Consider the following 60948-nt stretch of genomic DNA (forward strand, 5'->3'; position numbering starts at 1 on the left):
CTTAAAGCCCATCACCCAGTTACCCCATCCCACCATCCACCTCCCCTCCAGTAACCCTCAGTTTTTTTCCTAGAGTTAAGAGTCTCTTATGGTTTGTCTCCCTCTCTGATTTCATCTTATTTTTTTTCCCCTCTCTTCCCTGTGATCCTGTTTTGTTTCTTGAAACAATCTTCATTCCATAGCCCTATGTTTGTCTATGTGAGTTCCCCTCATATCCTCAATACAGGGAAGCAGGAGGAAGCAGTTTGATACTATGTAATTCACCAGGAGCATGAACAAACTTGAAGCACCTCAAAGTTGCCAAGTTCCATGAAGTCAAAACGCCCTTCACCAGTGCTCCAGCATCACCTGTTTGTATGCACTGTTCACACCTAAGTGGTGTGCATATTTTATCTAAACACATATTTTATTTAGACACATTTTGTATTTTATCTAGACACACGTTAAACTCACTAACATAAGGAAGTAATTGGTTTTCAGGCAGCCCCACAGAATATGGTCAATACTAGATGCAGTGAATATCTTGCTAAGACCTGTAGATATAGATTTAATTTTTAAAAATCTATATAACAACATATTTTTTTAAGATTTTATTTATTTGACAGAGAGAGATCACAAATAGGCAGAGAGGCAAGCAGAGAGAGAGAGAGAGGAGGAAGCAGGCTCCCTGCTGAGCAGAGAGCCCGATTCGGGCTCCATCCCAGGACCCTGAGATCATGACCTGAGCTGAAGGCAGAGGCTTAACCCACTGAGCCACCCAGGTGCCTCTATATAACAACATATTTAAATCTGAGAACTATACTTCTTTCAAATTCGTTCCCTCTGCTTCTCCTCCTCAGCCTGCATCTGCAGCCCTTCTCTGTCTCTCCCATCCCTCAGTCCTTCTCCTCCCCTTAGTCTCCACCACCTCTCACTCCTGAACTGGGGCCCTGGTGCCCCCCATTGCCTTCCACCCAGAGCCCTTGCCCCACAGGGGTCAGCGATCCTACTCATGTGAGTCACAAAGTGTCATTTCCTCACAATGCTCCAGTGGCTGTCTCACTCCTGGGAAGCCTCTAGAATGTAAGGCACTTGGGCACAGGGGCTTCGGGCTGGTTTTTTTTTTTTTTCAGTTGTATTCCTAAGAAATAAACCTGTTCCTGGTACATAGTAAGGAGTCCTCAAGCACAGCTTGTCATCAGAGCAGCCCCTTGTGTTCCAGAAGTAAGTCTGACTTAGTGTCCCTCTGGGACCAGTCATTGGCTGGGAATAACCCATGGGATGCAGGGCTTCTGCACAAATGTTTTAGAGATTTCAGAGCACAGGAGTGGGTGTCCTTGTGGCTGACTTGGGGAATATGACCTAAACATTACACCTACGGTATCTGGGCCACTAGAAATCAAACTCTTCTCTGTTTGGTTGGTCTGCATGTCTATTCACAGCTGCAGCGGAGAAAGGGGAAACCAGAAGACACCCAAATCTTTCAGAATTCCCCACATATTCCTCCTGCTCCCATGGTTGCGTGGGTGACTCAGTTGGTTAAGTGTCTGCCTTCGGCTCAGAGCCCTAGGGATCGATGGAGCCCTTCTCCCTCTCCTGCTCCCCCAGCTAATGCGCTCGCTCTCTCTCTCTCTGTCAAATAAATAAATAAAATCTTAAAAAATTATATTCCTGGGCACCTGGGTGGCTCAGTTGTTTGGGTGACTGCCTTCAGCTCAGGTCATGATCCTGGAATCCCAGGATCAAGTTCCACATCAGTCTCCCTGCTTGGCGGGGAGTCTGCCTCTCCCGCTGACCTCTCTCCTCTCATGCTCTCTCCCTCTTATTCTCTCTCTCTCAAATAAATAAATAAAATCTTTTTAAAAATATTCCTCCTGCCCCCATTGTGGGGGCTCCCACATCATGCAGATGAGGGTCAATTACTCCTACCTCAAGAAGAGGGGTCTCCTCAATTATCATATGGTTTCACTTACTTGTGGAACATAAGGAATAACATGGAGGACATTAGAAGAAGGAAGGGAAAAGTGAATTGGGGGAAATTGGAGGCGGTGACGAACATGAGAAACTGTGGACTCTGAGAAACAAACTGAGGGTTCTGGAGGGGAGGGGGATGGGGGTGGGTGAGACTGGTGGTGGGTATTAAGGAGGGCATATATTGGATGGGGCACTGGGTGTGGTGCATAAACAACGAATCTTGGAACACCAAAAAAATAAAATTAAATTTTAAATAAACAAATGAAAAAGAAGAGGGGACTCCTCTCATCTGCTGGTCTGGGTGTATGGAGTTCAAAGTACCCTGGAGACAGCTGTACTGTATGGGACCGTGGGACTCTTGTCGCGACCCTCATAAGAACGTCTCCCTTATGGGAACCAGGACCTCCCACTTTACAGACTCCAGAATGGTGGTGAAAGAAGGCGCAAAGCCCTCCAGTGGATGATCCCCCAGTGATGGAAATTTAGGAGCCACACCCCTTGGTTCTGGACCCACTTACTCTTCCTATTAGGAACACAGAACCAGATAAAGGTCTCTGCTCCTTTGGAGTTACTGTAGTCATAGATAAAGGTCTCTGCTCCTTTGGAGTTACTATAGTCATTGTGGCCTCTAGCTTTCCCAGGTTAACTGTCACCACTTGGCATCTGACTCTTCAGGGCCACACCCTCCCCATGGACACTAGTGAGTCAACCTACAGTCCCATCCTGCAGGAGACACAGCACCCCCAAACTCCTTAGTGCTGCAAGCCCGCGTACAATCAGCTTCCTGATGGCTTCTGTGACAGGTGTGCCTTCTGGGTCCTCTTGTGGGACATAAGCCTGTGCTGGGTCTTCTGGCTTCACAAGATTCGTCCACTCCTTCAGCCTCTTTATCCTCGATTCCACCATCTGCCAGGGCAACCAAATCATGTCAACCTCACTGAGAATTGGACATGATTCTTTCTGGGCTATGAAGAGCATCCCCAACTGTAAGTTTGCCCCATGCCCTGGGGTCCTTGGTAAACCCATGTCTTGAGAAAGCACCTCCAAGCCAATGAATTTTTGTTTATCCAGCCTGACATTCTCACCTTGGTTCAACACCTCAAAATCCAGTCCAAGAAGTACTCCTTAGGCTCTCACAAGTACCAGCTGGCTAGTTCTTGGAAAGACACACATTGCCTCACAGAGGCAACACTTCTGCACCACCTTCCAGCATAGTGAAAAAGCTGGCCATTACTAGAGAAGGGGGAGGCCCCATGGATGCCCAGAGGGGCCAGGATAACTTTGTTCCAGTTTGCAGAATCTTGGGTGTTCCCTACCAGGGCCCTGACTTTCACACAGTAGGTTTGTCTTAGCTGGGTGTCTAAATATCTCTAGAGTTATGGTCCTCACATCCAGCTCTATCTGACCTTCTTCCACAGGAAACAAGGCCTCTCTGGCAGCTGTCCCTTGAGCCAGCCTGCTCTCACATCTCCGGAGCGTTCTTGCACTTTAATAAACTTTCCTACTTGCACGGCTAAAAACAAAAACAAAAACAAACAAACAAACAAAAAAACACCTCTAAAAGCCACTGCAGAGGTGGTCAAACTAGCAGTAAAGCTTTGTTAATAGCCCTCAGATTCCCAATATCTTTCTATGAGGCATCAGCACACTCAGCAGTAAGCTGCCACCTCCACTGATTCTGTGGGTAATCCTCCCCCATTATTTTCCACCAGCTTCTGTCATCCCACCTGCCATAGCTTTCCCCCAGACCAGGACAGTTTCTCAGCTCACCTCCAGCAACACCTGCAGCAGTTCAGCCGCCCTTTGTGTCCCACCTTCCAGCCTGGTCGGTGGACTCCTGGTCTGCCAGGCAGTGGGTGAGCCAATCCCCATCTTTCTTCCTGAATTCTTGGGCCATTCCCGATGCCACTTGTGTTTCCGTGTTTGTGGGGAGCAGACCCCAGTACAGCACGATAATGCCAGGAATGTGTTAGGAGAAACCTTTGTGAGAAGACATGGCGAAGGAGCCAGAAAGGCTGGGAGAACAGCAAATCTTGATGCGAGTCTGAATCTGAGGGAAGGAGAGAGAAGGAAGGTTGGCTGGAAGTGTCCTAGACCCAGTGCAGAGTCAGGCAAGTTCATCACAGTGTCAGGGAGCCCTGGAGCCTCAGTCAGCCTGCAGAAGAGGAAGAGTCTTTCTTCAGTTTCCTTGCTGTTCTTAAGCACTGGCTGGAGGAATTCCATAGGAAGTGTCATCTCAGAGTGCACATGGCATCAGATTTGAGAGTGCAGAGCTGGGGCCAAGAATCAGTTAAATACCCTCAAGCTGAAGGTCAGGGATGTGTCTTCTCACAGCCAGTGCCATAATCTAGTTGAGAACAAACACTGATGATGAAAAAGAGAACAGGGAAGAATTGCCAGACCAGTACCTGTAAGTAGACAGGAAGGGATGCTGTCTAGGGCAATAGCAGGGGGACTGGCTCTGGCTGGTACCAGCAAGCATGGGTCACCTGTGCTAAAGGCCTGGAAGGCACATCACACGGGGACAGATGCTAGGACATGAATAGATGGTGGGAGAAATCTGTACATTTGTCCTCTAATGTGTTCAGTGTGCTTGGTGACATAGAATCAAGATGATTAGCAGAAAGAAGAATAAGGAAGGAGGTTGGATGAACTGAGGGCCTGCCCACCTCCCAGCCTAGGGGTGCCAGGTCTGTAGGAGAGGAGACACCCCGTGGGACAGGACAGCACAGGGAGCTGGGTCCTAGGGGGTACCTGGTTTCTGTCGGAGCTGCGAGGTGAGGGGACGATCCTGAGAGGACTGTGGACATTTGCCGATCATGGGCTGAGCATTCCAGGGGGCACAGTGGAAGGTTCAGGAGTGGGGAGGGGGCATGAGAGGAGGCAGGATAGGGGTGTGCAGAGCCTCATGGAGTGAGAGCACAGGATATCTGGGGGACCGGGGGTGACCAACAGAGATAAAGAAAGGGACATAATGACATTAGTCCTGGTGGACTGAAGGCAGATGGTGGTGGTGAGTGTGTGAGAGATGATGGGGAGGAGCAGGGTTTGGGGCTCTCACTTAGGCTCTGTCATTGGGACAAGGAGTTTTGGGGTGACTGGGTCTTAGTTCTATGTATGGACCTTTTCTCAACCCCCAATTATGGGAGACAATCCGTGGGGTAAGAGAGGTGTTAAACAAAGTCTGTGGGTTCACTCTTGACCCATGTGGGGCGGGAGTGCACTCACACAGGATGTCAGCTCTGCCTGTCACCTGCATTGAGAGAGAGACTTCTGTGACCCCAGCACAGGGACCCCTCTTGTGCCTTCCCAGGGAGCATGAGGCCTAGGGGAGCTGGGATCTTAGTCCTATAACCCCAGTGCGTACGTCCACATTGTGGAATAGGATGTAGACCGTGAGGATCTGTTCCCGAAAAGAAATGATTTGTTTTTCAAAAAACTGAATTTCAAAAAACTGAGAAGTAGGGAATAGAAGAAAATGCTTCTACTTTCCAGTTTTCCTCCTGTTACCATCAAGCGCCTAGAGAGAGGGGCTGCGGGGAGGCAACAGAAACCTCAGCGTAGGCCCGCACGTCCCTGAGCTCCCCTCTCCTTCAAATAGAAGACTTTTGGTGGATAATTAAGAGAATTTTATCTTATTTTGACATTTTATATCAGGGAATTACATTTACTCCCTTCAGGAGAACAATATTGTGTGGAAAAAAATGTTCCAAGAGGTGAGAACTGAAGTATTTAGGAATAAGGGTCATGAGGTCAGCAAGTAATTTTCAAAAATTTCTGCAAAAATTATAGAAATATAATTTATTACATATATAAGGAAAATATTAAACTGACTAAATCGAGGGTGCTAGGTACTATTCTTTCAAACTTCGGGTATTGTCAAAATTTTTCACAATAAATTTGGAGAAACTTTAAAATAATACATAACATGGGACATGTTCACAGCATCATGTTGAATGAAAATTGGGCTTCATGTGCATATGTGTAAGAATGCGCTGTCGGTATGTTTTATGTGTATGTATGTTACCAAACCCAAGTTCAGCTGCTCCTAGCCCGGAATTTGAGCTTTATTCAGGAGGCCGGCCACCTAAGGAGGACTCTTGTCCAAAAGCGAACTCTGAGGATTCTGCCTGGCCCAGGGGTTTTCAAAGGGGGTTAGAGTGGTTAATCAGCAAAGGGAGTGCAGTGGCCTGCAACATTTCTTGATCACGTGCGGACTCGATGGTGTCTTGGCTACAAAAGGTCTCAGTGCAAGGAGGTCATGGGGAGTGGGGGCTGGTTCTTGTCTCATGATGTACCCAGGGACTCTGTTCTCTCTGCAAGGGAGGTCAATAAAATCATCTGGGTGACCTAAGGAAAGGAAAACATTTTGCTAAAAGAACTGCTAGGCTAATCAGAAAGCCGAGGCGGCTTCCAACACACTTGCTGGCCTCTGCGGCCTGGGAAAGTTCTGGTCCTTCACTCCTCAAGCGCAGTGGTATGCAAATCTCAAAGAAAGTAAATTAGTTCTTAAGAGATCTAGGACCTTAGGTCAGCACATAAGGTGTGTGTTAACCCTTGAGACTGGCTGGAGTTCCGTGTTGTGTGTGTGAAGGTGTGTTAGTATGTGACAGTGTGTGTCTGTGAGTGTGTCAGTCTGAACGTGCATTCACTAGTTCATTCACTCAACAAATGTTTTAAAATCAACAACCAGACACATTCAAGACAAGGGAAATACATCTGTGAACAATCAAAATCTCTATCCTTGTCTTCATAAAGCTTATATTCTCAAGAAGAGACAGACAATAAGCAGTTAAATATACTTTAAAATGTGTGTCAGTCGGTTAAGCATCTGCCTTTGGCTCAGGTCATGAGATCAGGATCCTGGGATCGAGCCCTGTGTCCAGCTCCCCATTCAATGGTAAGTCTGCTTGTACCTCTCTCTCTGCCCCCACTCATGCTCACTTTCTCTCTCTCTCTCTATCTCTCAAATAAATAATATTTTTTTAAAAAAATGTGTGTCAGTGACCAAAGGCAGGGCAAGGCAGGGGTGAGAGGGGGGTGGGAGGTTCCACAAGCAGTAGGTGATACAGGGAGGGCCTCTCAAAGAGGACGGTGGAAGAGAAGGCCAGGGAAGGACGTGCTGCCTGGGAGACAGGTTTCTGGCCTGGAACAGCTCTGAAAGCTCTGAGGTGTGGACACACTGGGCATGCTGGAGGAACAAGGCAGCGGAGAGCCTGGATCTGGGTGCATCCCATAGACACAGCTGTGTAAACTGGGCATTAACCGGCAGAGGTCATGCAGATGAGAGGGATTTTTTTAATGTAAAATATCTTAAAGAGACCATTCAATACATTCCAAAGGGCTTGCCGTAGGAAATTTGCCTCCCTCCCAAGATCCCAGGAACCAGGTTCCCTGCCAGAGATGCACATTACCAACTCCTCGTGTATCCTTCCTGAGAAAAATTTATACAAATGTTATTGTTGACATCAAGGAGGGGTACTGGAGGGGCGCCTGGGTGGCTCAGTCAGTTGAGCATCCAGCTCTTGACCTGGGCTTAGGTCTTAAACTCAGGATCGTGAGTTCAAACCCTGTGCTGGGCTCCACATTGGGCATGGATCCTACTTAAAAACAAGAAGAAGAAGGGGCATCCAGCTGGCTCAGTTGATAGAGCATGTGACTCTTGATCTTGGGTTTGTAAGTTCAAGCCCCATGGTAGGTGTAGAGATTACTTAAAAATAAAAGAAGAAGAAGAAGAAGAAGAAGAAGAAGAAGAAGAAGAAGAAGAAGAAGAAGAAGAAGAAGAAGAAGAAGAAGAAGAAGAAGAAGAAGAAGAAGAAGAAGAAGAAGAAGAAGAAGAAGAAGAAGAAGAAGAAGAAGAGGAAGTACTAGAAAGACACAGGAAAATAAAATGTTTCTTTTCAGTTTTCCTGGGTGTTATCATCAAGGAGCTGGAGAGAGAGGTCAGAGTGGAGAGGCAGAAACCTCATAGATGGCTCACCTGAGCTCTCCTCTCCTTCAATCCTTGTCCTGTCCCTGACCTTGACACCTGTGGAGTCCAGGGCTGCTCAGAAGCTTCTTCACACCCCAGCTGATGCCAGGCTTCAGGTCCGCCTCCTCTGAGCGGCTTACAACCCAGGCCCTCCCAGGCTGCTCAGTCAGAATTCAGGAGCAGCGCAGCGGCGCCCCCGTGTGGTCACAGAGATGAAGTTGGAAAACTCGCCTTTCTCTTGCTCAGCCAGGACCTCCCAGAGTCTCCCCTCTGCTCCCAGCACCAGAGCGAGGCTTTGAACACAAGACGTTGCCCCTGTCCATGTCAGGTTGGGGTGCAAAATGTTTCCCAAAATCCAAAATAATATATATATTTTGATTCTGCCCTTAAGATATAGCAAGATCTCCAGGCAATAACAGCTGGCTCCCAGGTCTGGGGTGAACCCCACAAAGACACTGAGTGCCTTATCTCCAAAGATAGGAGCTAGGACTCCTAAGTCCCTATCACTTATTTCTGCTGCTGCCTCTGGGGCTGGCCTCCGTTCAGTAAGTCTCCAGACATGGCATGAAGGATGAGGGATGGAACCTCGCAGTGTACTGGGTCTAGAAAGGGGAGGATGCTCCTGGGGAAGTGAGGCTGGGGTGTAAATAAGGACACCACAGTGCAACAGGTTCCAAGGAGGGAAGGAGGAGTCAGGGAGAAGAGTGGCATGGGAAGGGCTAGCCTAAGGAACACCTGTTTGTGTTTGGAGAGGGTTCTCTGGGTACTGGACTGGGTAGTAGAGTGAAAGGCAGATGCAGTGCCAGGCCTGGAGGGACCAGCCCTGGGGTTTCAGGGTCCCACTCCCTGAGTTAGTACCTCATGACCATGGCTGAGCCCAGACCAGAGTCAGCCAGTTGTCACGCCTTCAGCTGTCCCCGCCTCCTCTTTGACAAGCTGAGGAGCCCCTGAGGACCGTGTGCTGAACATGCAGTGTGGGCTGGACACCGCCGTAGGCTACAAGGACCCCAGCAATAGGACCCAGGGTACTGACCACCCATTTCCCAGTAATGGTCCCTACACCCTCCATAATTCACTGCCAGGGAGCCTGAGGTCCTGCATCTTTCCTCTCTGGTGCCCCAAGCACCCTTAGACTGGACCCCTCCGGCCCTGCTCTCTGCTACTCCCAACCCCTGAACTTAAAGGCTCATGCAGCATCCCCAGTCCCAAATCGCATTTCTACCCTGACCTCTGACCCAATACTCCAGTGATACTATAGATAGAATGTGCCCCCCAGATTCATATGTTGAAATCCAGTCCCCAGTGTGATGTATTAGAAGTTGGGGCCTTTGGGAGGTGATTAGATCATGAGAGTAGAGGCCTCATGAGTGGGACTAGAGTCCTGGTAAAAGAGACCCCCAAAGAGTATGTTGTTTAAGCCACCCAACCTGTGGTGTTTTGTGATGAACACCCAAGCAGGCTGAGACAACCTCCCAAACAAAATACGACTGAGCTCTTTCAGTCTCAGACCCACTTTAAGGAATCTGGCCACAGTATGTATTCATTTATTCACAAGTATTTAGTGAACGCCTCTGCCAGGCATGATTCTAGGCCTGATAATCATTTAATCAAAACAGACAAAACACCTGCTCTCCTGATGCCTCCAGTCTGACAGGAAAGACGGACAATAAATAAAAACACAATAATAGTGTTATTATGATATCATATAGTGTGTGTTCCTGTTACCTATTGCTGGGTAACAGCTCCAAAATAAAACAATATTTTATTCGCTCTCAGTGTATGCGTTGACTGGGCTCAGCAGGCAGCTCTTCAGCTTCATGTGACATAGCCAGGGCCGTAGTCACCTGGAGGCCCAGCTGGTCCAGAATATTCAAGAGGATTCTCTCATGGGATGCCTGAGGGGCTCAGTCGGTGAAGCAACTGCCTTCCAGGTCATGATCCTGGAGTCCTGGGATCAAGCCCTGCATGAGCTCCCTGCTCTGTGGGAAGTCTGCTTCTCCCACTGCCCCTTACCCCCCTCATGCTCGCTCTCTCTCTCAAATAAATAAAACCTTAAAAAAAGAAAAAAGAGGTTTCTCTCATGAGGCTTCAGGCAGTACTGTCAAGAGCTGGGAGATTTCTAAGGCTACTGGATGATCTAGGTTCTCTTCTGATGATCTAGGTTCCACCTGCTTCTCCACATGTCTTGGTTGCTCCCAGCTCAGCACCTGGATTCCAGGAGGGAGAGTTTCAAGCAGCCAAGTCAGAAATCATGAGGCATCTGGGCACCTGGTTGGCTCAGTTGGTTAAGAGACAGACTCTTGATTTTGGCTCAGGTCATGATTTCAGGGTTGTGAGATTGAGCCTCACCTCAGGCTCTGCACACAGGGCAGTCAGCTTAAGAGTCTCTCCCTATGCCCCATCCCTACCCTTTCAAATAAATAAATAAAATATTAAAAAATAATCACAAAGTATCTTATGTCAGGACCTCTAAAGTCAAGCAGTGTCACCCTCTCATGTACCAGTCATCAAAACTAGTCACTGATTAAAGAAGAGGGAAGGGGAGCCTGGGTGGTTCAGTGGGTTAAGCCTCTGCCTTCAGCTCAGGTCATGGTCTTAGGGTCCTGGGATTGAGCCCCACATCGGGCTCTCTGCACAGCGGAAGCCTGCTTCCATCTCTCTCTGACTGTCTCTCTGCCTACTTGTGATCTCTCTCTCTCTCTCTCTGTCAAATAAATAGATAAATAAATAAATCTTTAAGAAGAGGGGAATTAGGGACGCCTGGGTGGCTCGGTTGGACGACTGCCTTCGGCTCAGGTCATGATCCCGCGGTCCCGGGATCGAGTCCCACATCGGGCTCCCTCTGACCTTCTCCTCGCTCATGCTCTCTCTCACTGTCTCTCTCTTAAATAAATAAATAAATAAATAAATAAAGAGGGGAATTAGGCCCCACCTCTAGACAGATGGTGAGGTCACACTGCAAAAGAGCATGAGGGGTGGAAAATATTGTTGAGGCCATCTGTGAAAAAGAACTCTTCACAGTGTGTTAGATAGTGATTGGAGATGTAGGGGAAAAATAATGCAAAGTTGACAATCAATGCAAGATGATGGGGACAAGTGGCATCATTAAGTAGGGTGGTAATACAAAAATATGTCACATTTCTATACACTAATAATGAAGCAACAGAAAGACAAATAGAGAAAACAATCCCATTTACAGCTGCACCAAAACTAATCAAACACCTAGGAATAAACTTAAGCAAGGAAGTGAAAGACCTGTATTCCAAGAAATATAAAACACTGATGAAAGAAACTGAGGATGACACAAACAAATGGAAAGACACTCCTGTTCATGGATTAGAAGAACAAATATTGTTTTAAAGTCCATTCTACCCAAAGCAATCTACAGATTTAATGCAATCTTTATCAAAATACCAATAGTATTTTTCACAGAGCTAGAACAATCTTAAAATGTGTATGGAACCACAAAGGACCCTGAAGAGCCAAAGCATCTTAGAAAAGAAAAATGAAGCTGGAGGTATCACAATTCCAGATTTTAAGTTATATTACAAAGCTGTAGTACCCAAAACAATATAAAAAACATTATGGTACTGGCACAAAAATAGACACATAGATCAATGGAACAAGATTGAGAGCCCAGAAAGAAACCCACAATTATAGAGTCAATTAATCTTTGACAAAGAGGGTAAGAATATACATTGGGTAAAGACAGCCTCTTCAGCAAATGGTGTTGGGAAAACTGACTAGTTTTTTTCTCTTTTGTTACATGCAAAAGAATGAAACTGGACCACTTTCTTACATCATACACAAAAATAAACTCAAAATGGATTAAAGACCTCAATGTGAGACATGAAACCATAAAAATCCTAGAAGACAGCATAGGCAATAATTCCTCAGACATTGGCCATAACAATATTTTTCTAGTTATGTGTCCTGAAGCAAGGGAAACAAAAGCAAAAATAAACTACTGGGACTTGATCAAAACACAAAGCTGCACAGCAAAGGAAATAATCAACAAAACTAAAAGGCAACCTGCCAAATGAGAGAAGACATTTGCAAATGACATATCTAATAAAGGTTAGCCCAAAATATATAAAGAACTTATTCAATTCAACACCCAAAAAACAAGCCAATTAAAAAATGAGTGGAAAACATGAACAGACATTTCTCCAAAGAAGACCTACAAATGGACAACAGACATATGAAAGATACTCAATATCACTCATCCTCAGGAAAATGTACATCAAAACCACAATGAGATATCATCTCACACCTATCAGAATGGCTAAAATCAAAAACACAAGAAACAACAAGTAGTTGGTGAAAATGTGGAGAAAAAGAAACCCTTGTGCACTGTTGATAGGAATGCAAGCTGGTGTAGCCACTGTGGAAAACAGTATGGAAGTTCCTCAAAAAAAACTAAAAATGGACCTACCTTATGATCCAGTAATCACACTACTCAGTATTTACCCAAAGGATACAAAAACACTGATTCAAAGGGATATGTGCACCACTCTGTTTATTGCCGCATTATTTACAATAGCCAAATTATGGAAGCAGCCCAAGAGTCTATCAATAGATGAATGGATAAAGATGTGCTGTGGAATATATTTATTATATTATACAATGGAATACTCAGCCATAAAAAGGAATGAAAACTTGCCATTTACAGTAACAGGGATGGAGCTAGAGTGTATATGCTAAGCAAAGGGAAAAACAACCATATGATTTCATTCATATGTGGGATTTAAGAAACAAAACAAATGAGCAAAGGGAAAAAAGAGAGAGAGAAGCCAAGAAACAGACTCTTAACTATTGAGAACAAACTGATAGTTACTGGGTGGGGTGGGGGGATGGGTCAAATAGGCGATGGAGGTTAAGGAGTACACTTAGCATCATGAGCACTGAGTAATGTATAGAATTGTTGAATCACTAAATTGTACACCAGAAACTAATATAACACTGTATGTTAACCATACTGGAATTAAAAGGAAAAAAAAAAGCAAAAGCAAGGAAAATCAGTACAGGGTAAGATAGGGTGATCAGCATTGGCCTCAATGAAGTAACTTTTGAGCAGACTTGAAGTAGGAGAGAAACTGAGACATGGAGGTATTTGAAGCGAGAACAATTCTGAATCAAGCTTTGTACATACCCAGGCTTTGCACTGGGCAGGCACTAAAACTATAGTGGGAATGGAGGTGTGCACACTTGTAGACAGACAGACATCTAAACAGAGAGTTCTGTCATTTCCTACTCTGGCTTATAGAAATCCTGGAGCTAGGAGAGGAAGAAAGCACTGGCCTGTGAAGGAAGACTGAGAGAGGAGGGTGGACAGAGGGGTGGGAAGCCCATTCCTCTGTCTGCTGTCTCTCTCCTACATTCAGGGTCCTCCCAGTCTTGTGAGGACTGACGAGAAGGATCTTGAGGACAATCACACTGAAAAGCTGAGAATTGACTCCTCACCTCCCAACATGCTGACCCAGCTGCAGAAAGGGAAAGAGCTGATTGTGGACTCAAGGGGAGTCAACCTGGGGGGGAGCACACTAGGGCTGGGCAGCTATAGAGATCCTCCATGGAGAGGAGCCGAGATATACCTGCCTATGGAGCACCGGGGTTGGAAGGACCCCTTAGTGTGACCTGGGTGAGGTAGTATTAGGACAGAGATAAGTGTGGGTGTGAATCTCATCCAGCCCCAGCCCATGCTGTCTGCCCTGGTACCCCAGGCCCATCACTTCCCTCCTAAATGGAGATTCTGGGAATGTCCTCAGCAGCCCTCTGATCACTCATATCTCACTCTCATTCAAAAGTCCTTCTTGCTCCAACCTCCTTCATATCTGCTGTTTCTTCCATAATAGCCTCAGGCTCTGACGTCTCTCTCTCCTCTTCTGCCCTCCAAGGGTAGGAATGGCTCCTTTCCCACTGAGGACTTCGCTCTAGGTGAGAAGCTGGGCTCTTGCTGAGGTTGAAGGAAAGAAAGGCTCAAGGGCCAGGAGTCAGGGAGGGAGAATGGGAACAGCCAGAGCAGAAACTGAAGGGGTGGAGGAAGTGATGAAGGAAGATGTTTCCATATAATTTTTCTCTCATACTCCAGGAAAGTTGTCTTTCTCCCAGGCCCGGGGACATGGAAAGAGCAGCAGGGACAGAGAACTATTCCACATGAAGGAAAAGTATAAGTGATTCCCCTCTCTGCTCTCTTTTTCCTCTGGCCTATTCTGGTCAACTTTGTAAATGAAACTTGTTCATGAAACATGATTTTTTTTCTTTTAGTAAAGTCTCCAAATATTAGGAAATTAAATTGTTAATGCTTAAGCCCTACAGACTGAAAACACAGAAGCTTTAGCAAATAAAGACATATATGGAGAACCGGCCATCATACCTTGGGTACTAAAGGCTGCACTGAACAAACTCTAACGTGGTGCTGAAATGGGAGGCACTTACTTGCCTGTGTGAGCTTAAGCAGCTCTTGGAACCTCTGTGTCCTCTTTAGAAAAGTGAAATGAGCACCCAGTACCCAGATCTCGGCTTCTAAATGTCATTCTCCAATGAAAGGAACCAGGGTTCCTTAGAAAAAAAGCTAATTCTATGGCCAAGACAGAAAAAAAAAAAAAAAAAAAAAAAAAAAACAGGATAATCCTGGAATATCTTGCAATGCCAGAAAGGAAAGGTACCTCCCCCCAAAGAGGGGCATATCAAAGGGACACAGGAGTCAAACTGAAAAAGCTCCCTACGAACAGGGCTGCAACAATATGAACAGCAAAATAATCATAGTATTGGATTATAACCCAAAATATTTTTTAAATATTGAGTTCATACAGAAATATATAAATGATTGATAAATTTGAAAATAGAGAGAGAAGGAACCAACAAATCTTCCTTACAGAATAATTCCAAGTAATATGAAGAGAATTCCCTTTCCAGAAGGTGGAGCTTGAGTATCCTTCCCTTGAATGTGGGCTGGACTTGGTGACTCACTTCCAAAGAATAGAATATGGAAAAGAAAAAACTACTACTAATTGCAAAGTTACTACTTTATAGTAGAGAAATATGGCAGAAATAACCTTAATTGAGTGTTAAAGTTCATGTTGATAATCATGCACCCTCCTGATATGATGTGATGAGAAGGTTACTCTACCTCTCTGGTATTCTTCCTTAAAATCTATTCCCAATCTATTCATGAGAAAACATTAGACAAATCCACAACGAGTGACATTCTACAAATTATGTGTCCAGTAGTCTTCAAAACTCTCAAGGTCATGAAAATAGGTAAAAACTAAGAAACTCAACAGATTATAGGATACTAAGGAGGCAAAAACTTAATGCATTAAGGTGCCCTGGGTTATTAGATACTCCCAGAATAATGTTGCATTGCAAAACAGAAAGCACCAGGCCCAGATAGGTTCATTTGGTAGAATGGTGCATTCTACCAAATATTTAGGTAAGAAGTGATAGCAATTCTCCACAATCTTTTCCATAAGATAGGTGCAGAAGAACACTTCTAACTCATTTTATGAGGCCAGTATTACCCTAGCACCAAAACCAAACAAAAATATTACAAGAAAGAAAACTACAGATACTTGGGATACCTGGGTGGCTCAGTTGGTTAAGCGACTGCCTTCAGCTCAGGTCATGATCCCAGCGTCCTGGGATCGAGTCCTACATCCGGCTCCTTGCTCGGCAGGGAGCCTGCTTCTCCCTCTGCCTCTGCCTACCACTCTGTCTGCCTGTGCTCGCTCTCTCTCTCTCTCTCTAACAAATAAATAAATAAATAAAATCTTTAAAAGAAAACTACAGATCCTTATCTATTGTGAACATACACAGAAAAATCCTCAACGAAATATTAGCAAATCAAATCGACAATATATAAAAAGAACAATATACTGCAACTAAGTGGGATTTATCCCAGGTACACAAGGCTAGTCCAACAATTTAAAATCAATTAACATAACCCATTATATCAACATGCTAAAAAGGAAAAACCACATGATCATATCAATAGATGCAGAGAAAGTATCTGACAAAATCTGACACCCATTCATGATTTTAAAAAATAACAAAAACAAAAAACCTCCTAGTCAATGAGGAATAGAGAACTTCAACTTGATAAAGAACATCTAGTCCTAGCTAATGCAATAAAACAGAAAAAAAGGGGGGGGAAATGGTATACAGATTGGGAAGGGAGAAATAAATCTGGGTTTGTTGACAGATGGCATGATTGTCCATGTAGAAAATCCAAAAAATCAACAACAAACTAAGAAAAAATGATTATAGCAAGGTTGTAGGATATGAGGTTAATATATAAGTCAATCACTTTTCTCTATAGAGGAAAAGTGATTTTCCTCAGCTTACAATAGGGTTATGTCTCAGTAAGTCAATCATAATTTGAAAGTACTGTTAAGTCAAAAATGCATTTTTTGCCTTCTTTTAAGTCTTCTTTTTAGTGTCCATCTCCCAGTTATCCCCTACCTCCACCTTTCTGCCCTCCAGCAACCCTGTTTCCTATGATTATGAGTCTCTTATGGTTTGTCTCCTTCTCTGATTTCATCATTTTATTTTTTTTTCCTCTCTTCCCTTATGATCCTCTGTTTTCTTTGTTAAATTCCACATAAGAGTGAAATCATATGATAATTGTCTTTCTCTGGTTGGCTTATTTCGCTTAGCACAATACCCTCTAGTTCCATCCATGTCATTGCAAATGGCAAGATTTCATTGTTTTGATGGCTTCTACATCCATTCATCTGTTGATAGACATCTGGGCTCTTTCCATGGTTTGGCTATTGTCGACATTGCTGCCATAAACATTGGGGTGCAGATGCCCCTCCAGATCACTACATTTGTATCTTTGGGGTAGATATCTAGTAGTACAATTGCTGGGTTGTAGGGTAGCTCTACTTTTGACTTTTTGAGGAATCTCCATGCTGTTTTCCAGAGTGGCTGCACCAGCTCTCATTCCTACCAGCAGTGTAAGAGGGTTCCCCTTTCTCCACACCCTTGCCAACATCTCTCATTTCCTGACTTGTTAATTTTAGCCATTCTGACCAGCGTGAGGTGGTATCTCATTGTCGTTTTGACCAAAAATTCATTTAACACACCTAACCTACCAAACACAATAGCCAAGTCCAGCCTACCTTAAACATACTCAGAACACTTACATTAGCCTACACTTGGGCAAAATTATCTTACACAGAGAAAATTTTATAATAAAGTGTTGAGGGGTGCTTGGCTGGCTCAGTCAGAAGAGCATATGATTCTTGATCTCAGGGTTGGGAGTTTGAGCCCCATTGGGTGTAGATATTACTTACATAAATAAAAACTTTTTAAAAAGTGTTAAATAAAATATGTAACTTCTTGAATACTATACTGGAAGTGAAAAATGGTAGTTGTATGGGTATAAAATGGCTGTAAGTATATTGGTTGTTTACCATCACAATTACACACCTGACTGAGAGCTGCAGCTCACTGTTGCTGCCCAGAATTACAAGAGAGTATTGTACTACATCACTAGCCTGGGAAAATTCAATATCTGAATTATGCTTTCTACTGAATGTGTTAAAATAAAAAAATTGCAAGTCAAACCATCATAAGTCAGGGACATTCTGTATACTAGCAATGAACAAGTAAAAGTTGACAAAACTCTGATGAAAGAAATCAATCTAACCAAAGAAGCAAAGTATCTGTACTCGGAAAATTATAAACACTCATGAAAGAAATTGAGGAAGACACAAAGAAATGGAAAAACATTCCATGCTCATGGATTGGAAGAAAAAATATTGTTAAATGTCTATGTTACTTAGAGGAATCCATACTTTCAATGCAATCCCTATCAAAATACCATCCACTTTTTTCACAGAGTTGGAACAAATACTCCCCAAATCAGTATGGAACCAGAAGAGACCTCAAATAGCCAAAGGAATGTTGAAAAAGAAAACCAAAACTGGTGGCACCACAATTTCGGACTTCAAGCTCTATTACAAAGCTGTAATCATCAAGACGGTATGGTACTGGCACAAAAACAGACACATAGATCAATGGAACAGAACTGAGAATCCAGAAATGGACCCTCAACTCTATCGTCAACTAATCTTCAACAAAGCAGTAAAGAATATCCAATGGAAAAAAAGATAGTCTCTTCCCCAAGTGGTGTTGGGAAAATTGAACAGCCACATGCAGAAGAATGAAACTGGACTGTTTCCTTACACCATACACAAAAATAGACACAAAATGGATGAAAGACCTAAATTTGAGACAGAACTCCATCAAAATCCTAGATGAGAAGACAGGCAGCAACCTCTTTGACCTCAGCCACAGCAACTTCTTGCTAGACACATCTCCAAAGGCAAGGGAAACAAAGGCAAAAATAAACTATTGGGACTTCATCAAGATCAAAAGCTTTTTGCACAGCAAAGGAAACAGTCAGTAAAACCAAAAGACAACTGACAAATTGGGAGAAGATATTTGCAAGTGTCTTATAAGATAAAGGACTAGTATCCAAGGTCTATAAGGAACTTATCAAACTCAACACCCAAAGAACAAAAAATCCAAATAAGAAATGGGCAGAAGACATGAACAGACATTTCTCCAAAGAAGATAAACAAATGGGCAACGGACACATGAAAAAAATGCTCAACATCACTCAGAATCAGGGAAATACAAATCAAAAAGACAGTGAGCTACCACCTCACACTGGTCAGAATGGCTAAAATTAACAAGTCAGGAAATGAGAGATGTTGGCAAGGATGTGGAGAAAGGAGAACCCTCTTACACTGATGGTAGGAATGAGAGCTGGTGCAGCCACTCTGGAAAACAGAATGGAGGTTCCTCAAAAAGTTAAAAGTAGGGGCCCCTGGGTGACTCAGATGGTTGAGCCTCTGCCTTCGACTCAGGTCATGATCTCAGGGTCCTGGGATCAAGTCCTACATCAGGCTCTCTGCTCAGCGGGGAACCTGCTCCCCCTCTCTCTGACTGCCTCTCTGCCTACTAGTGATCTCTGTCAAATAAATAAATAAATAATCTTTTTTTTAATAGTCTTTTTTTTTAAGATTTTATTTATTTATTTGACAGAGAGAGATCACAAGTAGATGGAGAGGCAGGCAGAGAGAGAGAGAGAGAGGGAAGCAGGCTCCCTGCCGAGCAGAGAGCCCGATGCGGGACTCGATCCCAGGACCCTGAGATCATGACCTGAGCCGAAGGCAGCGGCTTAACCCACTGAGCCACCCAGGCGCCCCAATAATCTTTTTTAAAAAAGGTAAAGTAGAGCAACCCTACAACCCATCAATTGTACTACTAGATATCTACCCCAAAGATACAAATGTAGTATCCGGAGGGCACCTGCATCCCAACGTTTATGGCAGCAATGTCCACAATAGCCAAACCACGGAAAGAGCCCAGATGTCTATCAACAGATGAATGGATAAAGAAGAAGCCTTCAAAACAATGAAACCTTGCCATTTGCAATGACATGGATGAAACTAGAGGGTATTGTGCTAAGCAAAATAAGTCAACCAGAGAAAGATGATTACCATACGATTTCATTCACATGTGGAATTTAAGAAACAAAACAGAGGATCATAGGGGAAGAGAGGAAAAAAACAAAACAAGATGAAATCAGAGAAGGAGACAAACCATAACAGACTCATAAGCATAGGAAACAAACGGAGGATTGTTGGAGGGGAGGGGTGGATGGATGGACATTAAGGAGGGCACTTGATATTATGAGCACTGGATATTATGTAAGACCTCTACCTCTGAAACTGATAATACATTTTATGTTAATCAATTAAATTTAAATTAAAAATTTAAAAAGAAAGAAATCAAAGAACTATATAAATGAAAAGATATTCCATATCCATGAATAGGAAGACTTGATATTGTCAAGATGTCAGTTCTTCCCAATTTGATCTTTAAATTCAACTCGATCTCATTAAAAATATCAGCAAGTTATTTTGTAGATATTGACAAGGTGATTCTAAAGTTTATATGGAGAGGCAAAAGACCAAGAATAACCAGTCTACCATAAGAACCCAGAGTCAGAGGATTGATACTACCTGACTTCAAGACTTACTATAAAGCTATAGTAATCAAGACAGTGTATGGAGCCTGGGTGGCTCAGTCAGTTAAGTGTCTGCCTCTGGCTCAGGCCATGATCCAAGGGTCCCGGGATTGAGCCCTTGCTCCCTGCTCAGTGGGGAGCCTGCTTTCCTCTCCCTAGCAGCTTGTGTTCACTTATGCTCTATGTCACTATCTTTGTGTCTCTCTTAAATTAAAAAAGAAGAAGGAGGAGGAGGAGGAGGAGGAGAAGAAAGTGTATAAGGTACTGGTGAGAAAACGAGTGCATTAATGGAACAGAATAGAGAACCCAGAAATAGACCCACATAAATAGAGTCAGTTGATTTTTTAGATGGAAGCAAAGCCCATATAATGGAGAAAAGGTAGTCTTTTAACAAATTGTGCTAGAACAAGTGGACATCCACATGAATAAAAAAGGTGAGGGGCACCTGGGTGGCTCAGTGGGTTAAAGCGTCTGCCTTCAGCTCAGGTCATGATCCCAGGGTCCTGGGATCAAGCCCCACATCAGGCTCTCTGCTTGGTGGGGAGCCTGCTTCCTCCTCTCTCTCTCTCTCTCTCTCTGCCTGCCTCTCTGCCTACTTGTGATCTCCGTCAAATAAATAAATAAAATCTTAAAAAAAAAAAAAAGGTGAAATGAGAAAGCTCTCTTGAAAGGTTACTGTGAAGGTCACCTATGACAAGAACAAAAATTGCCCAGCAAGTTCAGTGGACTTCAATATTCCTAAGTACCCATCTCCACAGGAGTGTCATATGAAGGGTCCAGTAATTTATGTCAGTCACCTCAGTCCTGCCAATCCACTGGGTAGGATGCAGTATCAGCACATTGACCTCAGGAAGCTCTGCAGCCCTTTCACCTTATGGGTGATGTTCCCCATAATCCTCTGCTTGTCCCTGGCTGAAAACAGACTTCACCTGCAGAAGCCAGGCCCAACTCTCATTTGATTAAGTGTCTATTAGACATAAAGCCTTTTCTTAAAAGGGCGGGGGGGGGGGGTAACTCTATTAAGACACTGAGAAGGACACCTGGGTGGCTCAGCCAGTTAAGTGTGTCTTCTACCCAGGTCATGATCTCAGGGTCCTGGGATGAGCCCCACATCCAGGAGTCAGCTTCTCCCTTTCCCCTTGCCCTTCCCCCCACTTCATACTCTCTCATTCAAATGAATTTTTAAAATATTAAAAAAAAAAGACATGAGATGCTCAAGAGTAACAAAAACATACAGTAACATTAAATTAAGTAATCTGGCTTATATGTATTTATCCTCATTCCTTCATTTCCAGGATTAAGAGATCTAAAACTCATTCAATAGATTTCAACTGATTCAAATAGCAGCCTTTCCTTTATACCAGTTCTCACAGATGAACAAAACCCCAATCCATAGACTCTATTTTTTTTTTTGAAGCTACAATACAAATCTTTAATTACTGGCACTATACTATAAAGCAAGATGAAGAATATCTTATTTAAATAAAACAAGGATAATATTTTGCTGGGGAATATATCCAACACATTTTTTTTTCCCTCTATATTTTTTTTCCCTCTACATCCAATGGTGGTATTTTATAGGCTGGTTTTAAAACAAATGCAAATTTTAAAAAAATAAATGAAAGGCATGTTTTTGCTCAGGAATACTATTATATATATACCGTACAGGTTGTTTTTACAGCAAATGCCAGTCTGCCAAACTTCAATGGCAAAACACTAAGCTGTGAGTTTGGTATTGCCCACCTAGTTGTTTCTTGCTGCCCTGGAGAATCTGGTGGTGAGTAATGTCGAGAAGCCACCTTGTTGCCACCATTTCTCTTCTTATAGGTGACTCCACTGTGACAGAATATTCATATCCTTAAGATGCAAGGCCTAGCAAAAAGCCTCCCACAAATCCACTGGATATCACAATGTTCTGTTTGATAAATTCTGTTGCTTCTTCAATTATATTGTTGATTTCAGGTGCTGCCTTATTTGCTCGCTTCTTAATCTGTCTTTTCGCTTTGTTTACATCTTTTTCAACTCTCTTCCAGTCAATCTGCACATAGCCACTGTGACTGGCAATCTGAAGAAGAAGAAAGCCACCACCTACTGCAGTTGCTGCAAGCTTTCCAACTTTCTGGAACAAAAATCCTGCACACCAGCCAGTCACTCCACCCATTACAATCTGGGTGGCTACCGAGTATTTTTCAACCATAGGTCCGGAACTGTGGCCAAACACTCGATTCCACCAATGGTGTCTTCTTGCATACTCAGTTAAATCCAATACTTCATAAGACTCGTCATCACTTTCATACTCTTGGGGAGGGGGGTTCCGGGTCGCCATGATACCGCCGGCGGCCAGTTCTGAAGGTGGTCCCTGCCCACCCTCCTCTCCCCACTACTTTCCCATAGACTCTATTTTAACTTAGGGTTTAGAACTACCCACTGTAAATTATTAGGTTAGTCCATTTTGGAGTTCCTAACCTAAAATAGAAATGCAGATGGTAGAAATGCCTAGTGTTCAGGAAGGATACTTTATTAGTGCATCATTTAGATTGTCTTAGTTTCATTTGCTATATTTCTTAATGGCTACAAACCTTGCTTTTAATTTATTAATGTGGTGAGTTTAGCTTCAATATCAGTTGCTTGTAGTCTGTTTAACCTTATACTGGATAGTTTCCCATAGCCACAACATTAATTTGGGCCTCTTGTGTTCCAATAATTAAGACTTTAAGCCATGCATATACTGCAAGTCAAATATGAATCATGCATACCCTGTCACTAAGAAACATGAGGAAGCTGCTCTTCCCCCAGAATCCTGCTGAAGTTCTTGGTTCTTTTTCCATTGAAAAGTGAGAACACGTCAGCTATGGGGAATGCGGGGTGTTTGGCCTCATCTAATGGTACTTCATCAACCCCACCTCTAAGTTTGAGAGCCACTGACCTCCGGGAAGATCACCCTCCCTGGTTCCTGGATCCCCATGCTATGGGAGAGGTCATCTTCCCTCCAAATTCAGCGTGATGTCGCAAAGATAGTGAGCTGGTTAGCAACTGTCTACTCTCCAGTCATTTTGTTTTCTGAGATAACTTTTCTCTGAGGGTCTACCTTTTTCCCAGATGATCAAAATTGGGACCATCCACTCCCTTCTGAGCCACTTTTGTCCATAGGGATGTAGCAGTGCCCTCCAGCCACAGGACATTTCAGGATATACTGCAAGAAGGCCAACACCAGAACACAAGGCTCACATCACACATGCATGGTGTGTGACCAGAGCTTTTGTTCTACTACAGATTTAAAGTGAAGTCATGGCACCTGGGTGGCTCAGTCGGTTAAGTGTCTAAACCCCTACAACATGTAATGCAGACAAGAAGGAATGTCATTCTGGGCCAGCAAGAAGGAAAAAAATGGAAATAAAGGTGTAACCAATACTTGAGCCAGGTCAATGGCTATGAGCTTTCAAGTCAGGTGGGCCAGGGCATGAATCCTCCCGACTTTTCCACCAACCAACAGCGAAATTTTACCCTGAAGGTAACCCTCCTGAGCCACTTTCCTGCACACCAGCAATGTAACTTGTACCTTGCAGAACTGAAATGATTAAAGACCTAGTGCGGGAAAAAAAGCAGACACTAAGACTCAGTAGGAAGGGCACCAGTGTTCTAAAGCCAAGTTCTGCCTTGGGCGCCTGGGTGCCTCTGTTGGTTAAGCATCAGCCTTCAGCTCAGGTCATAATTTGATTCCAGGATCCTGGGAAGGACCTCCATGCCCTGCTTCCTGCTCAGTGGAGAGAATCCCTCTCTCCACTGCTTGTGCTCTCCCCCAATAAGTAACATTTTTAAAATAAATAAATAAAGCAAGTTCTGCCTCAACAGGCAGCAAATTTTTCACATGAGGAAGACTGTCTGGGGCCAGGTTGGGAGGGAGGTAAAGGTAGGGGCAGGGCACTGGGCAGGGCCAGTCACTGAAGCGAGGCCAAGGCCTAGAGGGAAGAAGCCAGTTCCCGGTGGCAAGCAGTTCAGAAAGCTCCCTGCTACACCGGCCATGGTACTCCCTCTGCCCTGGCTCTCATGTTGCTGCCGTCGCCTCCTCCTGCCTTCCTGGACCCTGGCCCCCCAGGGCTCCTGGAGGTGCTGCTCCCAGAGCCCCAAGGCAAGCACAGAAGAGCAAACCAGCTCCACGTGCAGTGGGAAGATAAGGTCATCCCCAAGGGTAAGTGGCAGCAGGTGTGGGGGCAAATGGTAGGGGGAAAGGGGAGAGGATTCCCTTTCATCTTGTCAGGGGCCTGCTCCAAGTAGATACCACCCCCACCCCCAGAGCTTCTGGCCTAGTTCCAACTTCCAGATCCCCAGCACCCTCCCCACCCCCAACCCCTCTAGACCTCAGGGCTCCCTTTCCCCACAGCCCTCCCTTCTTATAGAGTCCATGAAGTCCTTGAACAGGAATTTCCCTTAACAGTTAATTATTTCTTAGTGGGGGTAGGGACAGCCAGTCCTCTCCTCTGTATCCTTCCTTGTACACGGAGTCCTTTTATAACCCCTGAGCAGCAAACTGCCCCCACCTCCAGGCTTATGCCTAAGACAGAAGCTTCCTTGGCTTCACAGCAGATGACCATGTTAATGTAACAGGGTTCAAAGGTGAGGCAGACCGCCCCAAGCCTCAGCCCTGTGCCCTGGCTGATGCTTCCTCCCCTCTGCCCCCCCAATTCAGGGTCCCCGGCCTGGCCCCACAGCTGAGCTGGCTCAAGCCGAGGAATTGCTGGAGCAGCAGCTGGAGCTGTACCAGGCCCTACTGGAAGGGCAAGAAGGGGCCTGGGAAGCCCAGGCCCTGGTGCTCAAGATCCAGAAGCTGAAGGAACAGATGAGGAGACACCGAGAGAGCCTAGGAGACGCCTAAGCTTCCTACCAGTTCCTACTTTACCTTCTAACACTGGAAACACTACATACCACCTACACTGGGCCTTTGGGTCAGAAACATCCCAGCCCCTCCCAAGCCACTAAGAAAAACGGAAGACACCTCCACAAAGGGCAGCAATTGGGAAGTAGCAAGGAGCCATGGCCTCTGCATTCTTAGTCACATCACCCTCCCCTTTGACCCCTTGTCATCTGACCTGGGCCCCACAGCAGGGCACACAGTCCTTATAGGAATATACACTGAACCATGGTCCAACCTCACCCCAAATCCAATAAAGGGATGGAACACTTACAGACACCACAGACACATGTGTTTTTTAGTTTTGTTAAAAAAAATTCAGACAATTCCGGAAACAGGGGTTTAGGAGTGGTGGTGATGCAAAAGGGGGAAGCCATGGGGTGGGGGTGGGGGTTATCAGGGGTAGGTGGCAGTAGTGTCTCCTTCACCCCATGCCCGCTGTCATCTCCTGAACAGGGACAGACTGTCACATTCCAAATAGGTTGGTGAGTCCTCTACCGCGTCTGTTCAACTGCAGAGAAAACATGGCACAATTAGGACAAGACATGGACAAGGCAGGGACCCGCCCCCATGCATGCAGAGGTCTGTAGTTTGTGGATGCAGAGGATAGGATGGGAGTGAGGAAAGATAAATAGTCTGTCAAGAGAAAGAGACCTACAGGTCAACTAAACATCCCAACAGGGGCATCAAGATCAGGGGGATATAACTTGCCAAGTGCCCATTATGCACCAGAGACTTTAGGTACCTAATGAGATTTCAGATACACACACCAGGGAAAAAGGAGACTCTCAAGAGTTGAGGAGACAGTTCCATGAGACCCATACTCACTGTAAGAGGAAATGTCTATCTCATCGGGCAGCTCACTAATATTGACTTCAAATCGATCCTGCACATCATTGAGGATCTTGGCATCATTTTCATCTGACACAAACGTGATGGCCAAGCCCTTAGTGCCAAACCGACCTGCTCGGGCCACCTGGAAGGAGACAGAGGGTAGCACTGGGACGACTCCCAAGTAGGAAGATTCGCAAAAGGAGGGGTGAGACAATTAGGTATGAAGACAGAAAATCAGGGAGCAAGATGGGACACTGGGATGCCCACATGGGAGTGGAGCTTACCCTATGCAGGTAGGTGTCAGAATCCTCAGGCATGTCATAATTGAAGGCAATGTTCACCCGCTCAATATCCATGCCTCGGCCAAATAGGTTGGTAGCCACAAGAATTCGTCGTTGAAAATCTTTAAACTGCTGATACCGAGAAAGCCTTTGTGAGAAAGGAAATTAGAAAAATGTTGAGTCCCTTCTCTCAATGGTCTCTTTTCCTTCCCAAGGACACAAAACATCTTTCCATCTCTGACTCACCTCTCCTCCTGGGGCATCCCTCGGTGGATGGCAATGGCTGGGAAGTTCTGCTCCACTAGGAGCTGGGCCAGGGCAATGCAACGCTGCACAGACTTCACAAAGATCACCACCTGGGTGTATGACAGGGGATGTGGGTCCATGTGGGATCCGTGAGAGATTATGTACAAGAAGAGTTTTCAGTAACTCCATTCTTCTAAAGAAATTCCTCCTAATCCCCATCACTTATTCCTCCTCTGTTCTAAATGTAACTTAAGCCTTTCTTACTCAGCTGATTTTTCCTGAGGAGACATGCTGCAGAGAAGTTAGAGAGAGTAGTAACCAAAACTACCAGGTAGAATGTAGCTAATGGTAAAAATGAGAAAGTGATCAAAAATAAAACTAAAGTCTGGAAAGATCATGACCAGTATTTCCTACTCATTAGAAAAAATATAAGCAATCTACCTTAATTTCAGTAAGTTTTTGGTGCTAATAAATCCACAAAACAGGTTAAGTGATGGGGCATTTCTTCTCAGTAAATAGCATGAGAAGAAACAAATTTAAAAACCTAACAAACCCAAAATATTTTGGAATTTTTACAAGCTTATGAAATCCCCTCAAGAATTTTCTAAGAATTTTCTTTATTGAGCTTTTTCTTTACAAAACACCTGGCTGTGACAGCCATGGAACAGAAAGGCAGCTCTCACCTTGTTTAAATTCTCATTTAAGGGGCGCCTGGGTGGCTCAGTGGGTTAAGCCTCTGCCTTGGGCTCAGGTGATGATCTCAGGATCCTGGGATCAAGCACCGCATTGGGCTCTCTGCTCAGCAGAGAGCCTGCTCCCCCCTCCCACCTGCCTCTCTGCCTACTTGTGATCTCTGTCAAATAAATAAATAAAATCTTAAAAAAAAAAAAATTCTCATTTAAAAGAATTTCATTTAAAGCCAATTTCTCTACTGTTCACGCTCACATCACATCACATCCTCAATAAATGGGTACTTAACCAGGTTTCTGCTACAGTTGGAGACGTGCTCATCCACCTACTGGACCTTGAACAACTGACCTGATTGAACTCAAGGACATCGAGAAGGTCAAAGAGCTTCCGGTTCTTCTCGTTGTCCTTCAGTTTCACGTAGTACTGCTGCAACCCATGCAGCGTCAGCTTCGTCTCATCATCCACGAAGATCTCCATTGGCTGGGGGGGGAGGGGGGAGTAGGGGTGGGGAACGGGAGGAGGGCAGAGTGGGGGGGTTAAACCTGGGGGGGTGGAGGAACTTGATCTCCAATACACCCCATGGGGGGATGGGGAGAAGAGAAAACTGAAAATCCCACCATACCCCCAAAAATACCCCTTTTAATGTGGTCTCTCTACATTAGCTCTAATTTCCTTCCTATCAGACATGAGTTTTAAGACTGCCTAACCTTAACCAGGCATGGGAAGGGAACTTTCCAGAAAGGAAAAGGAGCAGTGGGACCACCCATTGGCAAGATGCCATTACCTCAAAGGGAGGTGCCAGAGGAAAGAAAATGGGAGATGATCCCCAAAGGGAGAATGTGATCGAAACGCCTGGGTACTGGTGGGACAGAGTGACTTGAGGTCAGAGTTAACTCAGAGATGGTTGTAAAAATACAGGGGAAGACAAAGATTGCTTCATTAGAGCATTCTCTTAACTAAGAGAATAAGGAGGCGCCTGCGTGGCTCAGTGGATTAACCATCTGCCTTCAACTCAGGTCATGAGCTGAGAATCCTTGGATCAAGCCTCTCATTATGCTCCCTCCTCAATGGGGAGTCTGTTTCTCCCTCCCCCTCTGCCCCTCCACCCGCTTGTGCTTTCTCTCAAATAAATCTTTAAAAAAACAAAACTAAGGAAATCAGATCCACATCAGGAGGGCGGCTATCTTCAGATCAGAATGCTACAATAGATGGTCTCAAAAATGCCATCAAAGAAAAGCAAAGGTTACTCAAGTTGAGTAACAACTTGCCCTCAGACTACATGGGAATAGTTTAGATGGCACTGGTCTTTGAACTAAGAGTCAAACCAACTAGAGTATTAAAGGGATGGTACCATTAAATGGTGTTAAGAAACAAATTCAGAGCAGCAGACACATATTCATCTGTGCGCATACACACGCGCGTGTACACACAGGCACGCGCGCGCACACACACACACACACACACAAAACCCTTGAAGGGGAGGAAGGCAACATAAAAAAAATATAAATTGACACAAGACTCAACTCCTGAGTCCAAGTTTCCTAGCACTCTTCACTAACCTGGGGACATAATTAACATGAACACCCAGGGTCCAAGATTTTAGGAAAGGAAGTGTGGCACAGGAGAAAACCAGAAGCCCAATCCCAGAAAGCAGGCTAGTACAGGCAGGCTTTTCAAAAAGTTCCATGGCCTCCTTCAAATCTAATCCTAGCCCCAAGTATAGCTAAAGACAGTTAACACCCCATGGGAAGGAGCAGTACAGGATGGGGAAAGAATACACTGCACTGTGTATACAACAGGCCCCATCTAGTCCCAAACCCTGACACCCACCTGGTCACATTCAAGTGAAGCTCCTCACTTTACCTTTCCCATATCCCTCTCCTCTGAGCATTAAAAAATTGTTTTAAAAAAGAAAAAAAAAATCTACCCCCCATTTCAGGACACCCCTCCCCCCAACACATATGGGGGGAAACGGGGAGCACGGCACGCCTTGGATTCAGGAAAAAAACCGGGAACGGAAAAAGAGGCTGGTTTGGTCCTCAGCTTCCTGGTCAGGTTTCCCCGCGGCCTCCGCTGCCGCCATCCACCGCTGGGTGCCGTCCGCATTTCCCCCGCCGCTCCACGGTGCTTCTCTGCTGCTGGCTCACATCAACCGAGACTCCGGATGGGTGCGAGGAGGTGTGGACGGGAAGGAGTAAGGGATCGGGGACTGAGGTGCCAAAGGCCCCCACCCCTGGAGGTGGGGAGGGAGCGGATTCATTTGTGCTGTTTGCTCTTCTTCTGGACATGCCCTGCAATCTGTCTGTCCCTCTCTTGCTCTCCTGCCACCGGGAGGTTATGAGTTTTGGGAAGCAGAAGGCTCCAACTGTCTGCTCGATGCCACTCTGAGGGTGCGTGGCTGTAAGGGCTATGTAGGAGACGACGGGTGGGTGGTAGGGCAGAAAATTCTGCCCTCCCCCAAAAAGAAAGAGGTTCAAAAATGCTGTGATGAAAAAAAAAAAAAAGGTCGAACACTACCCGCTCTCAAGTTAACCCGACCAAGTCTTCCGGAGTTTCCCTGGCGCCCGCGCAGACCCTAACACTAGCTGTCTCTGCCTCTGTGTGTCTCTTCAAGGAGTCATCACTCCCAGATGGGCACGTGCCCCCTTCTTGGCACTTGAAGGACAAGGGAGTCTGGAGGAAGAGGGCGCGGAAGGGGAGGAGGCAGTGGGCAGGGAGTGGAGGGAGAGAAGGTAGAAGGGTATTTACGTCTTGCATGAACTTGCGGCAGACAGGACGGATCTCTTTGCTCAAGGTAGCACTGAACATCATGACCTGCTTCTCATGGGGGGTCATGCGAAAAATTTCCTGGACATCCCGACGCATGTCTACAAGAGAAAGGAAAAAAATCATAGGAGAAAAGAAGCATTATGTCATAGACAAAGACCAGAGACCGCCTCCCCAGTGAGGTGAAGACTGCTGGAAAAGGGTAAGCAAGATTCATTTCACAGAAAGACTGGTCTCAGGTACTCTATTCACTTGAACCACCATAAAATCACATCCACTGCAATAACACAGTGGAATCTGAAATAAAGACTTGGGATCAGATTCCAGCTTTGTTTTAACCAGGCAATGTTTTTTTTAATGGTTGTTTTAACCAGTCAAAAAGATAATGAAACAAACCCTGAATCTCACAATTATGACATGGAGATGAAGCCCACTGCAGAGGCTCACAGGCCTAAAACCCTTGAAAAATGCTTTACAAGGCCCTTCTCCCTTTCTCCCCTTGCCCAACTTTTCACAAATACTGCACACCTAATTACATTCTAGCTGTCAGAGCCTATTCCATGCTTCCTCTGGATCGTACTTTCTATCCAGCCAGGCAAGTGAGATCCCTCTATCTGAAGCCCACCTTATTGGTCACCATCTGTAACAGCCAAAGATGATCTGGAATGACTTATCCCTGGGGCTATGTCCATGCCCACTGTCTCATGTATTAAATGTGAGTTCTTACAGGTGATTTGCCTTTCTTGTGGCATACTGGATTACAGAAAATCCCATAAACTCTCCACATTAATCTTAGGTCTAAAGATCTATTCAGCTATAAATTCCGATATATGCTGTGCAAGGGATGCGAGAAAGTAAACAGTTTTCCTCTTTCATCCCCAATGAGAAGCTAAAAAGGAAAGAACAGTGGTGTGACTAATGTCTAAGATCAGCAGTCACTCCTCTTGAAAAAAAAAGAAACCTCCATCACAGAAGGGAAGGACAAAACACACTTCCCCTTGATCACCAAGATTGCTTAAAAAGCCTAACAAAAACCAAGAGGAGAGCCAGAGCCATCAGTCATGGGTGATAGATTAAGAGTCGTCCTGGCACTGAAGTGCTCCTGTAGCAAATAAACATCATCTGGCTCTGAAGGGCAACTCCCAGATCACTAGCCCCACCCACCGTTGCCACTCACCGAGCTGTTCAAGCATCTTATCACATTCATCCAAGATAAAGTGTTTAATGTGTTTGAGATTGAGGCTCTTATTTCGAGCCAGGGCGAGGATGCGGCCAGGGGTCCCCACAACAATATGCGGGCAGTTCTTCTTCAGCACCTCTTCATCCTTCTTGATAGACAGACCACCAAAAAACACCGCGACCTGTGTTAACCCAGGAGAAAACAGTGTCTCACAAGCAAAGAAAGAGTCCAATCTCCCCACAGTTCCCATCCTTTTAATCTAAATGAATTCTTAGAACATTTCAAAGCTACAAGGAATATTAAACATCAACCAATCTAAAATTTTTATTATGATGCCCAAACACTGAAGCTAAGAAACAAAAGTGACTTGCCCGAAGTTATGTGGTTAATCAGAGCAGTCAGGACTAGCATTTTCTTCTGACTTAATCTAATAATCTTCCTTCCCCTGATTCTGTGGCCAGACTTCATTCTAAGAATGAGGATAGCAAGGGCATCTGGCTGGTAAAGCATGTTGACTCTTGATCTCAGGGTTGAGTCTGAGCCCCACACTGGGTGTAAATTATAAACAAACTTAAAAAAAAAAAGGGGTAACAGGAAATCACCAGAGCAAGGTATCACAAAACACTCATGATGGAATATCAAGTTTTTTCCTAACTAAACTCAGATTTTTCTTTTTCTTTCTCTTTTTTTAAAGTAGACTCCATACCCAGTGTACAGCCCAATGTAGGGTGTGAACTCACAACCCAGGAATCAAAACCTGAACCAAGATCAAGAGTCTGATGCTCAACTGGCCGAACACCCCGGAGCCTCTGAACTCAGATTTTTAAATGCCTTTTTGCATAAACCTTATGAAATTACTGATTCAACATAAACATATTATTCCACATTAAAAACATAAGGGGAGGGTGCCTGGGTGGCTCAGTGGGTTAAAGCCTCTGCCTTCAGCTCAGGTCATGATCCCGGGGTCCTGGGATCGAGCCCCACATTGGGCTGGCTCTCTGCTCAGCAGAGAGCCTGCTTCCCTTCCTCTCTCTCTGCCTGCCTCTCTGCCTAATTGTGATCTTTGCCTGCCAAATAAATAAATAGAATCTTTAAAAATAAAAATAAAAACATAAGGGGAATATTTGTTGTGGATCTGAGCCTTAGTACAATATCAAATAACACCAGAAACTGCTTTCTAGTTTCAAAGAAAGAAAAATTAATCACAGAATAAGACTGTCACAAAAAAACTAAAATCACTTATTACAGGACAACCAAATTTGCAACAGGATATACAAAGCATATCAACTCAAAACAACTTGCCAAAAACATTTAACTTCAATTAGTTAAGCTTTCAAATATGTATTTCAGTTAAAGGAAATTAGAAAGAAAATAACTTAACACCATTAAGGGAGTAACCAGACAAATCCACACATAGGCTATTCTGTAGAACTAGCCCAACCTCAAACAAGTCACTTTAGCACAATTTTTTTATTTTTTAAAGATTTTATTTATTTATTAGACAGGCAGAGATCACAAGTAGGCAGAGAGGCAGGCAGAGAGAGGGGGCGGGGAAGCAGGCTCCCTGCTGAGCAGAGCACCTGATGCTGGGCTTGATCCCAGGACACTGGGATCATGACCTGAGCCAAAGGCAGAGGCTTAAACCACTGAGCCACCCAGGTGCCCACTTTAGCACAATTTTAAACAAAAGTAAGAAAACGTCATGACAATTTGTATTCAGTCTTAACACAAAGAATATTCTCTTTTGGGGCACTCAGGTGGCTAAGTTGAAGAGCATCCAACTCTTGATCTCTGGGTTTTGAGTTTGAGCCCCACCCTGGGTGTACAGATTACTAAAAAAAATAAATAAATAAATAAACTTAAAAAAATTCCTTTAGGGGCTCCTGGGTGGCTCAGTGGGTTAAAGCCTCTGCCTTTGGCTCAGGTCATGATCCCAGGGTCCTGGGATCAAGTCCCGAGTCAGGCGCTCTGCTCAGCAGGGAGCCTGCTTCCTCCCCTCTCTCTCTGCCTGCCTCTCTGCCTACTTGTGATCTGCCTGTCAAATAAGTAAGTAAATTCTTAAAAAAAAAAAAAAATTTTTCTTTTAAGCCGCATAAGCTAGTAAGCTAGGCCTATAGAGAAGAAAGTGCAATCCTTGCTCACTAATGAGCCCAGCAATAAATGTTTCAACAATTGTAACAATGGAAACTTCTCTGGTTTTCAACTTTTTAGAATCAAGCAGTAACAAGACCACCTGGTGGAAGAACAACAATCAGACAATATAAAAACCGAAATAAGCGTAACACTCACACGTACGGCATTTAAATTATTTTTAAGGAATTAAAATTAATTTTCGTGTAACAAAAGAATAACGTAAACCAACTACTCTTTCATAAAAAAATCAAAAACACCTGGAATTTGATAAAATGAGAGAAGAGCGACTAATACTTGCTGTCACAGAACCATTAGGGAAAAAGAAAAAAAAAAACGTTAACTAACCAATACCTTCTGTAAAGTGAGATCAGAGATAGGAGAACACAAGTCTTTTCATTACGAAGCCTTCTACATTACTCCAGCATGTTTAGCCCACACAGATATTATTGCTACTTTGGCTTTTACTACTACCTTTTATTTAGTTTAAGACTAGTTTAGCTCCGTCAGTTAAGCATCTGACCTCCACTCAGGTCATGATCCTGGGGTCCTGGGATTGAGCCCTATGTGGGGCTCCCTGCTCAGAGGGGAGTCTGCCTCTCCCTCAGCCCACCATTGGCTCATGCGTGCTCGCTCTCTCAAATAAATAAACTAAATCTCTTTAAAAAAAAAATGACTATTTTTAGATTAGGGCTAGGAACTCAACACATGAAGTAATGATTAACAGGAGAAAATCCCAATAATCCAAACAAAATCATTGTTCACCACATCCTAGCGGACAGTAGGAAGTTATACACATCAGTGCTTCTCAAACTCCAATTACTCGGAGATCTTGTTAGAATGCATATTCATACCCAGTAGGTCTGGGGTGGTACCCACATAATCTGCATTTTCATCCGAACTATGGGCTTGGGAACCACACTATGAAAACCAAGATTATATATGGAAAACCCAACTCTATTCTGTTGTGGCCCCCAAACATCTTTCAATTTTCTGCCATTTTAAAGAATCCTCAAAATTCACACACAACACGAGAGATATTTTGGCACTTCCAGCCTTCTCTTGCTAAAAACCAAAGCAAACTAGAGCTTCTCCAAGATTAGAACATAGCTAACATCTTAAAATTACAATGCGTATTCAAAAGTGAGCCTTATAACGTAAATCTCTTGCACACCAAAGTCTGCAGAAACCTACCAGCTATTATTACCTGTACATGACTTTCACATAAAGGTAATTGAACAAACTGTGGACATGAAGACTGTTAGTCTCCAAGTCTTCAATGCCTTCAAAGCCCCACACCTCACCCTCCCAGGTCTCTTTACCCTGGCTTACCTTGACATTGGGCATGTATTTAGAGAAGCGCTCATACTCCTTGCTGATCTGAAATGCCAACTCCCGAGTGTGACACATCACCAGCACAGACACCTGGGGCCGGGTGAGTAGATGGAGACAAACAATATATCCCTTTACTATGCCCTCTGGGGAAGCAAACCATCACAAAAGCACATCTGACAGATCATAAATGACTTCAGTTCTGAGATCTAAGCCACTAACCCCATCATTACTATGTAATATCCCCTACGGCCATCAAAGGTGACAGAAATCATCTTAGCAACAAACTTTGAATGCACTACAGGGCTAAGACAAAACACCCTTCTCAAATATTTCTAACCAAAATGTCCTCCACAGCACTCTCCCCAAGTATACCTGTCCAGTAACTGGCTCCAGCTGCTGCAGTGTGGCCAGCACAAACACCGCTGTCTTCCCCATGCCTGACTTGGCCTGGCACAGGACATCCATTCCCAGAATGGCCTGAGGGATGCACTCATGCTGGACTACAAGTAGGGGAGAAAAAAAAATAAATTAGACTTCAGTCTCCAGATAACTCCACCACTTTTTTTTCACCACGCCAAGCCTATTTCTCACCATTCAATTTCTTAAATGATTATCAATTTCCAGACCCTTTCTACCTCTCTTCTCCCTCAATCAAATTCATCCCAAAAGCAGGCCTTCCTAGTTCGTTCTTGCTTTAGCCTCCAACTCCAGTGCCCCCTCCTCCACCCCGCTAAAAACCGTCTTGCACCTACCAACAGCTCACTTTTAGTGCTCCTGACTCTGTCCCTATCCTCCTTAACCTGTAAAAATGTAGGACATGAGTGCCTGCCCCAGGCCATTTCTCCTACTCAGCTTGCCACGCCTTAGGCCACGTAACCCAGCAACTCTGAAGGGCTTGGCAGCTGACCCAGAAGCCACCGCTTTAGATCAAGCCATCAAGGTTTCCAGAGACCAGAGTTGGCCTGGCCCAACAGAGAGGGACTAAAGGTCCAACCAGCTCCTCTCTGGACATTCAAAATTAGAAACCAAAATGACAAAATTTTAAAAAAAAAGTAAACAAGAAGAATAAACCAGTCGCAAGAATGGCAGACCCCTTAAGTTGCTTTTCAAGTATCATACATAAAAAGACAATCTATATAAATCTTTCCTACTAAAATAATTGTTGACCCTTTATTTCCTGATCTAGCCTAAAGTATGTATCACCTGAGGGACTGTTTAACACACCTGTTTCTTGTATCCTTAGGGAGCCTAATGAATACTCTATACCGGAAAGAAAATTTACCTTCTGATGGATGCTCAAAGCCACAGTCGACAATGGCCCGGAGCAACTCTGGCTTCAGCAGGAAGTCACGAAAGCCAGAGCTGTGGATGGAGACATAGGAGCCCTTCACATCCTTCTTGGCAGGGGCCTCAGCCCCATCTCCCCCAGCTGCTGTCTCCACCTCATCTTCTTCATAGTCCAAGAGCTCATTGTCCACATCATTCTCTGCCATAACTGGGCCGGCAGGGGGAGAAGGGGAGGGGTCTCTGGATGGGTTCACGCAGAGTAAGTGAAAACAAGGAAGGAAACTGGGGGCTTGAGCAACAGTTTAAAAAAAAAAAAAAAAACCCTAGTTTGTGATAGAAGAGCTAGGGAAAAAACAGATGAAAGACTTATTAGTCACAAACAAAGACTTCACCACCTCTTTCCCATCCCCACACTCTTCCCACTTTCCCTCATCTATGACACCTTTACCTGGGGAAAAAAACTAAGAGGACCACAAAACATAAAAGCAAGAACAAACATAACACAGTGGCCCCAAGTGATGTAGTTAAGACACAAATTCCCAAAAAGATAAGGATCAGAGTAGCATAAACCAGGAAGTAGGAAGGTGAGAACCAGCATATGAATTCCTGATCTGTAACAGTAATGAAGAAAACAGAAAATGAAAAGCAAAATATGAGACGGGAATAGAGAACAAGATAAGGAGAAGTCCTTAAAGATCCTCAAAGAAACTCTGCGCTTTCCCTATAATCTCCCTAACAAAGCAGCCATCAGTCAAGGGTGATAGATTAAGGTCATCATTGCAGAAAGCGCTCACTTCTCAAAATAAAAACATCATGTGGCTGCCATCTACCTCCCACTCCTCAGTGACCTCCTTCTGGTGCATAAGAAATCCCTGTGTGATTGACGGGGATGGGGGTGTGTGTGAGAGAAATGGCTCAGCCAGAAAAGTATTCATCTCTTCCCCATACAATGAGAAGGAAGAACTATTTGAGAGAGACGCTCGCTCCAGCTTTAACAGAAACCGGAGCAAGGAGTCTCACATCACCCTTGCGTTACTCCTCACGTGAGACTCCCTTCCAATAATCACACAATGACACCGTGCATAAACATGCGGAACATGTTCCAAACAAAAGTTCGTAAGTCCAGATGAGAAAAGTCCAACTAGGCCCAGAAACCGGCTTCTCCTCCTATTCCCACCTTGGGCCATCAAGTGGACCCAGAGAGAAGAGAAGGTGAAAAGAGACCCGCCCTCCGCAAATGCCCGGGACCAGAGAACACCTAGCGCCGCCTCTCACCATCGCCAGGGCCTCCGATAAACAAGGACCGCAGCAAAGGAGCAGGGAGCAAAAGAAACACAATGGCGCTGGGGCCACCATCTTGGATTGGGCCCCCTAGCATCCCTACCTCTTCCCCCGCCCCCGACACTCTTAGAGCTCTGAAAAGGAATGCAGGCAGTAGAAATAATGACCCAGCTAGGCCCCAGGGACCAGACCATAGCCTGTGGAACGGGTATCAGGAGTCCATTGGACAGAATGACCGCAAAGAAACGCAGATGGAGGCGGATGATACTGAAGGCCAAAACTTACCTGAGCAAGGCGAGCGCATATGGCGGCGGCAACAGCGACGAAAGAGGGAATCTGCCTTCACTTCCGGTTCTCGGCTTCCCTCATCCCCGGGCCTCCCGCCTTCTCGCCTGCAAGCGCGCAGGCGCAAGAGACCGGAAGACGCTCTTTTCCAGAGTCAATCGTTCCGCGCGCGGTGGGGTTGCCTTTAGAAAATGCCTGTGTGGATTTTTCTTTTTTTTAAGCCACTTCTAATTCCTCCGCTACTGCAAGTAACAAAAGACATTAAGGAAACTAGCATCTCTCGCTGTTACCTTTTTTCTCTTATCCTCGTCTACTCCACGTCCCTCACCTCTTCCTTTAGGTTCTTGCCGGGCAGGTCTTCTCTCTAGGCACCTCTCCGTGGGCGCCCCACTCGGTGGAACAGGATGGCGCGGACTGAGAGTTCCCACGGGGTCCTTGACCCGGTAGTCAAGGTGACACGGGTGCATCTGCGCTATAGCTAGTGTGACCCCAGCTGAGGGGTAGGAAGGAACCTGAAGCGCGCTTATGGGTCCTCACCCTACCCTTTTTCTCAGGGGAGGAGACGGTGAGCGGCATTTGCCCAAAATAATGTTGGTCCACGTAGTTGATGCCCCAAGGACCCTGAAGCGAATGGGAAGGAAATTCGAGGCGGGAAGGTGTCCTGAAACCACTGAGTGGGGCACGGGGCGGGGGGTCTAGATTCTGCCTCAAGTGTTAAAGATAAATGGCAGGGCTTGAGGGTTACACAACATCCCACAAATATTGTTAACTCGACCAGAATGTCCTTAGCCCCGCTTCCAGCAGCCCCATTGTTGAGGTTGTATTTTTTCCTGAATGAAACCTTTAATATCCCAGTCTTTGATAATGCCTCAGAAGTCAGATGTGATGTCAAAAATGACAGCAAACTTTTGGCTCTTTACCTGTTAATTGATACCTAAGGAATAGGTATCCTTATTCCCATTTTATAACAAGCAAACAAATAAAGCAATATGTCCAAAGTAACAAAGCTATTGAGGTAACAGAGCCAGGATAAAAATACATTTTATTTCTATTGTATCCTGCCTCCCTGCTTGAGTCTGGTTAATAATTACACTGTGGATTACCTCATCGGTTCAAATCTTTCGTTTGGTGAAGCAGGCAGTGCTTTCTGTGGCCAAGAGAAATAACAGTGATTCAAGGATGGTGCCCTTCTGGGCTGTTTTTCCGACCCTAAGTATTCCAAGTTTTGGGGCACCTAGGTAGCGCAGTCTGGTAAGCGTCTGCTTTTGGCTCAGTTCATGATCCCAGGGTTGTGGGCTCTAGTCCTGCATCAGGCTCCCTGCTCAAGCTTCTCTCTCTCCTTCTGACCCTGCCTGCCATGAACGTTCTCTCTCGCTCTGCTCTCTCTCAAATAAATAAATAATATTTCTTTTAAAAAGGAAAGAAAGAAAAAGAAAGCAAGATAAGGGACAAAGAGTGCTTGTTCCTACACCAGCTTTTCTCTATACCTGCCATCTATAGTTCTCAGGTTCCCGACAAGTAACCACGTATGTTCCTCACTTTAGAGAAATAATAACACACTAATACCTTTTGTTTTTCCAACAGGTTTCAAAGAACAGCCCTTTTGGGCATTTGGAGAATATGTAAATAAGGAACAAGAGAGTGACTAAAAATGAGAAATGCTGAAGCAAAAGGAAGCTGCTTCCACACACCAGTTGATTTGCCCATAGTTCTTTTATTGACACTTTCATTGTTACAAAGGGAAGGATATTGAGGATGCAGAAAGGAAAGCCATGCATACAAGGGAACATAGCATCACTTTAGGTCTCAGGAAGCAGTGAGCATCTGATGGGTCTTTGGGGAAATCGGAAAAGGGGAAATCCAATAAAGACATAACATAACTTAGAGACAAAAAGACAAAGAAATTCAACATCTTCCTGGAATCACAGTAGAGAGGCTAAATGAGGTTTTCATTACTTTTCAGGGATCATAAAGCTCTGGGGGAAAAGAGGCAGGAAGAACTAATTCTTCAGAGAATTACTAGGTTCACAGAATGAATAAGTAGAATTAGAAAGCCATTGACAAATATGAGGAAACAGCTGTGTTTAGGTTTTGGCAGGTGGGCAGGGAGTAGTACTAATGCCATAAAGCAGCCATTTATTGAATCACAGCTACTATATGCCAAAAACCATGCGAGGATTTAACAGAGTGATCCCTAATTATTGCAGCAACCCTATAAGGTAGGTAACGTCGTTGCCGTCATCGTCGTCATCATCATTATTTCAGTCCTCTAGAGGAGGACACTGGACTACAGGTTAAGTAGCTTGTCCTGTCCCAGCAAGTGGCAGGGTTGGGAAAGGGACCTCAGTGTCCCAGGCTCTGAAACCAAAGTGTTTTCCACATCCTGACTTCTCCACACTACAAATTTTAAGAGGAGTTGGGTGAGGGTGACTTGGGAGTTTACAAGGTCCCAGTGAAGGTTAAAGAACAATAAGGAGATTCAGATCTGAACAGGATAACTTCTAAATTTCACAGAATTATTGGATCTTGCCCCTAGAATTTCCAGGGAATGGAGAGAAAGTGGGAAAGAAGCAGCGAAGATGGTGGGAAGTAATTTTGATTGGGGGATTTCTTTGAGAAAGGGAAATGGAAGGGAACAGTCAGGCCCTACAGTGGATCCTAGACAGCAATCCGGTAGTTGGGGTGGACCTGGGGCCTGACGTCGCAAACCATGCCAAGAAGTTGGGCCAAGACGCGTTCTCGGTTTCTCTGCTGAGAGCTCTGCATGCCCTGCACCTGGCGTCTTGTAGCCTGTTCCACCTCAGCCGACAGGTTCCCCTGGGAGCCCATGGCCTGGGGGGATTGGGAAAGGGATAGAAGAGAGAAAGGTAAAAGCAGAAACAGAGAAAGAAGGGTCCAGGCAGGTGGAGAGGAAGATCCTGGAGCAAGGCCAGGAAGAAAAGCCCTTGTCAAAACCACCCCCATCCCATGGAAATAGCCAGACACCAAAGAAAGCAACACAATTCTCCTTCCTTTGAGACTTGACATGCAACTTCATCCTAAAACAGACTGTAAAACCCCCACCACCTCACTATATGTGACCATAAAACTCTGCCTTTCACCCCAAATGACATTATACTCCACACAGATGGTGGCAATTCCCCCCAAAAGCTGTACAAGTCTTTCAAATGTCTCAGATTCTCTTCGTTATCACTCTTCTTTATCAATAACATGGCCCCTGCTAAGGGTCCCCTTCAGCCCTTTACCACCTTATTTTCTTGTACAGTCACCCTGTCCACACCTTATCAGATACACCCACCAACTTGCACCCTGGAGTCCCTTCTCAACTGTCCCACAACTCACCGCCTGCTGCTTGCTCTGAAATTCCTGCTCCCGCTCTCTACGGTACTGCTCCACCTCCATCTGTGCCTCCTCCTTCGCCTGCTTCAGACGCCGGGCCTTCCCTGGAAGCAGAAGAAAGAACAGAGGGTGGGGGTAGACCCCCTCACAAAACAAGATAGTAGTGGTCATTCCTTTCCAGAAAGTTTTTCTGCCTTCTCTCAGCCAACCAGGTACTAGATTCTAACACCCACCCATTTCTTTCCTCCTAATCAGCCATCCCAGCCCCAGCTTCCTCCCCACCAACCTTGGATTTTCCCAGGGACTGGAAGGTTTATTGTCCCCCCCCCCCTTGCAATTTTCTTTCCAGACTCCTAAGGGAGAGTGGAGGAGACTCACTCTTTCTGGCATCTGCCACCTTCTCAGCCGCCCGCTTCTCGGCTTGCAGGAGCTGCTGGATACCCTGGGACTGACTGGCCATTTCTGTCGTTATGGCTGATGATGTTTTGGATGCTACTAAGGTACCAGATGGCTCCTCCCCCCCACCCCCAATACACACACACACATACACCGCCTACTTCTCTTCCACCAGCTCCTTGCTGCAGTCCTCCACTACCCATGGGTCTTAGTGCTCCCCTTTTCTGCTCAGCCTTCCGCACCGGTGTCTCCCCCAAACTGATCCTCCATTGATGGCTGGCCTCTTCTCCCAGGTCTACACTGGCAGTACCCAGAAGGACCACCTGGGAGCAGCAGAGACCAGGCCCAAAGCTGTCTGGCACCATCGCAGCAGGTGCAGGGTTTTCCCGGTCAGAAAGTCCAGGAGTGGGGACAGGACCAGAGAGGAGTGAGAAGGAGACGCAGAGGGACTGAAAATGGACTGAGAAGGTAAGGAAGTCAACATGTGTCACGTATTGGGAGAAGAGGATGGTGGGTTTCCCTGAATTCTTCCTACTTCTCTTCCCCTCTTTTTTTCACTCCCTCCCGTTTCCATCTCCCTTTATCTTTCCCAAGTCTAAATTTCTGCATCCATTTCGTTTGCCTTCTCCTACGGTTGTTTCTTTATGTCTTTACACATGTCTTTTTTTATCTAGCCCTATTCTTGGCCTCGTCGTGGTTTTCCATTTTCACTATGACTTTTAATCCTTCTTCTCGCCCCTGTTTTCTCTCTCTTATCATCTTCTACCTCTGAACCATCTCCTCTCTCTTCCCAGTTGGGGGAGGAGAGAATAAATCTTTAAATCGGCCTTTTTACTCTCCCATGCTGGTCTCCTTTTCCTCGTTTGTCGTCCAGTCTTCCGGTTTCAGGCGGACCCTTTATCCTAAGTTCCCAAGTTCCCCACCCGAGACCAGACTGAGGAAACACACACACCTCGCCCCTCGGAGAGAGACGACATCCGGTAACGAGTTCATTTCCGTCCTTTACAGGCGTCTCGGCTTGCGCCATTTCCGCCAGCCTAGAGTGTCCCCGCCCTTCCCGCCTCCCTTCCTCGAAGCGTTTTAAACACAGGCCTCGGGCCTACAGCTCTGGGGGTACTTAGGGGGGCGGGGGGGGGGCAGGTCTGATGAGTAACCCCTCCCCCCAGGTCCCAGAGGGAGAAGCCTCCACATCTGTCTGCCGGGTACATCATATTCCATTTCTAGATTATTATTTGAAATTATCTGTGACTTTTAAATTCAGATTTCTGTTGATAAATATTTTCCCCATCATTCTTTGTCTTTTTCAAAGTCTCCTATTAAAAATTATCTGGGCTAATGAACCTCAAAGCAATTACCCTTTTCTCAAATTTTACGTTAAAAAATCTGTGACCCAAGCCCCCTTCAAATTTTTTTTCAAACCTAGCATCTGGCTGAGGGATGAGAGTTAGGAGAGACCTCATCTCTTGCTGAAGATGTAGGAAGAAGGGGGGCCGAAGGGAGGAACAAGACGGGATGTTAGGGGCGGCGGGGGAGGGACCAGGCCACGCTGGGGCCCTGACAGCTGCCTTTTTTTTCCTTTTTCCTCAGCCCAAGACTTCCATGGCCTCCACTACCCGTCGCCAACGCCGAGAACGTCGCTTCCGTCGTTACTTGTCTGCAGGACGGCTGGTCCGGGCCCAGGCCCTCCTCCAGCGACACCCAGGCCTCGATGTAGACGCTGGGCAGCCCCCACCACTGCACCGGGCCTGTGCCCGCCACGATGCCCCCGCCCTGTGCCTGCTGCTTCGGCTTGGGGCTGACCCTGCCCACCAGGACCGCCACGGGGACACGGCGCTGCACGCTGCTGCCCGCCAGGGCCCTGATGGTGAGTTTTCCTGGTGGGGAACAAGGTCGTGAGCCACAGACAGACCGCAAATGAGATGAAGGCCAGCAGCTGAAAAATAAGCTAGTTGTGCCTGGGATGGTAGTTGACCCCGTTGGCATTTGTGACTTTATATTACTGAGCTACCATTGTCGGAAGAACCCAACATTCTCAAAACAGCAGCTCAAATTTCACAGCTTATAAGATTATAGCTCCTTTGTCTCTTGACTGGTTGTTTGCCTGCAGTGCAAAAAGTAAGATAGAGGTTAGGTTCTGCAGTTCTATTGCCTGGGTTCAAATCCCCGTGCCACACTTAACAGCCGTGTATTCTTGGGCTATTTACTAAACTTCTCTGAGGCTTAGTTTGCCCTCATGCAGAATAAAATAACAACAGTTCTCACTATGTCCCAGCACTTCTCACAAAACAGCCCAGTTAATCCTCATAACAATAAGTACTAATATTATCCCCTGTTTCTCAGATGAGGAATTAGAATCCAGGCAGCCTAGCTAAATCATCTGTGCTCTTAACAACTGTCTTACCCTGTGTGATACATTATAGAATTACACAGTGATAGCGCCCATGTTCAAAACACCCGTGCTGTATCATATATTTTGATGATGCAATATGTAATTAGAGCACATGGCATGTGATTAGCACACAGTAGATGTTGGCCAGTAGTGTTCCTGTTATCAACAGATCCGTACTCCCTTCACCGTCCTCTCTGCAACTCAAAAACACTAAGACCCAAACATTTTTCACCAGACTCGTTTGGTGAGAAAAACTAACCTGAACTAAAGCGAGACTATCTGTGAGTCATTTTCATCCTACAGATGTCAATGTTCATACATTTCTCCACAGAAACATTCATGTGTTTGATTATTGGAGCAGCCCAGGCCCTCCCCAGCTACTGAATATACAGTGTATGTACTTTCAGATCAGGTCTACCAAATCCCAAAAACATCTGAGTTCTTAAAAACCTTTGACACTGAGGGTTTCAGATGGGGACCTATTGACAATGGACACAGCTTTGTAGAGGTAGCAGCCCTTAGGAAAATAAAACCCTCTGGCAATTTTCCCCTGCTAGAGATTTTCCTTCTAAAGTAAGAACAGTAGAGGAAAATCCCCAGGTTGGGATGAACAACCCAGTTTGATTGCTACTATTACCATCTTCTAGCTCCCCAGCAGAAACCCCTCTTACCCCCAAAACTTTCCCCACATAGGAAAAAAAAAAAACCTTTAATTCCCTTTAATATAGTAAGATAGGCTGGCATATTCAGATTTTTTAAAAACCAAAAACTTAAAATGAGGAGGTTTGCAAAATGTAGGCATCTAATTTGACAGCTGACATTAAACATGGCAAGAGAGCAGAGAACCCTGTGGCAGATTTCAGACCTCCTCCAAGTTCAGACTCTACCACCTATAGGCTGTGTACCAGGGACATGCAGCTTAACTTCCATGTGCCCAATTTTAATCCCTTTTTTTAATTATTATTTTTTTTAATTTTTTAACTTGCCTCTCTAAATGGAAGTTGTGACAAGTAAATGAGGCAAGCACTTGGTACAGGTTTGGCACCCACCAGATGAAAAGTATTGTTATTTTTATTCTTATACTACCCAATTATGGCTTTTTGAGGAATAAAAATCTCTCTCATAGTAGGATCTTCCTTCATTTTATTGACATCTAAGAAGCATATGAGATCGATACTATTATCCAATTACAGATGAGGAAATTAGGGTCTTGAAGGTTCAGGAACTTCCTGAAATATCCTAGCCAACAGGTTGTCTTCCTAAGGGGGGCCTGCCCTCAGTTCCCAACCAAGCCCTGGTATCTTCTCAGACCTTACTTATTCTGTTCCCTGACAGCCCTGCCACCAGGTGGCCTTATGGCTCTTCGGTAGAGTGACCCATCTCATTCAGTTTGGAGCTTCTTTAGAGACCGTTAGGTCTTAAAATGCAAATCCGTTCTTTGAACAGATGAAATGACCCAGGATCCCCTGAGGAAAGGGAGGTTTTTCCCCCTTTCCCAAGTTAGGTGCAAGGGGTGAGGCAGTTCCTGCTGGATTGACTGGGCTATGTGGTCATAACCAATGAGATGCCAATGAATGGCTTTCGGTAACTTCCTTTTGGGACCCGTCACCTCCTGGGGAAGTGGTCTTAGGTGTCAAAGACCCTCGTATAAACATACCTTAGTCAGACAATAACCATTCTCTACACACAACAAGAACTAGTGAACACTAAGAAATGATAGGTCATTTTCTCACAGTCTTTGCAAAAAGAAGAAAGTCCAAAGGCAGCCTGGTATTTTTTTTTTTTTTTAATGTCACATTGAGTGCACTTCTGCTCTGCGCCAGCACAGTACCAGACCTCTACCACCCGTTACTCACTTTGAGCTGCACAGTAGGAGTAAGCTGTGGCCCTGTTTTGCAGATAGCTGAGCTGTCTGGTTTATGTTCCGTTTGCCTTTCCAGCCTTTCCTACCATAGCACAACCACAAACCTGCAGCTCCAGCTATGTAGCTCTGTCTTCAGTGACCCCAAACGTGTTTTTCACAAGACTGCCTGTCTCTTACCTGTTGCCTTCCCATCCACCTGATTTTTACTTTGCTAAGTTATCCTCCCTTCCCAGCCCAACATAAGCCCCACCTCCTCCTTGAAGCCCTCTTTGACCACCCCCCCTTACCTTTTCTTCCTCCATGCCTCAGTCAATCATCACTCAATATAAGCTTCCAGTATTGGTGTCTTTCAAAAATGTGTTGTGCCAGTTAGTGTGAACTTCCCTTTAAGGTAGAAATCACGTCTCAAAATGGAGAGGGGAAGAGCAGTGCTTCTGTCACTAAGGCAAAGTACATGTTTACTTCAGATTTTTTTTCATACATATTTTTCCTAATATAAAAGTACACCATACTAATTAAAGAGCACTGGGAAGTCGATCTGTACTGCTAAACTGATGATAAAGGTGACATTTCAAATCACCAGAGGGCAGCAAGCTATTTAATAAACAACCTTGAAGTATTTGGCCCATCTGAGGAACAGTCCTACTGACTCAAAAGTACAGCTGCTTAAAGATCTAAGTGTGGGGGTACCTGGGTGGCTCAGTGGGTTAAGCTGCTGCCTTCGGCTCAGGTCATGATCTCAGGGTCCTGGGATCGAGTCCCGCATCGGGCTCTCTGCTCGGCAGGGAGTCTGCTTCCCTCTCTCTCTCTCTCTCTCTCTCTCTCTGCCTGCCTCTCTGTCTACTTGTGATCTCTCTCTGTCAAATAAATAAATAAAATCTTTAAATTAAAAAAAAAAAGATCTAAGTGTGACAGGAAGGGTTTGTACCAAATTCATGGGAGGAGTTTCCTCTGGGGAGGGGAATAAAATTTAGAAGGCAGCATCAGAGAAATCTTTAGTTTTATCTATGGTAGTTTATTTCTTGAGGACAAAATAATGTTGCAAAAATTACAGAACAGTAACATACCTTGTGGAAGAAATAGGAGTGCTTATTGTACTATACTTTCTACATTTTTTTTTAATTTTTTCCTTTTTATTTATTTGATAGAGAGAGAAATCACAAGTAGGCAGAGAAGCAGGCAGAGAGAGAGACAGGGAAGCAGGCTCCCCGATGAGCAGAGAACCTGATGTGGGGCTCGATCCCAGGACCCCGAGACCATGACCTGAGCTGAAGGCAGAGGCTTAACCCACTGAGCCACCCAGGCGCCCCAACTTTCTACATTTTTTTAAAGACTTTATTTATTTATCTGAAAAAGAGCACAAGCAGGGGGAGCAGTTGGCAGAGGGAGAAGCAGGCTCCCCACTGAGCAGGGAGCTCTGTACAGGGCTTGACCTCAGGACCACGATCCAAGCATAAGGCAGATGCTTAACCAACTGAGCCACCCAGGCGCCCCTACATTTTTTAAGATAAATAAGAAGATAGTAGAAAAAAACCACAAGAGGATATTTTTATAATCTTAGGGGGGAGAAAGCCTTTCTAAGGATGCAGTAAAGCCAAAGGCTATAAAAGAAAATATTGATATGGATTTAACTACATAAAAACCTTTCAAAGATGGGAGAAATTATTTACAAATACTTGACACAGGGGGTGATATCTATAATATATAAAGAATTCTCTTGTCTACATATATAATATCTAGGAGAAAAGTAGGCAGAGAATATGAACAGGTCATTCACAAATGAAGTAAAGAGCCAGGGGCGCCTGGCTGGCTCAGTCACCAGAGCCTGTGACTCTTATCTCAGGGTCGTGAATAGAGATTACTTAAAAATAAAATCTTTTAAAAAAAAGAAAGAAAAAGCCAAAGAACATATAAAGTACAGTAAATTTCATTAATAAGATCATTTTTTTCATATATCAGATGAGCAAGATTAAAAGGGTTGTTTGATGATAATCTTGGTAAAGGACAACAGAGGCATTCTTATATTCTCTGTAGGAGTATATGTTGGCACAAATTTGAGAGCAGTTTGGTAAAATCGCTCATGTCCTTTGACTCAGAAATTCCACTTCTGATAATGTACCCCACAGAAATACTGTAAGGAGTCTACAAAGACAAATGTAGGAGGCCGAACATTTTTGGAAACAAAGTCTATTGACTGGGCGTGGGGAGACGTTTGTTTCATACACATAGCGGAACACTACATGGTCATAAAAAAGAATGAGGTAGACTGTGTACGCTCCTGTGGAAAAGTACAAATGAGATGGGAGGTGAAAAAAGCAAGTTGCCAAACAAAACATATAGCATGATGACATATCTCTGAAAAAAGTCATCCTGTGTATGCATTTGTACCCAGACAGGACCGGAAGGGACCATAGCAAACCGTTAACAGTGATTAAATGTATTCTTCGTTCTTTAAAAAGAAAATTTTCTCATTAGTTATATCCCTTTCATATTGAAACATTAACCAGGGGTGCCTGGGTGGCTTAGTCAAGCATCTGCCCTCGGCTCAGGTCATGATCCCAGGGTCCTGGGAGGGAGCCCCACATCAGGCTCCCTGTTCAGTGGGAAGCCTGCTTCTCCCTGTCCCACTCCCCTGCTCGTGTTCCCTCTCTTGCTGTCTCTCTCTGCCAAGTAAATAATAAAATCTTTTTAAATTTTTTAAATAAAATACTAACCAAATAAGATTGGAGGACAGCCATCCATAGTCTTACCACCCAGAGACTAAGGTTTTTACATATTTTTTTCTAGTCTGTTTTTTTTTTTTCAACCATAGGATTTGGTCTCTTCTTTTACACAGTTGTGGTTGAATCGTATGTATAGTTTCATAGCCAGCTTTTTCCACACACGAACATTTTTAGGGGTTATTGAATATTCTGTACCATATTTTACTTACAATGTTTTATAGTCCTTAAAACCCATGAATTTAAAAACCTGTGCAAGCCTGAACACACACCTATCCTCGTACCTGCTGTGAACTGTAGTGGGGAGTAAGCAGTTGAAAGACAGGACTAGGTATTTGCTGGGTGGGACAGGTGGAGAGGGCTGGTGACAGGTCACATCAGTGGTAAAGAGAAGTGGCCCCTCCTCCTCTCATCCTGATGGGGTTTAAGCTGGGCAGCACACAAGTGTACCAAGAGATGATGGTGGGGGGCGATGGGCCTTGCCCAGCCAAGATGGGCCCATTGTGTTATCCTACCTTCCTACCTTCCTGGCAGTGACAGGATAACCCTTCCCTTGTCCCATCCCTTTGCCAGGTGGCCAGTACTTGGCAGCACCACAAAGTAAAGATTTAAGGACTGGCCGCCCATTTCCTCCTGCCCTAAGGAGAGAAAGTAGGTCCACAGGAAGGGAGGGTGCCTCACTCACCTTCCTCTGTCCCAGGAGTGAAAGAGGTGCTTGGTGGCCATAGGGGGTGGGCTGGGCCAGGGGTAGAGTGCCAGGCTGGCCGTAAAGTGGGCAGCATGGCCTTCAGCTGATGCTAGAGTGGATGCAGTGAGGTCAGGGCTCAGGAAAGAGGAGAGTTCAGGAACATCAGTCCTTCTTTTTACCACTACCCTCCTGTCAGCCAGCACCTGGGTGGGACCCTCTATCTCAGCCCCTTTCTCCTGCCCTAGATCAGTAGTCAATTTGGAAAGAGCTTGCTTTGCTGCGGAGAACATATCTGTGGCTTAAACTTGTTGCTGGTGTAGACCCTCTACCTCCCCACCCCTCTCCCAGAATGCGCTGTATGAGGTTGGCTGAGAGAAATTCCCCTCCCTGAAAACATTTATTTTACTCAGTTTATTGAAAAGTGATCTGAAATGGTTCCTGTTCTTTATTTATATATTTATAATGGTGCAGAGTAAAATTTTCAGTTATTTTACCAGTCTGAAGTATAGCTTTGGGTCAGAAACACACAGTAAGAGTTGTAAAGTGACAATATTTTCAAACCAAAAATGAAATACATAGTTAGAGGTTTTTGACATTGCCCAGGGTGTCTGGAGGCAGGCTGGAAAATGTCATTTAACACAGTAGAACTCCTAGGACACTAAAATAGTTTGTAGGGACTCGGATCAGAATATTTTAAACTACCACGCTTCTCACACATGTGGTAAGCTATCAGTAAATATTTGTCAGTGACAGTGATTTCCTAATACCCAGGAGGCTTCTGTGTGGGCAACCATTTCCATTGCTGTAGGACCAAGGGAATGAGTGACCAGCAGGATTCAAGATGGCAGCCGTGTCAAGGAATAGGAGTCCCAGCTAATTTCTGCTCCCTGCTCTCCCACCAACAGCCTACACGGACTTCTTCCTGCCACTACTGAGTCGCTGCCCTTCTGCTATGGGAATAAAGAATAAGGATGGGGAGACCCCTGGGCAAATTTTGGGCTGGGGACCCCCCTGGGATTCTGCTGAAGAGGAGGAGGAGGAGGCCTCTAAGGAGCGGGAATGGAGGCAGAAGCTGCAGGGAGAGCTGGAGGATGAGTGGCAAGAGGTCATTGGGAGATTTGAAGGTGAGGAATCCATTCCCATCCACAGCTGCCCTTCTTCCCCTTGACTGCTTTTCTGTACCCACCGCATGCATGTTCCTGCTGGCCTCCTGTACCCCCTTCCTCTATACTGCCTTCCCCTCTTGACTGTCACCTCCTCAACAGCATTTCCCAGCCACCCCAATCCTGCCCTCCCAAACAGATGATGCCTCCCATGAGACCCAGGAGCCCGAGTCCTTCTCAGCCTGGTCAGAGCGCCTGGCCCGGGAGCATGCACAGAAGCACCAGCAGCAGCAGCGCGAGGCAGAGGGAGCCTGCCGACCCCCACGGGCTGAGGGCTCCAGTCACAGCTGGCAACGGCAGGAGGAGGAACAGCAGCTCTTCCGAGAGCGAGCCCGGGCCAAGGAGGAAGAACTGCGTGAGAGCCGAGCCAAGAGGGCACAGGAGGCTCGTGGGGACCGAGGGCCAGAGCCAGCCAGGGCTGGGCCCAGAGCAGAACACCCAAGAGGAGCAGGGAGGGGTAGCCTCTGGCGCTTTGGCGATGTGCCCTGGCCTTGCCCTGGAGGAGGGGACCCCGAGGCCATGGCCGCAGCCCTGGTGGCCAGGGGCCCCCCCTTGGAGGAGCAGGGGGCCCTGAGAAGGTACTTGAGGGTCCAGCAGGTCCGCTGGCACCCTGACCGCTTCCTGCAGCGATTCCGAAGCCAGATTGAGACCTGGGAGCTGGGCCGCGTGATGGGGGCTGTGACGGCCCTTTCTCAAGCCCTGAACCGCCATGCGGAGGCCCTCAAGTGACCCCAGAGAAAGAGTGAGAAACTGCAGGGAATGCAGCCTTAGAGGCAGGGCAGTAGTGAGGGGAAGGTCAGGTATGGGGACGACGAGGAAGAGGCTGATGCTACGCAGCGAAGGATAGGGGGTGGGAGCGAAACTTGTAATGAGTGGGAGTGGGGAGGATATGGGCCACCACCACTGCTCCTTGACTCCTCCATTTCCTAATAAGACCTGGTTCCACATCTCACTCCTGGTGTCTCCTCTGCCTTTTTCCATTGCTGTGGTTTTCATCATACATGACATCTCCTTTCCCACCCCGCCTGCCAGAACCCGCAGCTCCTACACACCTGCAACACGCACGTACACACTGAGATGGGCTCTCAGCTGGAGCCAAGAAGGCCCTGCTTGCCCAGCCACAAAGGCAGCTCTGAGAAGACCCAGTTTGCCCACCAGTCACCACTCCCTGCACTGTGCTCCTCTACTGTCAGTGACTGGAGAAATAGACATGAACAGAGACGAAAAAAGGAACAAAACCAGTTTCCCTCCTCTCACCAGTTCCCCAGCCAGAACCACATCCTCCTCCCCACTGAATACCCCCTCCCCCAACACAGGGCTTTCCCTTTGCTGAGTCACTGAATGATCTGAGTTGGGGGCAGCTGGAGCTGGGGGCCATGAGGAGGTTGTGGGAGGATGGGATAGAAGTAGAATGGACAGAGGAAGAGCCCTGTGGGGGAGTGGAATTTCGGTTGCTAAAATTAGGAGCAGGGGAAGGAGGTGGAAAGAGCCAAATTATGTAACCTGGATTGTCTGTTCTTGGGCAACCAGGGATCCACACCCAAGGCCGTCTCCCCTCTAGCTCCTCAATCCTAGGTCTCCTCCAGAGCCCCAGTCCTCTCCAGCTTCTGCCACTCTCCCACACCTAGGCTTTATCTCTGGGCAGTCTAGACTTGGCCTTCCAGATACACCCCTTTTGCTGAAGTCGAGGAAAAGGTCCTGAGGGGCAGTGGGAGGGGATCTGGCACCATCCCTTTCACTGTTCCATACTCAGTCTACACTCGGGCTCCCCGCAACGGGGAGAGGAAGTTGCAGAAGATGCCACTGCCATCCTCCAGGACATAACAGGGAACTCCACGAAAAGAAAAGAGTTACAGGCATGCGTTGGTGTGTGCAATCTACACGCGTCTACAACAGAGAATCTTAAGAATCAGAAACGAATTTTTTAGGTGTGGAGCCCTGGTGTACTCAAGAGCACCCAGAGGGCGGTAGAGCATAAAGAGGGAAGCCTGTGGAAGCAGGGGAACATGGGGTGGGCCTGAGACCTTGGGAGAAGACAGCCAGGAGATGGAAGGCCTCCCAGGGACCAGGCATCTGTTCAGGGTCAGGAGGAGGAAGGGCTGGTGAGAAAGATCCTGTGAGAGGAAGCTGCTGTGATTCAGAGAAGAGCCTGCGAGCTGTGAGCAACCCAGGCGTCCGGTTCCTCTCACAGGCCGGAGATTTCGGAAGTGGCATGCAAAGAGCCCAGGTTTGGAGTTGGGGGGAGTTGGGGTTAGGATCCCTAAGCTGGGGGTTGAGAGATAAGCAACAGAAACCTCTGGTGTCCAAATTTGCTCCTCCATCCAGCAAATTTTTCTCTGGTTTTGAAGCGCATCATTTCCACTCTGCAAGAGTTACATAAAACCAAATCAAAATAAGCCCTGATACCCGGCCCCCAAACCACCTTCTTTTCAACGTCCCTCCCTGGTGTCTGGCCCCCAGCCCTCTTGGGGGTTCCCCTGAGATGAGGGCTGTTCACTTTCTCTGACCACAGGGTTTCCGCTTCTGTGTCTCTTGTTTCCTAGGCTGATAAAAATACTGAGCCCTAGAGGCCCTGGCTTCCTCTGACCCCCCGGGGCCAGGCAGCAGGCATCCTGTCCACCGTGGTGGGGGCAGGGAGGGGGGCCCAGGGATCCCCAAGGGATGACTCAGTGCCTACTGTGAAACACTGGGGAGGTGTGAATGTGTGCATCTGCTCTCGAGAGCTGGAACGAGGAATCAATTCTTGGTGAAGGATGACGTGCTGGGGTTCAGTTAGAAAAACAGGATTAGGGAACAAGACCAGTAAGATCAAAAAGGGTCAATTGGAGGATTGGGCTTGGGGCTAGTTTGAGTTAAGCTAGGAAAAGGATCTGGGAGGGACTCTATTCAGTGTAGTTCAAATGAGCAACAAGTAGCCTAAAGAGAAATCCAGACTGCTGCAAGTTTGCCATCCAACAGGGGAAGTGAGGTCTATACCTAATTGTCATTCAGGGCATATTGCTGAGTACATGTTGAGGAGTAAGACATAGTGGATACAGAAAAGGGGTGGGGAGGGCGCTGAGCCAGGAGAGGGCATTTGACTGGTGCTGATGAATGGGCAGAATTTCTATGGGTAGAGATGAAGAGACAGGCTCCGTAGACAAGTAAAATGGCTTCAGCTGAGACCAGGAGTCAGAAAACAGTATATTGAGGAAAAGATGAATGTCCTGAGACAGACAAAGCACAGGTGTGAGTAAGCACGTGTTGAAGAGAGGCCCGCAGGAGGCCAAGGTAAAGGGTCTGGGACCTCTTCCTGTGTGTCTTGGTGCTAGTGGCAGCTGTGCAGAAGAGAGGGAGAGAACAGGAGAGTGCTGCAGGGGTTACAGATGAGGAGTAAAGAAGAAAGCAACAATCGATCACTCGTTCTATGAACACCTGCCATGTCAAGCCCTTTCCTAACAGGAGTAATCCTGCCAACAACTGTTCAGAAGATGGGTGGTAGATCTCCATTATAAAGAGGAAACCAGGGGCGCCTGGGTGGCTCAGAGGGTAAAGCCTCTGCCTTCGGCTGGGGTCATGGTCGCAGGGTCCTGGGATTGAGCCCAGAATAGAATCGGGCTCTCTGCCCAGCAGGGAGCCTGCTTCCCACTCTCTCTGTCTGCCTCTCTGCCTACTTGTTTTCTCTCTGTGTGTGTCAAATAAATAAATAAAATCTTTTTTAAATAAATAAATAAGGAGGAAACCAGGGCTCATAAGCATACTGAACTTGCTTAAGGCTGCATGGATAAAACTGCAGATTAACACTAAGCTCATCTTACTCCAAAACTTGTGTACTTTCACTTAGGTCTGAGTACTTCCAAATAGCATTAAAAGAGGAAACAGATCTTAAAAACTTTGAGAGGATAAGTCATTAGCACAAGACAACCGATAGGACAGTGGGAGGAATCTTAGAAGAGGAACCTTAGATGGCTCTGAATTTTGAGCCTAGAGGATTAGAAAGATGATTCCCTAAGCCTAGAAGGAAACACCAAGCTGAAGGGAAAGATAAGGAATTCTATTTCAGTCACTGAAGCAATACATTTTGATTAAGCACAAAATATATTTGATAGGAGCAAAGCAGTCCGCTAGACAAAAGGTTTAAATGAAATATAAAGTCACTGCCCTCATAGAACTTGCAGTCTAATGAGATAAACAATCTATAAGTAACAACTACAGGTCATAAGGGTGGGTGCACCTCCTTAGAGTAATCAAGTGTTCAAGGAAGGCCTCCTGAGTTTGACGTGCTGCCGTAACAGTCAGACGGAGATTTCCAGCAAGCAGGTCAGGAGCCCAAGAGAAAAGTGTGAGCTGGAGGGGTAGATTCGGGCATCATTCCCTTCCTAGTGGACACTGAGCCTCGGAGTGCACAGGATCCTTGCGAGAAGATGACCAGAAGAGCCCCGAAGATGGTCTAAGCAAGAGGAATCAACAAAGGAGGGAGGTGGGGAAGCGGTCAGAGAAGTAGGGCAAGGGAGGGGTGTGCCAAGCAGAGACAGAGCCACATCTAATGTTTCAAAGAGGTCGAGTAGGGGAAGGTTGAAAGATCCTTTGGGTTCAGGAACTAGACAATTACAAATTTTGAGAAAACAGTTTCCACTTACCAGAGGGGCAGAAATCACTTTACATAGGTTGAGGAATGAGTAGGAGGTGAGGAAAGGGAGGTGGTGGGTACAAAGTCATAGAATGGTGAATATGGAAGATAACTAAGAATCATCTCTAGGGCAACCCACGAATTTTACAGATGAGAAAAATGTTACCAGTTCCCAAAAAAGTGGGTAGTCAAGGGGGCTAGTCTCGAGACATCACACAGAAAAGGAAGGTGAGAGATGAAATGGCAGAGAAAAACAGAGTCCAGGGAAAGATTTTTTTCAAGAAATAAAATTGAACATGTTTGTGAAATGAAAGCAGGGTGCACAAAGAGAGAAAGATCCTGAAAATATGAGGGGTGGGGTGGAAAATATAGTAAAAACACAGGAAGTGGAATATAGAGCAAAAGGATCAGCCTTGGACAGGATGAAGAGTCCTTCTTGGAGTCAAAAGAAAAGAAAGATGGGGCATCTGGGTGGCTCAGTCGGTTAAGTGTCTGCCTTTGCATCAGGTCATGACCCTGAGGTCCTGGGATCTAGCCCTGGGCCAGGCTCCCTACTTAGCCCCAAGTCTGCCTCTCCCTCTGCCCCTCCCCCAGCTCATGCTCTCTCTCTCAAATAAATGAAAAAATATATTTTAAAATTAATTTAAATTTACATTTAATTTAAAAAAGGGGGGGGGAGCCTGGGTGGCTCAGTCAGTTAAGCATCTGCCTTCGGCTTGGGTCATGATCTCGGGGTCCTGGGATCAAGTCCCATTTTGGGCTCTCTGCTCAGGGGAGAGTCTGCTTCTTCCTCTTCCTGCTGTTGCCCCTGCTTGTGCCTGATCACTCTCTCTCTCTCTTGCTCTGTCTCTCAAATAAATTTAAAAAAATTATTTTTAAGTAAATAAGGGGCGCCTGGGTGGCTCAGTGCGTTAAAGCCTCTGCCTTTGGCTCAGGTCATGATCCCAGAGTCCTGGGATCGAGTCCCGTGTTGGGCTCTCTGCTCAGCAGGGAGCCTGCCTCTCTGCCTGCTTCTCTGCCTACTTGTGATCTCTGTCTGTCAAATAAATAAATAAAATCTTTAAAAAAAATAAAAAATAAAATACAAGTTGTATTCAAGTTTCTTTTAAAAAAAAAAGATTACATGTAAATAAAGTGAAGGAAAAAGAAGGAAGTGAAGAGATCAGCTTGGGTGGCCTTATGAAGCTCAATGAAATAGATGACAGCTTCACCAACTGAGAGTAAAGAGGTAAAATTGAGGTGTAAGAAGCACAGAGATTTAGAATATCACCTGCAGGAGTAGAACATCGAATCAAGAAAAGAAGATCGAGAAATCCTGAGGGCTCTCTCAGGTTGGATGGCCAGAATGAGCAGAAGACCCCTTCTGGTGACATGACTCTCCTGCAGTGTGTGGCAGCCTAGGAGAAAGCCCCAAGAATAAGACCATTGAGTTTATCCAAAACAAGTTTTTCAAGGTCATCTTGGTAGAACACCAAGTGATCCTAAAGTGCTAGTGGGTGGCTCAGTCGGTTAAGCACCTGACTCTCGATTTTGACTCAAGTCATGATTTCAGGGTCCTGAGGTCAAGCCCCACATTGGGCTCTGCCCTGGGCATGGAGCCTGCTTAAGACTCTCTCTCTCCCTCTGCCCCTCCCCCTGCTCACACTCTGTCTAAAAAACAATAATAATAAAAACGAATAAAGTGCTAGTGAAAGTAGCTGAAATGTTTGACCATGCAGTGCAAGTTAAACCAGATGGACAAGGAAAACAAAGAAAGAAGAGGGGTTGGAAGTCTTGGTGAGAATGGAGAAACTAATACGATGGGAGGAAAGAGTGGGGGGGTGAAAAGTGAATGGTGGTTGTGAGAGGGAAAAGTTGGAGCTCAAGATCTCAAAGATGTAGCCCTTTCAAGTGATGCTGAGGTCTGAGATACGACCTTGCTCATGGGTGCCTAAATGGGAGCAGGGAAAGAGGCTGTAAAGCTTTGTAACTGAGAAAGTTGAAGCACTGAGAGGACTGCGTGAGATCATTTTGTGTGGTTTTAAAGTCTCTAAAGATGTTGGTGGGGATGAGATATGGAGAAAAACTGAGCTAGAATTAAAGTTGTTAAGAATGTGATAAAGATGTTGGTAGAGAAGACTGCTGAGCAGATAGGAAGAGCATGGCAAATGCAAAAGGCACAGGCTTCAAGAGAAGAAAAGGAGGTTACCAGTGGTACTGAATAGTGGTGTCTCCTCTGCCCCCTGCCCTTTCTGACTGGGTAGAAGGAAGAGCAGACTTCACCAAAGAGAAAACGAGAAACATTAGGGTAAATCCAGGTTCTATGCCAGAGGAAGAGTCTTTGAAAAATGAGGCAGAGAATTTTAATCTATGCGGAGTTCCACAGCATATTGTGAAATGGATTGGTAGAAGTGTCCTGTGGGGTAAAGAGTCTAATCCAGGGAGGTTAGATCCCAGTGAGAGTTCAGGAGAAGAAAAAGCCTAGAGGGTTTTGCTTCTGGAAACAGGAGTTTGCTCCCTCTGGAATTTAGAATGGAAGGTACATAGTATTTATTATGATGGGAAAAAACATAAATACCTGGAAGAAGGTCATGGGGGAAGCACAAGACAAAGCATGTCTTCCAGTTCTGTGGTTTTAAATTCCATCTTCATGCTGATGACTCCCAGTGTTGTCTCTCTAGCTCTGACCTTGCCTTTGAAAGCCAGACTTCTATCCAACTGCCAAGTGTCTTCTCCACTTGGATGTCTGCCCAATGGATTTAGACTTAACATATTCAAAATTGAACTTTTTGTTCTCCTACTTCATCAGAATCCACATTCCTCCCAGTCTTCCTATCTTCCAACACCCCCCAAAATCCATCCACTCTCTCATAGAGTCCTGACAATTCTACCCTGAAATATATCCCACATTTGTCTACTTTTCTCCATCTTTATGGCTGCCACCATCTTCTCTCCTCCTATTGCTGCCATTGTCTCCTAACTGATGTCCCTGCTTTCATTCTTTCCTCCTACAACCCAGTCTAGACAAGATCTTTTTTTCCTTTTTTTAAAGAGTTCATTTATTTATTTGGGAGAAAGAGTGAGCAAGAGAAAGAAGCATGAGCAGGGGAGTGGCAGACAGAAGAAGTAGTCTCCCCACTGAGCAGGGAGCTGGATGTGGAACTAGATCCCAGGACCCTGGGCTCATGACCTGAGCTGGAGACAGATGCTTAACTGACTGAGCCACCCAGGTGCCCTAGACACAGGATCTTTTAAAAACATAAATCCAGTCACCTCTGCCTCACTCCTCTCTGTCCTCTTCCTCCTCCCCACCCACTTCTCCTCCCCTCTGCCTTTATACACACACATACACACATACGTATATACACCCTCCAAAGGCTTCCCATGGTTGAACAAAAGCCAGATGCTTTATTTCTCTTCGAATGGTCCTGCGTGATCTGCTCCTGCCTCCTCTCTCTGACCTCATCGCCCACCCCGCTCCTGCTCGCTCTCTGTTCCAGCCACATCAGTTCCCTTTCTGTCCCTCAACACCCCCAGCTCATTTCTACCTTCCACCCTTTGCAGTAGCTCTTCCCTTTGCCTGGAATGCTTGTCCCCTAAACCTTCACCTGGTCACTCTTACTTGTCATTTGGGTCTTGGCTTAAATGCCACTTTAGAGAGTACTTCCTGACCACTGTATCTAAAGCAGTTCTCTGCCACTCCTCACGTCCCCTGTATTGTTTCCTCCTAGCACTACTTACTGACTTCTGTATATTTCCTTTCTGCCTTGCCTTACTAGGATGTCTGCTTTGTTTGCCTCTATTTGCTTATTGCCTAGCACAGTGCCCAGCACATAGTAGGCACTTCTTAAGTGGGGGTTTAAAAAAAAACACCTTAAATGAAGAGATGGATGAATAATGGAATAAAACAGGAGAAAGCTCATCTTTAGTTTTGTGGCTTAGATTGGACATGACTTTTGAGTCAGGTTTAACTATAGGGTCGGGTGTGGAGATGAGTTGATTTCAAAATTAGCTGTAGGAAACAAGATTGGGTTAGTTTAGAGGATAAGTTTATTTTCAGACTTATTTATTGGAATGTGTTTAGATTTGAGGTTACCATTGAGTAGTTTGAGTTGCAATTTAGGTTCAGGTTATATTTGAGTTAGGGTCAAAGTTAGTATTAAATCCTAATATAGGGGTGCCTGGGTGGCTTGAGTGTCACATCAGGCTCCCTGCCCAGCAGGAAGCCTACTTTCCCTCTCCCACTCCCCCTGCTTGTGTTCCTGCTCTTGTTGTCTCTCTCTCAGTCAAATAAATAAATATGATCTTTAAAAAAATAAAATAAAATAAATCCCAATATAGGTTTTGAGGCTAAGTTCAAGTCTGAAGCTAATGTCATTACAACGTCATTTAGAGGCCTGAGATTTCACTAGTTTCTCTACATAGCCCACTGTAGAGACTGTATTTCCCTGAGTTTGGGGCACAAGACTCTAGTCATCACCCCTCCCACCCAGGGAAAGCCCCAAACCAACTGCTGGCCTCTCCAAGAAAGAAACCAAATTTCACACAACCTCCGAAACTGAGATTGAAACCAAGATTGGCCCATCTCAAGGAGCGTCCTTCAGCATATCACAAACGCCTGTGACACTGAGCCTCAGCCCAGTTCTTGCCCTCCTTCCTCTCTGCCTCTCATGTCTCCCTACCACTCTTTCACACCTTCCCCTTTCTGTCCCTCAATGCCCGGTCTTCCTCTCTGACCTAAGTTTCTCCCTTTCTCAGTTTCTCATCGTTAATTGCAACACTGTTTTATATTTTAATATAACTGAGGTCTCCTAGTCCATCAGCTCCTATCATTAGAGAGGCAGAAAGAGACAATAGGAAGGAAAAGGAACTCTGGAGAAAGAGAGACATGGAGAAAAGGAAAGGAGCAGAGACCAAAAGGGAAACCAACCGTGATGTAAGAGACAGTAGGTTAAAAGAATAAGAGGAAACCAAACTATAGACCAAAATATTTTTTTAAAGATTTATTTATTTAGGGGCACCTGGGTAGCTCAGTTGGTTAAGCATCTGCCTTCTGCTCAGGTCATGTTCCCAGAGTCCCAGGATCAAGCCCCACATCAGGCTCCCTGCTTGGTAGGGAGTCTGCTTCTCCTTCTTACCTGCCTCCCCCCGCCCCGCTCATGATCTCTCTCTCTCTCTCAAATAAATAAATTAAATCTTAAAAAAAGATTTATTCATTTATTAAAGAGAGAGAGAGCACACACAAGAGCTTGGGGGGGGGGGGACAGAGAGAGTGGGAGAGAGAGAATCTCAAGGCGACTCCCCACTGAGCGTAGAGCCCAATGCAGGACTTGGGACTCAATATCACAACCCTGAGATCATGACCTGAGCCAAAACCAAGAGTTGGATGCTTAATTGACTGAGCCACCCAGGTGCTACTAGAAGAAGATATTTAAAGGGGGCATCTGTGGCCACTCTTCCTCCATCACATCTGCTCAGACCCCACATCTGTAGATTTTGCCTAGAAACTCTCTCGTCCTTTCCATCCTCCTGCTGCTGCCTCAGTCTAAGTGTAAGTTCTTATCATCTCCTTGCCAGGTTATTGCATAAGTTTCCTAACTTGTTTCCACCTTCAGCTTTTCCCTCCAGCCCCTCAACTCCCATACCCCAATCCATTCTTCATGCAGCTTCCGGACTCATTTTTCTGATGTACCAATCTGCGTGAGTCCCTCTCTCACTTAAAAATTTTGGTGACTCCCCATCTTAATTAGAATAAAATCCAAACTTCTTTTCTTGGTTTCAAACCCTTCAGAATGGCGTGCTCAGATCATGATCCTGGGGTCCTGGAATCGAGGCCCACATTGGGCTCCCTGCTCAGTGGGGAGCCTGCTTCTCCCTCTCCTGCTGCCTGCCACTCCCCCTGCTTATGCTCGCCCTCTCTCTCTCTCTCTAATAAATAAATAATAAAATTTATTAATTTAAAATTTATCTTTAAAAAATTAATAAATCCTTCAGAATGTGTTCTCAGTTTACCACACAAGCCTCATCTCCACTCCTTCTATTCGTACCCAAAGTATAAATAAAGTGAAGGAAACAGAAGGAAGTGAGGAGATCAGCTCATATGGCCTTAAGCTCAATGAAATAGATGACAGCTTCACCAACTGAGAGTAAAGAGGTAAAATTGAGGTGAAAGAGGCACAGAGATTTAGAACATCAACTGTAGGAGTAGAACATCGAACCAAGAAAGAAAGATTGAGAAATCCTGAGGGCTCTCTCAGGTTAGATGGCCAGGATGAGCAGAAGGCCCCTTCTGGTGACATGACTCTCCTGCAGTGTGTAGCAATCTAGGAGAAAGCCCCAAGAATAAGACCATTGAGTTTAGCCAAAACAAGTTTTTCAAGGTCATCTTGGTAGAACATCAAGTGATCCTAAAATGCTAGTGAAGGGCTACCTGGGTGGCTCAGTCGGTTAAGCACCTGACTCTCGATTTTGACTCAGGTCATGATTTCAGGGTCCTGAGGTCAAGCCCCACATTGGGTTCTGCCCTGGGCATGGAGCCTGCTTAAGACTCTCTCTCTCTCTCCCACCCGCTCCTGATCTGCTCAAGCTCTCTCTCAACACTTAATAC

At 45.5% G+C, this 60948-nt stretch overlaps 5 protein-coding genes and 2 non-coding genes across 18 annotated transcripts; 2 read left to right on the plus strand and 5 right to left on the minus strand.

The window, feature by feature from the left end:
* Positions 1 to 21368: 21368 nt before the first annotated feature.
* On the minus strand, positions 21369 to 22352 carry LOC125102453 (FUN14 domain-containing protein 1). Its single transcript, XM_047733701.1, has one exon. The coding sequence runs from the start codon at positions 22294 to 22296 to the stop codon at positions 21829 to 21831; it is 468 nt and encodes a 155-aa protein (XP_047589657.1). The 5' UTR covers positions 22297 to 22352; the 3' UTR covers positions 21369 to 21828.
* Positions 22353 to 23922: 1570 nt separating this feature from the next.
* Positions 23923 to 25158, plus strand: MCCD1 (mitochondrial coiled-coil domain 1). Of its 3 annotated transcripts, XM_047732980.1 has the most exons (3): positions 23923 to 24159; positions 24658 to 24868; positions 24910 to 25158. In XM_047732980.1, the coding sequence occupies exons 1-2, from the start codon at positions 23992 to 23994 to the stop codon at positions 24841 to 24843; spliced, it is 354 nt and encodes a 117-aa protein (XP_047588936.1). In that variant the 5' UTR covers positions 23923 to 23991; the 3' UTR covers positions 24844 to 24868; positions 24910 to 25158. The 3 variants fall into 3 exon arrangements, with proteins under 3 accessions (XP_047588936.1, XP_047588935.1, XP_047588938.1); XM_047732979.1 differs by having other exon boundaries at positions 24658 to 24929; XM_047732982.1 differs by having other exon boundaries at positions 23923 to 24141; positions 24658 to 24929.
* A 13-nt stretch (positions 25159 to 25171) lies between these two features.
* Positions 25172 to 37401, minus strand: DDX39B (DExD-box helicase 39B). 3 transcript variants are annotated; one of them, XM_047732969.1, is made up of 11 exons: positions 37195 to 37401; positions 35624 to 35868; positions 34714 to 34841; positions 34339 to 34431; positions 30874 to 31057; positions 29679 to 29797; positions 27279 to 27410; positions 26241 to 26350; positions 25998 to 26142; positions 25708 to 25855; positions 25172 to 25390 (listed from the first exon to the last, which is right to left on the minus strand). In XM_047732969.1, the coding sequence occupies exons 2-11, from the start codon at positions 35832 to 35834 to the stop codon at positions 25374 to 25376; spliced, it is 1287 nt and encodes a 428-aa protein (XP_047588925.1). In that variant the 5' UTR covers positions 35835 to 35868; positions 37195 to 37401; the 3' UTR covers positions 25172 to 25373. The 3 variants fall into 3 exon arrangements, with proteins under 3 accessions (XP_047588925.1, XP_047588923.1, XP_047588924.1); XM_047732967.1 differs by having other exon boundaries at positions 35624 to 35970; positions 37195 to 37400; XM_047732968.1 differs by having other exon boundaries at positions 35624 to 35970; positions 37178 to 37400.
* Positions 30747 to 30823, minus strand: LOC125103433 (small nucleolar RNA SNORD83). The gene has a single exon (XR_007128419.1). It is a non-coding gene; the product is annotated as a small nucleolar RNA SNORD83 (small nucleolar RNA).
* Positions 36371 to 36448, minus strand: LOC125103432 (small nucleolar RNA SNORD83). The gene has a single exon (XR_007128418.1). It is a non-coding gene; the product is annotated as a small nucleolar RNA SNORD83 (small nucleolar RNA).
* A 1487-nt stretch (positions 37402 to 38888) lies between the features above and the next one.
* On the minus strand, positions 38889 to 41220 carry ATP6V1G2 (ATPase H+ transporting V1 subunit G2). Of its 3 annotated transcripts, none has more exons than XM_047732977.1 (3): positions 41091 to 41220; positions 40537 to 40637; positions 38889 to 40026 (listed from the first exon to the last, which is right to left on the minus strand). In XM_047732977.1, exons 2-3 carry the CDS (start codon positions 40594 to 40596, stop codon positions 39853 to 39855), a joined length of 234 nt encoding a protein of 77 aa, XP_047588933.1. In that variant the 5' UTR covers positions 40597 to 40637; positions 41091 to 41220; the 3' UTR covers positions 38889 to 39852. The 3 variants fall into 3 exon arrangements, with proteins under 3 accessions (XP_047588933.1, XP_047588934.1, XP_047588932.1); XM_047732978.1 differs by having other exon boundaries at positions 41082 to 41206; XM_047732976.1 differs by lacking the exon at positions 41091 to 41220 and adding an exon at positions 40912 to 41047.
* A 41-nt stretch (positions 41221 to 41261) lies between these two features.
* On the plus strand, positions 41262 to 50705 carry NFKBIL1 (NFKB inhibitor like 1). Of its 6 annotated transcripts, none has more exons than XM_047732974.1 (5): positions 41262 to 41397; positions 41804 to 41909; positions 42517 to 42793; positions 49496 to 49714; positions 49893 to 50705. In XM_047732974.1, exons 3-5 carry the CDS (start codon positions 42529 to 42531, stop codon positions 50480 to 50482), a joined length of 1074 nt encoding a protein of 357 aa, XP_047588930.1. In that variant the 5' UTR covers positions 41262 to 41397; positions 41804 to 41909; positions 42517 to 42528; the 3' UTR covers positions 50483 to 50705. The 6 variants fall into 6 exon arrangements, with proteins under 6 accessions (XP_047588930.1, XP_047588929.1, XP_047588927.1 ...); XM_047732972.1 differs by having other exon boundaries at positions 41307 to 41439; XM_047732975.1 differs by having other exon boundaries at positions 41330 to 41439; positions 41837 to 41909.
* Positions 50706 to 60948: the final 10243 nt, after the last annotated feature.

The sequence above is a fragment of the Lutra lutra genome, chromosome 6 (genome assembly GCF_902655055.1).
Source record: "Lutra lutra chromosome 6, mLutLut1.2, whole genome shotgun sequence".
NCBI lineage: Eukaryota > Metazoa > Chordata > Mammalia > Carnivora > Mustelidae > Lutra > Lutra lutra.

Bases quoted from the DNA above. Each gene is read 5' to 3' on its own strand.
- LOC125102453 (XM_047733701.1), bottom strand. From the start codon at position 22,296: ATGGCGACCCGGAACCCCCCTCCCCAAGAGTATGAAAGTGATGACGAG.
- NFKBIL1 (XM_047732970.1), top strand. From the start codon at position 42,075: ATGAGTAACCCCTCCCCCCAGGTCCCAGAGGGAGAAGCCTCCACATCT. The intron at 42,132-42,516 runs GTACATCATATT...CTTTTTCCTCAG, and splicing joins CCTCCACATCTGTCTGCCGG to CCCAAGACTTCCATGGCCTC. The intron at 49,715-49,892 runs GTGAGGAATCCA...CCTCCCAAACAG, and splicing joins GGTCATTGGGAGATTTGAAG to ATGATGCCTCCCATGAGACC.
- MCCD1 (XM_047732980.1), top strand. From the start codon at position 23,992: ATGGTACTCCCTCTGCCCTGGCTCTCATGTTGCTGCCGTCGCCTCCTC. The intron at 24,160-24,657 runs GTAAGTGGCAGC...CCCCCAATTCAG, and splicing joins AGATAAGGTCATCCCCAAGG to GGTCCCCGGCCTGGCCCCAC.
- ATP6V1G2 (XM_047732976.1), bottom strand. From the start codon at position 40,993: ATGGCCAGTCAGTCCCAGGGTATCCAGCAGCTCCTGCAAGCCGAGAAG. The intron at 40,638-40,911 runs GTGAGTCTCCTC...TTCTGCTTCCAG, and splicing joins GGTGGCAGATGCCAGAAAGA to GGAAGGCCCGGCGTCTGAAG. The intron at 40,027-40,536 runs GTGAGTTGTGGG...CAATCCCCCCAG, and splicing joins TTCAGAGCAAGCAGCAGGCG to GCCATGGGCTCCCAGGGGAA.
- DDX39B (XM_047732969.1), bottom strand. From the start codon at position 35,834: ATGGCAGAGAATGATGTGGACAATGAGCTCTTGGACTATGAAGAAGAT. The intron at 27,411-29,678 runs GTAAATACCCTT...CTCCCCCCCCAG, and splicing joins GCCGCAAGTTCATGCAAGAC to CCAATGGAGATCTTCGTGGA. The intron at 26,143-26,240 runs GTGAGTCAGAGA...TTTCTCACAAAG, and splicing joins GGGATGCCCCAGGAGGAGAG to GCTTTCTCGGTATCAGCAGT.